The following is a 72,089-nucleotide window of genomic DNA, read 5'->3' as shown; positions in this document are numbered from 1 at the left end:
ATTGATTCCGAGATAATGTATGTTATACATTTTCTTCCATTGCAGATTTTTTCCCTTAGCAGTGTCCCACTTTTATGGGTTTTCCAACCCACTTGCCTAGGCTTTTGTTTTTCTTTTAATCTGAATTTTATCTCCCATGATGCATTATTCCACTTTTTCTTAGCGTTTTTCTCTAGCTAGGTGATTTAATGGATTTTTCTCTCCCATCACATTAAATCTAGTGTATTTCCTCCTAGGAATGTCGAGGGGGCCTTATTATGGAAGATTTATCTAGATCTCATCCCTCAATGAGATTTCTCTCCTTTTTTTTGGCAAGAATCTCCTAACTCTAGTGTCTCCTCCCTAAGTAATTCCAATTTTTTTTGTTTATTAATAAAATTTACTTATTACATCAAAATAAATTTACCATTCACTTTCATTTCAACCAATCATGGCCTTCCCGCCATCAAGTCCAACAAAATTCAGTCTAAACATAGAAAGACATTATTACAAAAACAGAGAGGTATTACAACAATGATGTTCTTTATTTTGTTTTTTATTTTTCAATAATTGTTTTATTTTTTTATAATTTTGTTATTTATTTAATTTATGCTTTTTATCCATATTTATATTTTATTACAATGCTTATTTGAAAAGGGAAGCAACAAACATCAATGAATTTACAATACATGTTTTATTAACCATACATTTTTTGAACTTACAATATGTTTTACATCAACAAAACATTTCTTGAATTTACAATAAATGTTTTATTAACTAAACATTTTTTTGAATAGTTTTCCCCTAATATTTGTAGATTTAGACTCTTATACACCAATCTAAATTAATTTACAAAATGTGTTTCATTAACCAAACATTTTTTGAATTTGCAATCTTTGTTTTATTAACAAAACATTTGTTTGAATATTTTTGTCTCTAATATTTGTATATCTAGACTCTTATACACCAATTTATATTCAATAATTACATTTTGTATACAGATTTGAGGGTTCCTCTCACATCTTCTTAAAACATACAAATTTTTAAGTGTTGATTCGTACATTATGCTTATTTTGCTTGTACCTAATGAGAAGGATAATATGGCTTGGTGTTGTGTTGTGGTTGGAGCACCTTAATTATGTGACCTTGTTACTTTTCCTTGTATATATTTGTTTTAATATGATATTGGTGGTGATGGTCTTGTCACAATTTTTAATCAATTGTTTATCTAGTTAGCCCAACAGTTGGGTCTATTTTGGAATAAGGCTTTTATAATTTTAATTTAGGTCTCAATAATTAATAGGCTAATAGTAGGGATTTAACATTAGTAGTATTCAAGAAATATAGGGTTGAGATTTATTTCGAAAGAAATGATGTTCTTTGTGCTTTCCAATTTCATATATATATATACACACACACATAGCGAGAGAGAGAGAGAGAGAGAGAGAGAGAGAGAGATGAATTATGGTATTTTGGGCATACAGTATTGAAAATACATGATTTTGGCCCATGGTATTCTAGCAATGTTTATTTATAGGTTAAGAATATCTAGGATAAAGTTAGAGTGAATCTCCGTGATTAAGAATCTCGTTGCATGTTTTTCTATAAATCTACATATGTTTACTTTACATATTAATTCCTTCATAACTAATAATAATAATTTAAAATAAGCTTGTAATTTAGTTAATTTTTATTATTGTTTTAATTATTGGCAATGTGAGATATATTATGAGGTCAGTGTCTTGATGCCTATAATAAATTGATGCCTATAGACCTTTATCTGCTACTTAATTTATCTTGTTGGGGCAATAAATTGGGTGAGTGATTTTTCTAATTTTCTTGAAAACTTGACTTTGTAATATACTATTTATAATGATTAAAATATAATGTTAAGATTTAGCTATAATCATTTTTAGCAATGGCTTTATTTATCAAAGATTATAAGTTATTCTTCAGCTACACAGTAGCACATCATACATAGTCATTTTTAACATTTATACTTGTTATTAGGAATTAATTTTGTAATTTGACATAAGCTGTCATTTAAAAATGTTTTGATTTGTTTTTTAATTTATTTTGAATGATTAAATTATTTTTTGAAATTTATAATTTAAATAAAATAAAAAATAAAATGTTTAAAATGAAAATTGTAAAAATCGATAATAAAAAAATTACAATCGTAATCACTTTTCAATAACCATATTACATGGAGAATTGAGATTGTTTAGAATTCCAAACTTCCAAAATTTTCTAAAACTATTCAAAATTTAACAAGTCTCTATATTGACATTCCATTAAAACCATTCCAATTTAAGTTATTTTTGAGTAATCACATTATAAAAAATTCCAATTCTTAATGTAGCCCTTGCATCTCTTCTCAGAGATAAGCTACCATCTCCCGTGCTAGTTTATTTCCATTATGTTTGTAAGCAAATTTTAGTTCTTTGATATTGATGAAACAAACTATTATTTCTAGTGCATCTCTGTATTTTTGGTTATATTTGTATTTTGTTGCATTCCTGTTTAAGTTCAGATCAGTGGTATCAAAGCGGTTTGCTCCTTCTCTGTTTTTTTTTGCATGTCCCCAATAAGGTCGAGGTATAAGGAGTTAGGGCTCGAACTAGTTGAACCATTGCAAGACCAGCCTCACAAACCCCAACGTCCTAACATGGTGGAAGAAAAGAAATACAAGGGAGAAGTATATCCTTTCAAAATATTGCTTGAAGAAGCCATTGAGTGACAGAAGAACACGATGATGGACAACTTTGCCCAGATGCTTTGGAAGCTACCCGCAAGTGACGCATCTTCTTCCAGCAATCATTCTAGGAGAACCACTCCATTTAAGGTACAAGTTAACTTTGACAACCCCATGTTTGAAGGTTAGATAGATGCAGAGGTTGTAGATAAATGGTTAAATCTTCTAGAAGGATATTTCTCCGTTCATGAATTTTCCAACCAAGAAAAGATTATTTTTGCACTCCTCAAAGCTGCCCCCCATGTCAAGGACTGGTGGGAAACCTACTGCGAGAAGAGGGATGAGAGTGAACCCTCACTATTATTGGCCGCACACACTTGGAATTCTTTTCGAGATGCCATCAAGGAGCAATATTACCCTATTGGGAGATATGAATATAAATACATAAAATGGACCACACCATGACAGGGATGGGACAAAGATGTGGTAGAGTTCACAAATATTTTTCGTACCCTTTGCATGGAGTTGGGTATCAAGGATTCAAAGCAGAATTTGGCGCTCAAGTTCTGTGGATGTCTACACAAGTAAATCCAAGACGAGATGGAATTCTTGGACATCTCCTCACTTGGTGCTACTTATCGATACGTTGTCAAGTTTGAGCAGAAATTTTAACAGAAGAAGTGAGTCTTGAGATTTGTGAATTCGAAGCAGGGGAAAGGAGCCCCCAAGCCATAGAACAAAGGACAAAGCCAAGGAGGGGTGACCTAGGACAACTCATCGAAGCCACAAGAAAAGAACAACACCACGATGATAGAGAACGACACGGGGAAATAGTGTGAGTTCCATAAGATCTCAACTCACAACACAAGTGAGTGTCAGGCCAAGCAGTTACTGGTTGTCGAGCTGAAGGCTTCCGAATCAGATGAATGTTCCAACTCTGAGTCATAACTCGAAAAGGGGAATGACAAAGGGAAGCATATTATTGATGTGGAGCCCAATGCTACTGTTGCCACCACCAAGACCCTGGAGAATGGGCCCAGAGATCCAGAGGAGGGGGAGTGCCTCTGCCACTCTGAGATGTGGGTGAAGGGTTCTTTGCTACAGTTCATTGTCAACAGCTAGAGAAAAAAGAATCGCATTTTATCATAGATCATGAAGCGGTTGGGCCTACTGACCACAACACACTTGCAACAATACACCATAGAGTGGCTTCACCAAGGGCAAGATCTCTTCATCAACCAATAGTGTCACCTTCCCTACAACATCAAGCCCTTTACAGATGAGGTACTATGTGATGTTTCTCCTCTTGAAGTTTGTGATTTATTATTAGGAAAACCATAGTTGTTGAAGTGACATGCTGTGTATGAGTCTAGGCCCCACTCTGTTATTATTACTTTGGGAAATGATTTTTACAAGATACTGGAGGTAGCGCCACTTACCACCATCTCTTTGATCACTATGAAGCAATGTAGTAAGATCATTTCATAGACAGGGAAATTTGTTTTCCTTATGATTCACCCTCAGGGAAACAAGAAGATTGTGGCCACGACCTCCAAACAAAGCCCTTTCGCACGAAAAGAATACTCACCAATAGAAGATCCAACTGTATTGGGTTTTCAAAGCTGGCCAACTCCTGCACCAAGGCAAGTGGCTCACCAGGGACCAAGTTTAGCAGAAGTTCCCCCATCTCATGGAGACACTCAACGCAATGGGGACCATTGCTTCCTAAGGGGGAAGGACTGATCTAGGTGGATATTAATGGCCACCCACCTATTCCACTTGGACCCCTACCACTGTTTCTTTCATTTTTTCAGCTTCCTTAATTGTAGGACAATTTAATGTTTTTGCTAGTTTTTCGGGTCCTGAACTTCCGGAGCTATTTTGAGGCCCTAAACGACGCATTTTTAGGAAAACAGGAAAACATAAGTCTTAGACGCATTTATAGCTGAAAGTTGTAGTCCTCGGGTAGATCTTTCTAGCAAGGTATTATACGCATTAAATGAAGATCATATGCCAAAGTTATGACCCCATGAGGTTGATGTACTAATTTACTCAAACAGTGCCCATAGTTTTGGCATTTCATCTCCTAGGGTTAGATTTTTGGATATTTAGTGTTTTTCATTATTTCTCAATAATAAATAGGCCTTTGAGCCTCATTGTAACACAATTCATAGACATGTAGCCACCACATCTCTTCTCAATGATAAGCTACCATCACCTGAGCTAGTTGATTTCCATTATGTTTGTAAGCATATTTCAGTTCTTTGATATTAATGAAATGAAGTGTTATTTCTGTTACATCTTTGTATTTGTGGTTATATCTGTATTTTGTTGCATTCATGTTTAAGTTCAGATTAGTGGTATCAGAGTGGTCTGCTCCTTCTCTATTTTTCTGTGCATGTCCCCAATGAGGTGGGGGTATAAGGAGTTAGGGCTCGAACTAGTTGAACCATTTCAAGACTAGCCTCACAAACATCGTGTTCAACTACCCACATGCGACACATCTTCTTCCGGCAGCCACTCTGGGAGTGCCACTGCATTTAAGGTACAAGTTAACTTTGACATCCCCATATTTGAAGGTCAGATAGATGCAGATGCCATAGATAAATAGTTAAATATTCTAGAAGGATATTTCTCAGTTCAAGAATTTTCCAACCTAGAAACTATTACTTTTGTTGTAACACCCTCATCCCACATATACCCAAGCAACCATCCAGTTGGGGTAAACATATGATGAGAGGCCACTATGAGATGATTTGACCTCCTAAGTCACATTAAGGAAGTGGAACTGATGGAAAAACACCATACAGACATTCAACATCAGCTTTAGGACCCTCAGGAGTTAATCCAACACTTCAGACAACTTGCCCTTGGGTCCCACTGAACTTTTGGACAACTTAAGCCTCAATTTCTTTCATGCTATAGGCATGAAATCATCCAGAAACCCAAACTCACTCTCAGAGGCTTTCTTGCGAGCGTCCAGAGACTAAATTTGTCAGTGCTATGCCATACTAGCCATGATATGTATTTCATCAAACATATCACGAATATGTAATCTACAGGTGTAAATAATAGTTCTAAGCATAGGGGTATCATACTTAGCTGAGAATCACTAAGAACAATTGATGTCTCAACACATCATTTTCCATTCCATCCATTAGGTCATAGATACATTGATCATTCAATTACAAGTAAAAACATGATGAAAGCCATACAAAACTGCTGTCATAAAATTCATACATAACCATCATAATAGAAGCAGAAATACTGATGAAAGTATAGCCATATAGATCACTTATAATCCATCAAAATACTCATAGAAATACAAGGAGAAATAACCTTTCATTAATGATGCAATATCCAAACCCAGAATGAGACTTCCACGTTCCACCCGACCATAGAATGGTTGAGCCAAATATCTCTTCATCCATTCAGCCTCGTGCCATATTTCAAGCATGAATGTAGGATCTCATACAAGACATCAATCAAAACTCATACAGGGCTTCCAGAGGCCATCCACCTCAACCCATGAAAAATTGATTCCACCAAATGGTCGGACATCACAAAAACATCGTCATATTGGTCTCTATCCAAGCCTTCTAGGGCTCTAGAGTGTTTGTCCAACCAAGGCTCTAGGAATAATAACTCAACCCACAACTTTTACTGGGCTCCAGAGTGTTTGTCCAACTAAGGCTCTAGGACTAGTAACTCAACCCACCAAAGGCTCCAAATCAGCCGTCCAACCAAGGCTACGGGACTATAACTCAACCCAAGATAAGGAAACATGAGAACCAACCAAAAAAACAACAATGAAAATAAACCCACAATCACCATGGCTATCCAGGAAATGGCAAGGCTAGGAAATCCACTGTCAATCCTGGCCATCCTCTATTCCAATGACATATCACAACCAACAAACCACATGCATATTCCATGCATGCCAAAACTAGTGAAGGAAACATTGATGTAACTCGGTACCTGCAAGCAAATCTGATGTAGTTGTTGATCCCGATGCCTTGTTGTGCTTTCTTGCTCTTCGTTTTCTTTCTTGCTCCAAGAATCCAAGTATGCCACACCCACCAAGAGTGCTCCAATATAACTCTAAGTCTCCAACAGTATGGGAGAGAGAGAATAATGAGAGAGCTCCAAAATTGAACTGACAAAAGGTTACCAACTAATCCTCAGAAGCATTTTTATGAATGAGGCCTCTATTTTCTTCAATTTCCATTATTTTCCTTCATTTTCCTCCTCACATGAAACCTATCACCTTTCACCTCATTTTTCTCCTAATTTCCATTATTTTCATAAATAAATAAGCCAAAAATGCCATTTTTCCTTTCCAAAGCCTTAGCCATTGCCTCTGCCAATTTCCTTAGTCATAAACAATCACAAGCGATCCCCATCATTAAGAATTTCCCCAACATTTAGCTTGGAATAAGTGTCCCATCATATGTGGTTATTATTTAGCATTTATTAACTTTTATTACATGGAATTTTCACTAGGGTTGTTACATTTACACTCCTCAAAGCCACCCCCCATGTCAAGGACTGGTGGGAAACCTACTGTGAGAATAGGGACGAGAGTGAACCCTCACTATTCTTGGCCACACCCACGTTGAATTCTTTCCGAGACACTATAAAGGAGACATATTACCCTGTTAAGCGCTATGAAGATAAATACATAAAGTGGACCACAGTGCGGCAAGGAAAGGACCAAGATGTGCTACAGCTCACAAATATTTTTCATACCCTTCGCACGAAGTTGAGTATCAAGGATTTTGAGCGGCATTTTGTATTCAAGTTCCACTTCTATCTACACAAATACATCCAAGATGACATGGAATTCTTGGACATCTCCTCGCTTGGTATTTCCTATCGATACGCTGTCAAGATTAAGAAGAAATTTAAACAGAATAAGTGAGACTTTGGAGCTATGAATCCAAAGTAAGGAAAAGGCACTCCCAAGATACAGAACAAAGGAAAACGCCAAGGAGGGGCGACACAGGACAACCCGTTGAAGCTACAAGAAAATAACAATACCGCATAGATAGAGAAGGACACGACAAAATGGTGTGAGTTCCATAAGAGCTCCACTCACAACACAAGTGAGTGTGGTGCTAATCAGTCACTGGTGGCCATGCTGAAGGCTTCCGAATCAGATGCATGTTCTGACTCTGAGTCAGAAATCAACAAGGAGAATGACAAAGGGAAGTAGATTATTGATGCGGAGACCAATACGACCATTGCCACCACAAAGATCCAGAAGAATGATCCCGAAGATCTAGAGGAGGAGAATCACCTCTTCCACTCCAAGATGTGGGTGAAGAGTTCTCTGGTTTAGTTCATTTTCGAAAACGAGAGCCAAAATAACATCATTTCAGCAGAGGCTGTGAAGCGGATCAGCCTACAAAGCACAACACACCCAAAACCATACACCATCGGGTGGATTCACCAAGGACGAGATCTCTGTGTAAGCCAGCATTGTCACCTTCCCTACAACATCAAGCTCTTTGCAGATGAGGTACTGTGGGTTGTTGTTGCTCTTGAAGTTTATGATGTATTTTTAGGACAACCATACTTGTGGAAACGACATGCTGTGTATGATTCTAGGCTCCGCTCTGTTATTATTAATTTGGGAAATAAGTTGTTCAATATACTAGAGGTAGTCTTGCCTACCACCATCTCTTTGATCACTGTGAAGAAATGCAATAATATCACTTCCCAAACAGGGAAATTTGTTTTCCTTATGATTCATCGTTAGGGAAAGAAGAAGATTGTGTCCACGACCTCCAAACAGGGCCGTTTTGCACGATAGCAATAGATGGACAAGATCGTGGAGGAGTACAAAGACATATTCACCTCACCCATAGGGCCACCTCTGCAATATCAAGTCAATCACTCCATTGATGAACCCAGGTGTTTCATTGCCCAATGGACCAATCTATCGATGCTATGTTCTAGAGAACGATGAAATCAAGAGGAAAATTCAAGAGTTGTTACAAAAAGGGCACATCAGGTCAAGTTCATCACCTTATGGGAGCCTGATCATGTGGGTACAAAAGAAGGATGGGACCTGGAGACTCTGTATTGACTCTCGGGCACTGAAAAAGATCACTACTTGGAATAGGTATCCAATCCCATGGATTAATGACCTTATGGACCATATCAAGGGGGGGAAATATTTCAGCAAGATAGACTTGAAGTCTGAGTATCACCAGGTACCAATCGAACCCTTCGATGTGTGGAAGTCTACCTTGAAATCTAAGGAAGGCCTTTTTGAATGGTTGGTCATGCCTTTCGGGTTGACGAATGCCCTAGTAACTTTCATGAGGTTGTTGAAAATAGCAACAAGAAATAATAAAAATAGAATCCAGAAATTCCAATTTTAATTTGTCCTTGAATTAAAATTGTGAATTAAAGTCAAATTTAGTCTCACCAGCTGCTTGGAAATAATTAATTAATTCATTATGGATTAATTAGTTGGAGAAATTCAAGATAAAATTCTTTCTGAAGTCATGCAACAGTTATCCCTTAAATTAAGGAGATTATCCCTTAATTAAGGAGATAAGATTGAGTTATATTTGAGTTGTAATTAGTTAACTCAGGTTACTGAGTTAATTCGAGTTAAATTAGTTCCAAACTATTTGCGGAACTAATTGTGAGTTATCAGTCAGTTGATGCATGCATGCACTCAATTGGTTTACTCCAGATAACTAAAGATTCCCTCTTCAGAAACTCATGCATGTCTATTCTGAGAAAGACCCAGTTGAGCTAAATGTCAAGGACAGTGTACTTTTAGTTGCATGTGTTTTCCTATAAAGGAAACTCATGCATGTAGTCAAGGGAAGGTTCCTTGAGGATTGTGCAGTTCTGACAGTGTGTCAGAGCAGAGTGTGAGAGCAGTGTTCCACTGGGTGAAGGAGATCATCCCAAAGGAACTGCGCAAGGAAATAAGAGCTTGGAGGGTAGAGGAGAAGGCTTTTGAGAAGCCAGGATAGCTTGTGAACATATGTGAGGATTGTACTGAGAGATGGCTAGCTATGAGAGCTAAGGCTTTGTATAATCTCTATGTATTTCCACCCTGCATGATAATACAGATAGTGGGGTTTTTAGCTGAGGCTTTCCCCAAAGTATTTTCATGTGTCTTGAATGATTGATTCTTCTTCTTCTGGTTATATTGTTCAGCTCTGATTTAGCTCGATATTTAAGCTTTCGCAAATTGATAGTAGAAGTAGATTATAGTATTTTTCTTTGGTTATATTGCATTATTGGGTTAATCTACAGTTAGATTTTCTACAAGGTCTTAGAGCTAGACTTGTAGAGAATTTGCAAAATTTCTACATGGTATCAGAGCTAGCTAATCTATATAGAAATTTCTAGATGGTATCGGAGCCAAGTTTATCGGAGCTGTGAACAGCATACGGAGAAGAGAATTCGAAGTTTTAAGTTCGGGGTTGCGGGTACAAATCAAATTCATATCTTACTTCAACGAGATGGGACATTATGCGGCTAATTGCCCATCGAAGAAGTCTAAGAAGGAATCCTCGAAAGGATCGTAAGGTGAGGCATTAGCCTCTCAGTTTGAAATGGACTTTACCCTCATCACATGCATGGTGTCATCGATGATGGGTTGTGTTTGGTATCTTGACAGTGGAGCCTCATTCCACATGACCAGTGATAAAAGTTTATTTAGTGCCTTGGAGGAGAAAGACCTCAAGATGTGCATAGAGATGGGTGACGATGAAAGGTATAGTGTTTGAGGAGTGGGAACGGTTTCTTTTTAGAGGGAGCATGGAGCTCCTATCACCTTGACAGATGTGAAGTATTTGCCTGGACTGAAGAAGAACTTGGTATCGGTTGCGATGTTAGAGGACAAAGGCTACGATGTTGTCTTTAGTAAGGGAAAGGTTTTCCTTAGACGCATCACCACAATACAAGTGAAACAGATCGGTTCACGAGTTAAGAACCTATATGCTCTTGAGGTTCAAGATGCATGCAAAGCCTTGAGGAGCAGGGAAAATGTTAGAGACTTGGTGGTTGAGAGGGAGAGTAAATTACCTCTCAACATGCAGTCCCAGAAGAAGTCTCAGACAATTTTGGAGGAGCCACAATTGGAGAAGTGGGCAGAGGGATCACATGCAGCCATACCTCCAGGTGTGAGGTGGGGCGATGTGAAGTGATAGTCCCAAGAAGGCTGAAATTGGGCAGGGTCCATTGAGAGGTTTTATCTCATGGATCGTACCTTGCTACGGGAGCCCAAAGTACATAGTAGAGGGAGGAATCAGTGGGATTGATGTAGTGAGAGATCAAAGTGACAGAGGCTAGAGTAGTCAAATACTGAAGAGTGAAGAGAAGGATTGACAATAGTGTAGAAAGGCAGAGTTAGCTGAAGCGCAAAGTTTTCAGTTGACAGAGGCAATAATAGTCAATGACATTGATGACAGATGCATCACACTGATTCAAGTTAGATTTTTTTTGTTTCTGGAGTTGCTGGAGCAACAACACTAGAGAGAAGTGTTGCATGCATAACATTCCAAAGGTTCACGATCGGGATCGAGTTGAATTCCTTTCTTGTTGAGAGGGAGTGTTGAAAATAGCAACAAGAAATGATAAAAATAGAATCCATAAAATCCAATTTTAATTTGTCCTTGAATTAAAATTGTGAATTAAAATCGAATTTAGTCTCACCAGCTACTTGTAAATAATTAATTAATTCATTATGGATTAATTAGTTGGATAAATTCAAGATAGAAGTCTTTCGGAAGTCATGCAACAGTTATCCCTTGAATTAAGGAGATTATCCCTTAATTAAGGAGATAAGATTGAGTTATATTTGAGTTGTAATTAGTTAACTCAGGTTACTGAGTTAAGTCGAGTTAAATTAGTTCCAAACTGTTTGAGGAACTAATTGTGAGTTATCAGTCAGTTGATGCATGCATGCACTCAACCAGTGTACTCCAGATAACTGAAGATTCCCTCATCAGAAACTCATGCATGTCTATTATGAGAAAGACCCAATTGAACTAAATGTCAAGGACAATGTACTATTAGTTTCATGTGTTTTCCTATAAAGGAAACTCATGCATGCAGTCAAGGGAAGGTTCCTTGAGGATTGCACAGTTCTGACAGTGTGTTAGAGCAGTGTGTGAGAGCAGTGTTCCACTGGGTGAAGGAGATCATCCCAGAGGAACTGTGCAAGGAAATAGGAGCTTGGAGGGCAGAGGAGAAGGCTTGTGAGAAGCTAGGATAGCATGTGAGCATCTGTGAAGATTGTACTGAGAGCTGGCTAGCTATGAGAGCTAAGGCTTTGTATAATCTCTATGTCTGTCCATCTTGAATGACAATACAGATAGTGGGGTTTTTAGCTGAGGCTTTCCCCAAAGTATTTTCATGTGTCCTGAATGATTGATTCTTCTTCTTTTGGTTATATTGTTCAGCTCTGATTCATCTCGATCTTTAAGCTTCCGCAAATTGATAGTAGAAGTAGATTATAGTATTTTTCTTTGGTTATATTGCATTATCGGGTTAATCTACAGTAATATTTTCTACATGGTCTTAGAGCTAGATTTGTAGAGAATTTGTAGAATTTCTACATGGTATCAGAGCTAGCTGATCTATAGAGAAATTTATACAAAGGCTGATAGATGACATCTGGCAACCCTTCACCAACTCATTTGTTGTGGTGTATTTGGATGACATCTTTATCTTCAGCCATATTTTGGAAGAGAAACTCCACGATATTTTACAGGTCTGCCAAACTCTGCGACAACACAAGCTGTGTGCCAATTTGGAGAAATTCACCTTTGTATGACCTGGGTTCAATATCTGGGGTACATCATTGATGAGTAGGGTGTGCATGTGGACCCAACCAAGATATAATTCATTTGAAATTGACTAGCCCCAACCACTCTAACGGAGCTCTATAGCTTTCTGGGTCTTTCCAATTTCTACTGTAGCTTCTTATTGGGGATCTCTCATATCACTTGGACTTTGAGTCAAGTCAACAAGGGAAGAACAAAAGAAAAATTATTTTGGTATGAATCCCAATAGAAGGAATTTTTTGAGTTGAAGCATCGCCTCTGCTCTGCACCAGTGCTCACATTACCAGACCTGCAACAACCATTTGAGATTGAGACAGATGCCTCTGACTATGCTATTGGTGCAGTTCTTACTCAGCAGGGGCATCCAGTGGCATATCATAGTGAGACACTTTCAGACACATTTTGAAAGTATCCCACTTATGATAGAGATATGTATTCCATAGTGTAGGTCTGCTGACAATGGAAGCATTACATTATGGGGAAGGAAACAGTCATCCACACAGACCACCGACCCCTGCAGTTCATACAAACACAAGGGAAGTTGCAAAACCATTGCCATAAAAAATGGTCCACATACCTTCTCAGTTCCATTTGAACATTAATTACAATAAGGGAAGCACCAATAATGTTCAAGACTACATGGAGCATGCCACAACTAATCGGAACATGGACACAAAGATTAAGAATACTCACCAATAGAAGACCCAACTATATTGGGTTTTCAAAGCTGGCCAACTCCTGCACCAATGAAAGTGGCTCACCAGGGACCAATGATCTGAAATTGATTGCTATTAAATGCTGTGCTAGTATCATTTCTAGATATAAAATTTTCTTTTCTTTGGTTTGCTTATCCGTAAAGAGTTTATCCATGAGCATGTGATTGTCAATTCATGTAACTTGGTGAAATTTAGTGTTTTGCATGAACTTAAAAGAATGAATTTAAATGGATGAACAACAACATATAAAAACATAGCAAACACAAATAGCAGAGCTCAATACACAAATTTTTGTTGAAGGAGTTCACCCCTCCTGGGCTACATCTCTTTGGTCCAACTTCATAGTGTGGGCCTTTATATTAGCTTTAATAGTGCTCAAATTATTGTTAAATGCATCCAATGCTCTTGAAACCTATTCCAATGAGTTTAAAGCATTCAAATATATTAGAAATGACTATTTGTTTACTCAATATGGTTACCATCTGCTCTGGGAATGGCCTCCAACACCCGGTGGCCCTCGGCTTAAAAAATCCTCAAGTGACCAAAAAAAACAAACATGTATATGACATCTTCTACCTCTGAAACCTACTCCAATGAGTTCCTAGCATTCCTTTTAGCCAAAAATGACTATTCATTTTCAAAATTTGGCTGAGAACTGCCTTAGTTATTGCAAGACCAATTTTTCCTAGAAAACCTCTGCTAAATCTGGAGAGACTTGAGTTAAGTCTGCCAAGTTTGGTGGCAATTCTGGATTTAGTGGCTCCGCCATAAATTCTGCCAACTTAATTATGAATTAATTAAATGCTAATCCTAATTAGTGGTGCAGTAATCCCGCTTAATGGTAGTGCTGACCCTTGGTCGTGCTCTTGTGGTCGCACGGGGTGGGGGCTGGCCCACAGGGTTGGCTCCCACCACCCCGTAGTTGCCATCCAGTGAAGGCTTTAATTAATGCTACGCAACCCTCCATACCAATGTACGCTCGTGGCTTAACGGTAAAGCTTTGGTTTTAGTTGGGGAAGTTACGAGTTCAAAATCCGCCTCCCCCATACATATTTTTCCATACATAATATATGCCACCCCATAGTTTGAAACTTTGTAACTATACCTTTGGAATTTAATTCGGAATTATATGCAAATTTCCAGATTTGAATTTATTAATTTTAAATATATTTAATATATATAATATTATAGTATAATATATAGTTAAAAACTATATAATATAAAATAAAGATTATAGATATATATATATATATATATATATATATAGATAATTAAAAAAATTCAAATTCCACCTTAAGGCCAATTAGGCAATTTCCCTTGCACACAACCACACTGGCGGATCTGGAGGTGACACTTGTCACAACCCCATTGGGCGAAAACTAAAGAAGATTCCCCTTGCTGACTGGACTGCTATGTCATCATTCTGTCCCATTCTGCATTTTTTTTAGTTGTTTAGGAAAACAAACAGTAGGCCTTTTCTACTTCATCCGAACTCCGTTTTTGATGAAATGAGTTGTGTTGTGATCGTATTGACGAGACAGATGCAACCATATAGTCTTTTAAATAATCCAAGAACTTTGAATTTTGAGCTAAATACTAAGTACCTAATCATTCCTCCACACTAGAAGCCTTTTGGACTCCAAAAGATACTATTATCTAACAAGTAGATGAGGGTATAGCCCCCTCACCTTTCCAATCTCGATCCAATTGGCTTTTGACGAATTTGTTTCCTTGAGCTCGTCTCTAAGAAAATCAACATTCACTTGCCTTGAGGACCCCCGTTCTATACATGTACTTGCCTTTTCCCTTTTCAAGCTGGTCTTGCACTGTTTATTGCACCATTTTTAGTCGTTAATAGAAAATCATTTTTTTTCCATGTCACCATCAAAAGAAACATCCTTCTTACCAATATGACATAACAAAATGTAATGCAAATGAATGACAAATTTCACTACTTGGTTTTATTGACTTAACCCAATTGTACATCTTGAAAGTATGAAATTTTCTGAACATAATTTTCATGTAAAACATAATGACGCTTGAATACAACAGTTACATAACCAATAGGCCTAAAAGGAATAACAATGAACTTGCTTTTTATACCTCTTTTGTACCTTTGAACCAAGTGAAATTTTTGACAAGTATCCATCCAATGAAAGTGCATGGATTGTTGCAACTTAATCTTTACACCATGGAAATCCTCTGAATGAAATAAGATAGTGAAGTTTCTTGCATAAACCTGAAACTCAGATGAATCTTTCAAGTTTGAAAGAGCATAAGAAATAATTGAACTGATCTTTTGGTTTGAAGCAACACATGTCTCTTGTTGTTTTCCTCCCCACTAGAAGACTTTGCACACACATGACAATGCATGCCAAGGAGCTTCAAAAGAGGAAATGTCAACAACAACTCTCTTCCAACATTGAGCTGCTCCAAACAAACCTCTTATCAAAATGACGATCTTGTGCGTTGACCAACCAACAATGGCATCCAACTTGGAGAGTCTTTCCTTCAACTTACCTCCTCCAATTTCATGGCCCAAATGCATCAAAGAAGTGAAACCCAACTTTTACTTTGATATCTTCAAAACATCAATCAATTTTCCTTCATAGATGACATGTGCATAAGAAAACTTTCTCAACATGTTTATGTCACCCAAGTGGACAATTTCTTCAAGAAATAACTCTTTTTTGCCATCATTCAAATTCATGTATGTAATATAAGTGCTACAAAGAACATACAACATTAAAATCCATACAAACCATTCTTGTTCGGTGTTATGTGTATTCTTGCACTGACCTCTTTTTACAACTTTTCTTTTGCAAAAACTACTCCTTTTGTCCTCTTTCTTGAAATACTTACCTTTCCTCTTTGGCACCATAACCATCAGTGCACAACATGGCATAAGGGATGATTGAATGAGCCCATTGTTTGACAAACTTTTGCATTGTATTGGTGTCTCTACATTTTGCAATTTTGTCAACCCTTGCATGCTAACATCATAAAGAGAAACCTCTTGCTGCAAAGATATTTCATGTGAAGTTTCTTTCTCCTTGAAGGATGATTCTTTCACAACCTGAAATACTTCATCACTCTGATGAACTGAACCAACCAAATCAGAATTGAAACTTGCATTACATGCAACAACATTTTCATAATCAGTATCATCATTTGGCTTCAACATGAGAAGTACTAAACTTTTACTTGAATTCACTAGTCTTTTTGCCTCCCCTGCATTAACTAAAGAAATGTTCAGCTTTTTGCGATGGGCTCTTACTATGTACTCCACACCACCCTTGAACAAGAGATACTTGTTTTCATGGTGATAAAAGACTACTTTCTGGTCATACAAATATGGACTACGCAACACCACACTTGAAATATCAAGTGGTACCACATCTAACTCTACTTCGTCAACAAAATTTTTAGTGATTGCAAACATAAACAAAAATTTTCTTGTAACCTGTAAACTTATGTCTCTTGTTATCCATCCCAAAGGGTATGGTTTATGGTGAGGTATAGTTTCAAGATTCAATCTATTGACTAGGTCTTTAGAGGTTAGATTCGCTTGTGACCCACTGTCAAAGAGTGTGCCAATCTTGGTGTGTTTAGATATGACCCTAACAAGAAATAACTCATTTCATCTCTTTTCATCTAGAGTAGTAGTACTATTACAATTTTGTGAACTAGTGCTTGAAATATCTTGTTTTCCTTTGATTCCCATGACAGTGATTTTATTTTCATCACCTGATTAAAAAATTAAATCTTCTTGAGTGATAGCAATGGTTTTTTGTTTCCCTTTATTGTTGAACTTATTTGGTCTCATTTCTGGATGCAATTTCCAGCAGCAGGCTTCAACATGCCTCTCTTTGGAACAATGTTTGGATATGATTTTCTCCCCTTCTTTCTTCACACTTGCATTCTTCTTTCCCTTCCATTTTCCTCCTTTCTCTTTCTCCTTACCCTTAGGTGGATTTTTGTTACTATCCTCTTCATAAGTGTTCTTTCCTCTAGATTCAAGATGCATGGCTTGCACACATACTTCATCTAAATTGTTTAGATTGAACATAAAAATAGTGTGTTTAAGATAGGAATGTAGACCCCCAATATATTTCAGCAGTGTATCTTGAGAATTCAAATTCACTCCTAATAACAAAGCCCTTTTTCTAAACTCCTGTGTATAATCTTGGACTGTTTGGCCTTTAAGTTGCCTAAAATTCTACCAACTCATAATGGATTTTTGTATAAAGGTTAAAGGATAAAACTGTCTTTTAAGTGCAGAAACAAATTCAACCCAATTGATGGATATCTTACCATGGATTCTCATTTCCTCTTAAGTCTTTGCTTCCCACCAAACTAGTACAACTCCTTCTAGCCTCATTGAATCCAACTGGATCTTTATGTCGTCTTCTTGAAGGTTCTAAATTCTGCAGTATACCTCCAACTTTCGAATCCAAATGTCTAACTTTTATGTATTCACTTCTCCATTGTACATGGTAAGTTCGCATTTTATGTCAAAATTTAGTAATGGAGTTTTTCCGTTTGGGGTTTTGGAATGACTATGGGGAGTTTCAGTGGTGGTAGTGGAAGATGATGTTGTCTGAGATGATGAAGATGATGAGGATGGTGGAGATGGAGGTGACTTTCCACCATTCCCTTTGGAATCCTTCTTCTCATCTTTTTTGTCCTCTAAGCTTCCTTCTCCATGTGGAGGTTCAGAACTCTCTCCAACCATTCTAGTGTTGCTCTCTTCATAGAGGACTTTAACCATCTCAGTCAAAGTATATAAATCTTTCTTGAATTCTTCCTCTTCTAAAGAGGGACCTTCAGGCTCTCTTTCTCCAGACATAATGGCTATGGATTCAGGCTCAGAAATTTTTATTGATTGTACCTCTTCAATCTCAATTGAAGGCAAAAATTGAGGAGTTTCAAGTGCAGTTGGAATTGGAAATTTGGGTGTTGGAGATTGTGGCCTTGTATCTTTCGTTCTTCTAGGCATTACCTCAAGAGTTGAAACCAATAGCTTCCTTTCTCCTCTCTGCAACTTTAACCTTGTAAGCATCACAATTTTGCAACCATTAGACCGTTCAAGCAAATCAAGCAAGCAACCTTGAGCTTTGATACCAACTTGATCAGAAATTGATTGCTAGTTAATGTTGTGCTAGTATCATTTCCAGATATAAAATTTTCTTTGCTTTAGTTTGCTTATCCATAAAGAGTTTATCCACGAGCATGTGATTGTCAATTTATCTAACTTAGTGAAATTTAGTGTTTTACATGAACTTAAAAGAATGAATTTAAATGGTTGAACGACATATAAAAACACAGCAAGCACAAATAATAGTGCTCAATACACAATTTTTTTTTGAAGGAGTTCACCCCTCTTGGGCTACATCTCCTTGGTCCATCTTCATAGTGTGGGCCTTTATATTAGCTTCAATAGTGCTCAATTGTTGTTAAATGCATCCAATGATCTTGTAATCTATTCCAATGAGTTTAAAACATTCAAATATATCAAAAATGACTATTTGTTTACTCAATTTGCTTAATAGCTTCTCTGGGAATGGCCTCCAACACCTAGTGGCCCTTAGCTTCAAAAATATTCACGTGACCAAAAACACCTATAGATGACCTCTTATGCCTATACAACCTACTGCAATGATTTCCTAGCATTCTAATTAGCCAAAAATGACTATTCATTTTCGAAATTTGGCTGAGAATTGCCTCAGTTATGGAAAAACCAATTTTTCCTAGAAAACCTCCACTAAATCTGGAGAGACTCCAGTTAAGTCCACCAAGTTTTGTGGCAGTTTCGGATTTAGTGGCTCCACCAACTTAATTACGGATTAATTAAATTCTAATCCTAATTAGTGGTGCACTAATCCCGCTTAATGGTAGCGCTGGCCCTTGGTCGCACTCTTGTGTTCGCATGGGGTGGGGGCTAGCCTGCAAGGTTGGCTCCCACCAACCCGCCGTCGACATCAAGTTAAGGCTTTAATTAATGTTGCGCGGTCCTCCATGCTAATGTACACTCATGGCTTAACGGTAAAGCTTTGGTTTTAGTTGGGGGAGGTTACAGGTTCAAAACCCGCCTCTCCCATACATATTTTGCCATACATAATATAGCCACCCCATAGTTTGAAACTTTGGAACTATACCTTTGGAATTTAATTCGGAATTATATGTGGATTTCCAGATTTGAATTTAATTAATATTTAATATATATAATATATATAATATTATAGTATAATATATAGTTAAAAACTATATAATATAAAATAAAAATTATATATATATATATATATATATATATATATATATATATATATATAATTAAAAAAAATTCAAATTCCACCTTAAGGCCAATTAGGAAATTTCCCTTGCACACAACCACACTGGCGAATCTGGAGGTGACACTTGTCACAACCCTATTGGGCAAAAACTAAAGAAGATTCCCTTTGCTGACTGGACTCCTAAGTGTTCATTTAGTACATTATGGTTATTTTTCTTGTGCCTTATGAGAAGGATAATATGACTTGGTGTTGTGTTGTGGTTTGATACCTTATTTATGTGACCTTGTTACTTTTTCTTGTATAATATTTGTTTTAATATGATGTTGATGGTGATGGTCTTCTCACAATTTTTAAGTAATTGTTCATCTAGTCAACCCAATAGGGGTCTATTTTGGAATAAGTTTTTTTATAATTTTGGTTTAATCTCCAATAATTAATAGGGTAATAGTAGGGATTTAACCTTAGTGGTATTCAAGAAATATTTTTAGCACTAGACATGGAAAGAGGCTTGAGATTTATTTAAAAAGTAGTAATGTTCTTTGTACTTTTCATATATATATATATATATAGATATATACGTATATATATATATATATATATATATATATATATATATATATATATTATTTTTTGAGTGTGATATGAATTATGCTATTTTGGGCATATGGTACTGAAAAGACGTGATTTTGGCCCATGGCATTGTAGCAATGCTTATTTATAGGTTAAGAATATGCCTAATAAAGTTAGGGTGAATCTCCATGATTAAGAATCTAGTTGCATGTTTTTCTATAAATCTACATATGTTTAACTCACATATTAATTCCTTCATAATTAATAATAATAATTTAAAATAAAGTTGTAATTTAGTTAATTTTTATGACTGTTCTAATTATTGGCAATGTGATATATATTATGAGGTAAGTGTCTTGATGACTATCATAAATTGATGACTATAGACCTTCATGAGCTACTTAATTTAAAAATGTTTTGATTTAAAAATAAAATAATATTAAATGATTAAATTATATATTTTTTTTTAAAAACAAATTGGTAATATTATTTTTTGAAATTAATAATTTAAATATAATAAAAAAAATTGTTTAAAATAAAAATGGTAAAAATCCATAATAAAAAAATTACAATCTTAATCACTTTTCAATAACCATATTACTTGGAGAATTGAGATTGTTTAGAATTCCAAACTTCCAAAATTTTCTAAAACTATTCAAACTTTAACAAGTCTCTATATTCACATTCCATTAAAACCATTCCAATTTCAACTATTTTCGAGTAACCACATTAAATTAAAAAAAAAAAAATCCAATTCTTGATTGGAGTTGTCTTTAGTGCTACTTTTTGTAAGATTTTCCTGTCCCATTTCTCTAAAATTTGGCAGGAATTTATTGAAATCACAATTTTGATGGGTAACCCCTAGACAATCCAAGTGTCCTAGGGGTTTTTCATAGTGTTGAATCCATATATACAGTCAAAAACATAGTTTAAATAACACAAATCAAGATTTCACCTCAAATTTCTCAAATTTTTGTGCCAGATTGCAGCACCGAAAAGTCTCACTAAGACAATTCCTTCTTGTTGTACCTACATTATGTTGTGTTTGGGAGAATACTGGTAAAGAGGAAGCTCATTATTGACTTGATGATTTTCCATTCTTGCATGGAGGTTTGCACATCACGAGAAAGATTTCACTATGGTTTACATATGTGCCAAGTTGTTCTATGTTGTTGTTTGGTTTACTATGGTTTGTTTATTTGTTCGTTGAATAATAAACTAATAAAAAATAGATTAAAAAGTAATGTTCACTTATATAGTTTTATAATTTAAATGTATTTGCATCAACTCAATATTAAATAAATATTAATATTAAACTAAAAAAATTGCTAAAGAAATATTAATATGTGGTTGTGCATAATTCCTTTGAAAACCATTCAAATAATTAAAAAAAATAGCATGATACATCTCAATTAATATTGTAATATACAATGTAATTTAATTATATACTTCAACAATCAAAAACAAAAATTAGAGAAACAAAATAGGTTGTATGCTTCAAAATAAAAACCAACTTGGGTCAACTGAAACTGAAAGTCAAAATCAAAATCCAATAAAGAGGAACTACAAAATAAAATTGTTTGAACTTTAACAATGCTGCTCCATGCTACCGAGCGGCAGTGTTTGTAATCCTAATAATTATCATGGTTGTGTGTTTTCTGAAATGGCTCCATTAATCATGGTATATGGTTATGATAGTTCCTCCAAAGGAAATCACAGTTAATGAAATTTGCCAGAGAAAAATGTGTCAAAATGTGTTGTTGAATATTGTGAGCATTCAAAGCATATGTATTTTTCCATGGTTTAATTTTTCTTTGAAATAGGGTAGCTGCAATTTTAACTTATAGCTGTAATGCAACCCATTGCAATTTTGGATTTTAAAGTTGTTGTCTTTGAATGGTCACCCAAGATATCGAAATTGCAATGTGGATGCCTCGAAAAGAAAATTTAATTTTAGATTTTAGAAGTGTTGTCTTTGAACAGGACATTGAAATTGCATTCTTGATCGAGCTTTTGAAAAAGCAGAAAAAAGACCGAATGGTTCGGACAAAGGTATGAAATTATTTAACATATCTATTTTTATTATGATGGACAACTTTGTCTAGATCTTTCAGCGACTATCTAGGGGTGACACATCTACTTCCAAGAGTTATTTTGGAAACGCCACACCCTTTAAGGTACAAGTTAAATTTTACATTCCCATATTTGAAGGTTAAATAGATGCAAACGTCGTAGATAAATGGATAAATCTGGTAGAAGGATATTTTTTGTTCATGATTTTTTCAACCGAGAAAATGTTATTTTTTCTCTTCTCAAAGTCGCCCACCATGTCAGGGACTGGTGGGAAACCTACTGCGAATAAAAGGATGAAAGTATGACCTCACTATTTTCGACCGCACCCACCTGGGATTCATTCAGGGACGCCATCAAGGAGTAGTACTACCCTGTCGAGAGTTATGAGGATAAATACATAAAGTGGACCACACTGTGATATGGAAGGGACCAAGATGTGCCAGATTTTACCAATGTTTTTCATACCGTTCGAACGAAGTTGGGTATCAAGGCTTCTAAGAAACTTTTGGTACTCAAGTACCACAACTGCTGATTAAGTGCTCAAAATTATACTAAAAAAATTTAGAATGTTAGAATCTTGATAAGATTAACTTCAAATCAAAGAGCTCGTCATTCTGTATCCAACGATATGAATGACACTCAAATCCGAGCTCGTATGCAGAATTTAGAGCAAGTCAAAGTTCAGGTTTGACTTGCTCACATGGCAGGATTGGATGACGTGGCAGGTTCCATCAGCGAATCGATAGGCGCCAAGTGGTAGGTTGCCATTGGCCCCCGCATATCGTAAATCGCAGGCGGGAAGGAATTTTGAAATTGACCGGAGGTGTGATGCGATGGATCACAATCACAAATCAGCGAAGGGAAGACAATTATAGTAATCGGCCCTTAGCATACCCAGGATACGATGCGATGGATCATAGATTGCAATCGCACACAAATCCCGTATTATAATTACGGACGATACTCTGCCAAATTGTGATTGAGCGATAAGTTCCGGATGCAATGCGACTTTAGATACCAGTTTATAATTCCGTCGGTACCACCACATCATTATCGCAATATCGCTGACCACGTACGCAAAGCTTAAGCCCGTTGGTCCTCGCCAATTGTGATTGTGATAAGACTTGGGGCTACTTTGTAGGATCATGCGGGAAATGGGGCAATTTATGGAGCGAATAGTGGGGAAACTATGAGAAGTCATAACTCCTTCAGTTTTCCACCAAATTGTTTGCAAAAAAAGGCTAGATAGCCATTTTTGAGTATTTTGGACTGATTGGAGTAGGTTTCAAAAGCATTTGAGTATTGTAAACACATATTTTTACACTTTTGAGCATAATAGAGAAGCCCAAGCCATTGGAAGCTAGACCAAAGAGACGTAGCCCAGGAGGGGTGAACTTCTTTATCATGTGCTTGTTGTAATGTGTTTTTTATGATGTTCTATACATGTTTATGCTACTGTTCAGTTTTTTATTTTTCTTAAATTGCTCATAAAATTAACATAAAAACTCTTCATTTCACTTGTAAAGATTCACGAATCCTCAAGCACAATGAAAGAATTTCGTTTATAATATGAGGAAGATCTTAGCACTGCAAACTAATATTCTAAATCAGATCAATTTGGTATTAGAGCCCTAGGTTGTTTGCTTTTTGAAACAAGGATTTAATTGTTTGCAAGTTTATGTCATGCTTTGAAGGTTAAAACTCAAAAGAGGTGAAGAAAAGCTGGCAGGAAGCCCTCAAGTTGGGTCAAGGGGAAGAAGAGAAAGGTTGCCACAATCTCCAACATTAGTTCAGCCTCAAGTTGTAGTTGAGACTCCAGAGATCTTGTCTCATGAAGGAGAACCTACAAACATGACAGACGATGATAAGACCTTCAGAAAAGATTTCTTTGATATGATAGAGATGGTGAAGGTCCTCTATGAAGAGAGGAATAGAAGGTTTCAAGGAGAAAGTTACAAACCTCCCAAAGGAGAAGGCTCTTCAGGAGGAGGTAATGGAAAAGGAGGTAATGGGAATGGAGACAAACCTCCACCCTCTCCACCTTCTTCTTTATCTTCTTCTTCACAAGCTTCTTCACACTCTTCCACTAATACAACCCTTACTCATAATCATCATCATTCTTCAAAAGGAACTGGTAAATCACCTTTTTTAAAACTTGATGTTAAATTCGAGTTGCCCATGTATAATGGTGAAGTGAATGCAGAGAATCTTGATAATTGGATTCATCAGTTGGAGGTCTATTGCAGGATTCAAAACCTTCAAGAGGATGACATAAAGATTCAGTTAGCTTCCTTGAGAATGGAGGGTGCAACACTTGTATGGTGGGAATCAAAGACCCAAGAGGAGATTAGAAACATGGTAAGATCTCAATTTCTTGGAATGATTTCATTGTTGCAATCAAAAAACAATTCTACCCTCTATCTTATATGTAGAAAGACATTATGAATTGGCAGAACTTTAGACAACTTAAAGGAAAAAATGTGCAAGATTACACCAAAGAATTCAGAAAAAGGTCTTTGATATTAGGTGTAGATTTGCAGCAACATGACACTTTGCTGAAATACATAGGGGGTTTACACAGTTACCTTAGGCATACTATCTTAATGTTTAATCCCAATAATATAGATGATGTGTGTGTGGAATCCACTCATCTTGAGGCAAGAGGGAAAAGCACCCCAGAAGAAGGTAGTAAAATTACATTTAAAAGTAAGGGAAAAAAAAAGGCTTTCAAAGGGAAGGTCAAGAAAAATGTGTCTATCAAAAAAGAAGGAGAGAAAATAACATGCAAAAACTGTTCCAGAGAGGGTCATGATGGAGCTCACTATTGGAAGCTTCATCCTGAAATGAAACCAAAAAGAAACAACAACAAGGGAAAACATAAGAAAACTGCAACCACTCAACAGGATTTGGGATCCGATTTGGGTGATGAAATTAAAATCACAACCATGGGGTTAAAAGGAAAAGAATCCATTGCCAGCACTAGTTCTTCAAACTCACAAAATGAAATTCCAAATGAAAAGAGGAGAATAGAACTATTTCACATAAGGGTGATATTGAAACATAACAAGATTGATAAGTTTTTTGATAGCGGCTCTCAAGCCAATTTTATCTCTAAAAACGTTGTCAAGAGTTTAAATTTGGAAACTGCTCCACATCATAAATCGTATCCACTTGGATGGGTATGTGACAATGCACAATTGCAGGTTACTAGAAAGTGTAAACTGAGATTCGTTATTACTACAAATTTCATAGATGAAGTGGAGTTTGACATCGTGTCTTTAGATATCTGTGGCATGGTTTTCGGAAGCCCATACCTTTATGACAGAAAGGCTATCTTCCATAGACATGAAAATAAATATCATTTATTCAAAAATTGAGTAGAATATATTGTGAGAGCTCATAGTAAGAAAACAATTTTTTCGGTTGTTAATGCAGGGCAAATGAAAAGACTGGTGAATTCGAGCAAGAATTTCGTGCTTCTCATGATCAAACCCAAAAATGACATTGATAATGAATCTTTTAAAGGTTGTGGTTCATATTTAAAATATGAATTGTTGATGAAATGTTTTAGGAACCAAAGGGATTACCTCCCAATAAAGGAATTCAACATGAGATACAGTTGCAACAAGATTGTCCTCTTCCTAACAATGGCATGTACAGGATGTCAGTGATGGAAAGCACAAAAATCAAGACGTAAATCCAAGAGTTGTTGAATAAAGGGATCATCAGACCATCTTCCTCACCTTGTGGTTCACCTATTGTCTTGGTGCCAAAGAAGGATGGAGCATGGCGCATGTGGGTGAACTTTCGAGCATTGAATAAAATTATGGTGAAAAAACGTTACCCACTGCCCAGAATAGATGATTTACTAGATCGATTGAAAGATGCAAAATATTTTACTAAGCTAAATTTATGAAGTGGCTACCATCAAATTAGAATAGTTGAAGGAGACATTTGGAAGACAATTTTCATAACAAAACATGGTTTGTTTGAATGGCTAGTTATGCCGTTTGGTTTATGTAATGTTCCTGCTACATTCATGCATGTGATGAATGATGTGTTGAGGCCATTTCTTGATGAATTTTTCATAGTCTACTTAGATGAAATCTTAATTTTCAGTAAATCTCGTGTTGAACATGTCATGCATGTAAGAAAAGTACTTGATGTCTTAAAAAAAGAACAGTTGTATTTTAAGATGTCAAAGTGTGAGTTTGGAAAGACTTCTTTAGTTTACTTGGGTCATATTGTTGGAGGAGGTGAGTTGAAAATAAATCCCTCCAAGGTTGATGTCATTGTGAATTGGCCAAGGCCCAAGACAGTTACAGAGGTAAGAATTTTTTTGGGAGCAACCCAATATTGGAGGAAATTTATTGCTAATTTTTCTCTTATAGCATCTCCTTTGCATGCGTTGACCAGCGTGAAAAAGGCTTTTCAGTGGGGAGGAAAACAACAAAAGTCCTTTGATGCGTTGAAGGAAAAGATTAGTACAACTCCTGTACTTGCACTTCCAGACTTGAGATAGAAATTTGAGATTCAGATTGATGTTAGTGATTACGCTATGGGTGCAGTCCTCATGCAACATGGTAAGCCTATCTATTATCATTCAGAAAATTTTAATGGTGTAGTGATTAATTATCCTACATACAACAAGGAACTGTATGGTTTGGTACAAAGTGTGAAAAAATGGAAGAACTACTTGATGGGAAAGGAAACTATCATTCACACTAATCATCAACCATTTCAATACTTTCAATCACAATCAAAGTTGCAGCAATCAAGACACTTCCGATGGATGGGTTTTCTTCAACAATTTCACTTGGTAATCAGGTATAAGAAAGGTATCTACAATAAAGCTGTTGATATGATTTCTCGGCCTATTGTTAGTGCAACTACTTTACTCAAGCATAATTTTGTTTTATATGAAAGTTATATTGAGCAATATGCATTAGATAATGGCTTTCAAGATGTTTATGAAATCTTGATTCAAGGTAACCAAGTAGAGGAATTGGATTATCATCTGCATGATAACTTGTTGTACCATTTTGGCAAGCTTTGTATTCCACAGGGACAAAGAGTTAACATCATAAGAGAGGCACATACTTCTCTTATTGCTAGTCATTTCGGTGTAAGTAAGACAGTGGCACATCTACAGAGGTATTGTTATTGGCCTCGTATGCTTGAAAGTGTGTCTTGTTTTATTAAGGGATGTTCATTATGTGCAATCAGTAAGCCTAGTAATAGGAAGTTATGATTGTACACACCACTTCCAGTTCCTTCACGACCGTGGGAGGGTGTTTCTATGGATTTTGTAGGAGGTCTTCCATTGTCAAAAATATGTCATTATTATTTGTATGTAGTTGTGGATACGTTCAGCAAAATGTGTATTTTTATGCCATGTAAAAAACAAGTTACAACTGAACAAACTGCTAAGTTATTCTTTCATAATGTTTGGGTGCATTTTGGATTTCCCACATCCATTGTTAGTGATCGAGATTCTCCCTCTGTGGGGAATTTTTGGTCAAACTTGTGGGGATTCATGGACACCAAACTGAAAAAGAGTACAACCTTTCATCCACAAACAAATGGTCAAACAAAGGTAGTGAACATAATAGTGATACATATTCTGCGTGGGTATTGCAGCAAGCATCCTAAGTTGTGGGATGAATAGTTGCACTATATTCATCATGCTTACAATTAAGCCAAGCACTCTTCCACTCAAACTTCACCATTTGAGGCATGTATGGGATACTTGCCTAAATCTCCTTTGGATTTTATTTTTGGCAAATATGTTGCTATTGAAGGTCATAGTGACATAGACAAAGAAATAAAGTTCATTGAATAAATACAATTAGTACACCAAAAGGTTCAAGAATAGCTTGAGAAAAGCCAAGGCAAATACAAAGCAAGGCATAACAGGCATCGTCAAGATCACAAATTCCAAGTTGGTGATGAATTTTGACTTCATATTAACAAAGGGAGGCTCCAAGGAGAAGGTAAAAAGTTCAAACCAATTAGATATGGTCCATTCATAATTTTGGAGAACATTTGTAATAATGCTTTAAGGTTGGATTTGCCTTCATATATGCAAATTTATGTTGTTAATGTTGAGCATTTAAGGTTGTATGGGTGTATTTTGATTGAATATCAAGGAGAGAATGGTCAAATTCCATCAATTGAAGAATTTTCTCTAGAATTCCTTGATGTGCTTAATAGGCTCTAATGCCTCCTTCTCCTATTGTGTCATACTTATACATCCTTCAATCTTATCCCAAGTTGCTCTTAAGGGGGGATGTTAAGATATTCCGACACATAGGAAATAGTTAAGTATAACTTGGTCTAGTGTAGAGTTAGGTAAAGTGTGTTTCTTTACTATGTACTTTTGTAACTTACAATCTGACGGTCACGATATGTTCTAGACATGAAGTGATCTGACGGTTCATTCTCTCCTCGGTATTACCGACACCTGATCTGTGGTTTAACACCCGATTTGTCTATGATCTCTATTTAAAGAGCATGGAGGATCATTTGTAGGGTGACCTTTCATGAGAGAAGCTTATGTAAATTTTCTTTCTTTTACATTAATAAATTGCCTGAAGTGGCCGCGTTGGCTCAGGCCATGGACTGTTTCCCTCTTTGAGGGTTTTAACCACATCAAGAATACTGGTGTATTGATATGTGATCTATTTTTGAGTAGTGTCCTTTGGTGTTCTATCTGAGGAACTTACCCTTTAAATTCCTACATGGTATCAGAGCTATTTGAGGGCTGCATCCATTGGTGATCCAAATCGAAAGCCGATACAACTGCATCCGACTATCATTTCCTATATCTATAGTTTCTGGCTACTTTCGGGCCGAGATTACTGCTCTATTGTGTTAGGAGCATCTGTTCCAGTGAGGAACCCCTTTCGTTTCACGCGAAAAGGTTTATGATAGCCCTAACTACGTTATTTTTAAGATCTGGAGGTATACAATCTTTATTTGCAGTTTTAGTTATTTATCTCTCTATTTTTTATTATCAGATCTATACCTTTCATTTCTGTGTATGCTCTTTGCCCTCAACTCTGTACAATCTGGGCAAATCAGAAACAAAAAGGAAGGATTTTTCTCATGTGTATGCTCTTTTCCGTCGCACCTTAGTGTGATTTCAAAAAATCAGAAACATTGAGGAAAATATTTAGTTTCTGGCGAAAGTTAACTTCAAGCCATAAGATTTGGGTTTTTTTTTTTTTTTTTTTCTATGTCCGTGTTGGGTTGTGTAGTTTTTTGTTTTGTAGGAAAAAAATATTTTTCAAGTAAGCACGCACCTCAAAGCTTAAGTTACAATAAAAAAAAAAAAAAAAATTCACTTTTCCAAAAATTACCAACCTTTTAAACTAGCTCAATTGGTCCAAAGTTACTTTATGAGAATAAAAGTCTTGAGTTCAAGTCTTTCTTTTTGTTGAGTTACTTAAAAATTACCAACCTTTTAAACTAGCTCACTTGGTCCAAAGTTACTTTATGAGAACAGAGGTCTTGGGTTCATGTCTTTCTTTTTGTTGAGTTACTTTTTCAAAAAACACATGTAACTTATGTTTTAAAGTTACTTTATGTAAAAGTGTTCTCACCCATTATAAAAAGTGAGTCACTTATAATTCTAAAGTCTCTTTATCTTTTATTTAAGTTACAATTTCATGGGTAGCTCGTAAAGTAACACTGTAAAAGTGACTTTCACTTATTTATAAAAGTGGACCACATAATTTTTTTTTTTTTTAATGAGCTAATTAGATTAAGTTTGGAAAAGGGAGGTTTTTTTTTTTAACATATAACATTATCATTCACTTTTGCACATTCACACATTTCGACATCTTCAACAACTTTTCTTCAAAAATCCTTAACTTTCTCATCCGGAAGCCATTTTTTTTAGTCGGCCTAATTTTTCGAGATCTTTCAATTGGAACACTTAGTTTCAACATCTATAGCTTAAGTTTTTGTTAAAATGGAAAGTCCATGCCAAGTTATTCTTGACATCACCAACTACTTCCAATGGTGGTCCTACATTGTGGATTTACTTAGAATTAAAGGTCTTTACAGAATAGTCTCAGGCCAAGAAACTAAACCTAAAGATGAAGATAAGGCAACCAAATGGGAAAATAGGCAAGATCAAGCACATGGGTTGATAGGGATCTATATTTCTCAAGACCTTAGATTCCATATCGCAGAACTTGATTTGCTTACGTTGGACCCCAATAATTTTTCTTCCATTAAAGATTTTTTGTCCAAGTTCAAGACCCTCAGACTTCTCTGGGAAGGTGTTAAGGTTAAGAAAGAAGATGGTAGTCTTATCTATTCCATTCTTACTAAGTTGGGACCGGCCTACTCTGTGTTTCTTTCCACCTTCCATTCTACTAGAGAAGCCTTTATTTCTCAAGGACTAGACTACAAGTCCCCCTCTTTTGATGCCTTTTGTGATTCTTTAATATGATAATAAGAAAAACTCTTACATCTTGGTATTCTTAATCTTGGAAACTCTTCTAAGAAAGTCTTAGCCACCTAAAAACAACCAAATTCAAAGAATCCTAAGAAGTAGTATCCTCAAAAGAATGGTCCTAAACCAAACAACGACCTTAAGCAATTTCAGTCTCAAAATGAAAAATCAATTCAACAAAATGATAAGGCAAATAAAAACAAAGGGAAGAAGACTGATAGACATTGCAAATTTTGTAATCAAGATGGCCACTTAGAATACAAATGCTTTAAGAAGATGGAAGCCTTGGAAGTAGCAATGAAGAAGCATAACATCCATTTGGAGCACTCTTCAACTTCAACTTCATCTTTAGGAATAACACTTTCTGCATGTGGTTTTCAAGCATCTTAGTCTGGTTATGCACTAAATGTATCTTCTTCATCTCATTCTCATGAGTGTCTCATTGATTCTGGAGCTTCTTATCACATGGCCAAAAACAAAGCCATGTTTTCTTCTTTAAATGTTTGTAACACCAAAAATATATACGTTGGTAATGATAGATCTCTTAATGTTGTAGGGACTGGAACAGTTCATCTAGAAAATGGTCAATTTAATGATGTATTATGTGTTCCAACCTTATCCTGCAACCTTCTATCTGTATATCAGAAAACTCATTTAGGTGAAGATAAAACCATTGAATTTTCAGCTCACAATGTTGTAATTAAGGACCTAAGAGAGCCTAAATAGATTTTAGCTACTCGCATTGTTGATGATTCTACAAGGTTGTATAAGTTTAACAACTTTGGGTCATCAACTCTTCCCTTGGAATTTGTTGCTCATAATGATGAAGTGAGCAAACTTTGGCATGAGCGATTTCGTCACTTAAACTATTGCTCCCTTAAAAATATATGTAAAGAAAATATGGTGACATGTCTTCCTATGGTATCTTGCAGAGATAGTGTTTGTTCCGGATGTGTACTCAGAAAACATCATCGATATAGTTTTGAAAATTGTGCCTCTTGGCATGCCTCATCCCCTTTGTAGCTTGTGCATAATGATTTATGTGGTCCACTTCCAGTTGCTTCATTCTCTGGCTACAAGTATTTATTAACTTTCATTGATGATTTCTCCAAACGCACTTGGGTATACTTCTTAAAAGTGAAGAGTGAAGTATTTAACATGTTCTTGGCCTTTAAGGCATTTGTTGAAAAATAATTTGGACATCAAATTCTTAAGCTAAGATCTAATAATGGCGAAGAATATGTTAACAACAAATTCATCAACCTTTTCACTGAGCATGGAATTCAAATGCAACATACTATTCCATATAGTTCACAACAAAATGGTGTAGATGAAAGGAAGAATCACACTTTAAAGGAAATGGCTAATTGTATGCTTCAATCTAGAGGACTTAGTCTTAATTTTTGGGCAGAAGTAATTAATTGTGAAAATTACATAGTAAATCACACTCCTAATAAGGTTTTAAACAATATCACTCCTGAAGAAGCATGGAGCTCAATTAAACCATATGTCAATCAATTTCATGTTTTTGGAAGTGAAGCATGGACCCATATTCCAGATGAGAAACATAAAGCCTTAGAACCTAAGAGTGAAAAATGTATTTTTTTGGCTATTCTGAAGATGTCAAAGGATATAGACTTCTTTCACCTAAATCCAAAAATGTTATCATTAGAAAAGATGTAAAGTTTGTTGAAAATATATCGGCCTGCGAGCCTAGTTCGGTGGATGTGCCACCTCTCTCTATCCCTTCTACTTCTGAAAATATTTCTTCTTCAGATGATGACAACGAGGATGAAAATTATCCCCCACCTTCTCGGGATCCTCCTTCAGCTCCTCAGCTTCCAAAATTGGTCCACGCTATTCGGGATGCAATAGGTGCTCTTGCAGGTGATCCTACAGATCAACGCCGCACTCATTCTTAGTTTCATAGAGCCTCTTCTTTACTGGCTCAAGCTCCAGGGAATTATGATCCTGACACCTTTGCAGAAGCTTCATGCCATCCAAATTGGGATGCAACTATGAATGAAGAATATCGTTCATTATTGTCAAATGATACATGGGATTTCGTTCCTCTTCCAAAGGGATGAAAACTTGTTAGATGCAAATGGGTTTATAGAACCAAGTATGGACCAGATGGAAAAGTTGATAAACATAAAGATCGTCTTGTTTCTAAGGTTTTTTCACAAGTTGAAGGCATTGACTATACTGAAAACTTCTCCTCTGTTGCCAAAATGAACTCTATCTGCCTTGTTCTTTCCCTTGCTGCCTCTTTCAAATGGGAAGTCCATCAGATGGATGTTAAATCTTCCTTTTTGCATGGGAACTTAATGAAGAAATATATATGGAACAACCTCCTGGCTTTATACAAACACTCTCTAGCCTTATATGTCGGCTTAAGAAATCCCTTTATGGTCTCAAACAAGCCCCTCAGGCTTGGTATGCCAAAATGGATAGCTTTCTTTTAGATATTGGCTTTTATAGGTGTCATTTTGACAATATTGTCTACACCAAGAAAGTGGGTAAGTCTCTTATCATTCTTTTTCTTTATGTTGATGATCTTATCCTTACTGGTAGTGATCCCAACCTTATAAACCATGTGAATTCTAGCCTTGAAAAGCAATTTGAAATGACAGACTTAGGACACTTGCATTATTTTCTTGGTCTTCAAGACTTACAATCCAAGGAAGCTATTTCCCTTTCCCAGTCCAAGTATGCCTGTGATCTTCTATGCCACTTTAACATGGAAGATTGTAAGCCAACCCCTTCTCCCTTTCAGTCTGGAGACAAACTTTCAGTCATTTGTACTTCCCCTGAAGTTGATGCTACCTTATACTATCATCTTGTAGAAAAACTTTTGTATCTGACCCATACCCATCCTGACCTTTCCTTTGTTGTTGGCCTTATTGCTTGGTTTATGAAAAACCCACATGAAAGTCATTGGAAATCAGCTAAAAGAATACTTCTTTATGTTTGAGGTACATTTCAGTTTGGGATTCATTACAATGCAGAAGCATCTCCTCTATTGGTTGGTTTCACTGATTCCGATTGGGCTAGTGACCCTGATGATTGGAAGTCTACTGCAGGTTATGTATACACTCTTGATCTGGACCTATTTCATGGGCTTGTAAGAAACAAAGTGTCATTTCTCTTTCTTCAGCAGAAGCACAGTATCGTGGCACTGTAGAAGCTAGTAAGGAAGCCCTGTGGCTTTGTCAAATCCTGTCAAAGTTTGGCTTTCAGCAACAACATCCGACTACACTTTGGCGTGATAATCAAAGTGCCATTCAACTATGCAAAGATCCAGTTCAACATCAGCGCATCAAACACATTGAACTATACATGCACTTCATCAGAAAGCTCATTAATGACCATGTTCTTGAAGTGCAATATTGTTCAACCGATGATCAAGTTCCAGACATCTTTATAAAGGCTCTCACAGAGGTGAAGTTTACTAAACTTCGATTTATGGTTGGAGTTCAGGAAGTTGTCACTAAGGGGGGATAGGCCCTAATGCCTCCTTCCTTCTCCTATTATGTCATATTTGTACATCCTTCAATCCTATCCCAAGTCAATGTTCTTAAGGGGGATGTTAGGGTATTCTAACACATAGGAAATAGTTAATTATAACTTGGTCTAGTGTAGAGTTAGGTAAAGTGTGTTTCTTTACTATGTGCTTTTGTAACTTACAATCTGACGGTCACAATATGTTCTAGACATGAAGTGATCCGATGATTCATTATTTCCTTGGTATTACTAACACTTGATCCATGGCTTACCACTCAATTGGTTCATGATCTCTATTTAAAGAGCTTGGAGGGTCATTTGTAGGGTGACTATTCATGAGAGACGATTATGTAAATTTTCTTTCTTTTACATTAATAAATTACCTAAAGTGACCGCGTTGGCTCAAGACGTGGACTGTTTCCCTCTTTGAGGGTTTTAACCACGTTAAGAATACTGGTGTATTGATCTGTGATATGTTTGTGAGCGGTGTCCTTTAGTGTTCTATATGAGTAACTTACCCTGTAAATTCCTACATGCTTCAACAAGACACTATACTTGACAGAATAACAAGGACAACAAAAAGGGGAAGTATCAAATATCTTCAAGTGGGGCTCAAAGGTACAATTCCTTCAAAAGCCAAATGTATAGAAGTTGGAAAGGTGAGGGAACTATACCCTCACCTGCTGAACAATTAAAAGTGATCCGTTTGGGGTCCAAAAGGCTTTGAGTGGGGAGGAGTGATCAGGTGCTCAAAATTATGCTAAAAAAAAAAAACAAAATGTCAGAATCTTGATAAGCTTAGCTTCAGATCAAAGAGCTCATCATTATGTATCCAACGATGTGAAAAAAACTCAAATATGAGCTCCTATGTAGAAGTTAGAGCAAGTCAAAGTTCAAGTTTGATTTGCTCACTTGGCAGGATTGGATGACATGGCAGGTTCCATCAGCAAATCGGGATGTGTCAAGTGGTAGGCCACCATTAGCCCCCACATATCACAAATCGCAGGCGGGAAGGAATTTTGAAATCGGCCGAAGGCACGATTTGATGGATTGTAATCGCAGATCAACGAAGGGAACACAATTATAGTAATCAGGCCCCAGTATACCCTGGCTGCAATGCGATGGATCGCATATCAAAATCGCACACAAGTCCCACAATATGATTACTATTGATACTCTATCGAATTTCGATTAAGCGATAAGTTCCATATGCAATGTGACTTTAGATATCAGTTTATAATTCCGTCAGGACTGCTACATCGCTATTGGAATATCACCCGCCACGTACACAAAACTTAAACCCAGTGGTCCTCGCTAATTGTGATTTGCGATAACACTCAACTGAGAGATTATGGCCTACTGGCAGCAAAATTTTCACCTATTTAGCAGATTTTGGGGCTAATTTGTATGATCATGCCCGAAATGGGGCAATTTGTGGAGCGAATAGTGGGGAAACTAGGAGAAGTCATAACTCCTTCAGTGTTCCACCAAATTGGTTGCAAAAAGAGGCTAGATAGCCAATTTTTAGTATTTTGGACTGATTGGAGTAGGTTTCAAAAGAATTTGGGCATTGTAAACACATATTTTTACACATTTGAGAATAATAGAGAGGCCCAAGCCATTGGAAGCTAGACCATGGAGACGTAACCTAGGAGGGGTGAACTCCTTTATCATGTACTTGTTTTAATTTTTTTTTTGATGATGTTCTATACATGTTTATGTTGTTGTTCAGTTTTTTATTTATGTTAAATTGTTTATAAAATTAACATAAAAACTCTTCATTTGACTTTCAAAGATTCATGAATTCTTAAGCACAATAAAATCATTTCATTTATAATCTGAGGAAGATCTTAGCACTATAAACTAATATTCTAAATCAGATCAATTACCTACACAGGTACATCCAAGATGAGATGGAATTCCTGGATGTCTCCTCGCTTGACACAACATACCGATACGATGTCAAGACTGAGCATAAGCTTAAACAAAAAAAGCGAGACTTTGAATTTGCAAATCTGAAGCAAGGGAATTTTTCCCCCAAACCATAGAGCAAGGGCAAAGCCAAGGCAAGGCAACCTAGGATGACCCGCCGAAGCTGCAAGAAAAGAGAAACACCACAAAGACAAAGAAGGACACAGGAAAGTGGTGTGAGTTCCATAAGAGCTCTACTCACAACATAAGTGAGTGTCAGGCCAAGCAGTCACTGGTGGCTGAGTTGAAGTCTTGTGAGTTCGACACATGTTATGACTCTGAGTCAGAACCTGACAAGGAGAATGACAAATGGAAGAAGATCATTAGAGTGGAGTCCAGTGCCACTGTGGCCACCACCAAGATCCAGAAGAGAGGGAGGGCCTATTCCACTCACAGATTTGGGTGGAGGGTTCTCCGCTGCAATTCATTATCGACAGCGGGAGCAAAAAGAACCTCATTTCAGCAGAGGTCGTGAAGTGGATGGGCCTACTGAATACAAAACATCTACAGCCATACACCATCAAGTGGCTTCACCAAGGACGAGATCTCTACCTCAACCAGCAATGTCGCCTTCCCTACAACATCAAGCCCTTCACAGATGAGGTACTGTGTGATGTTTCTCCTCTTGAATTTTGTGATGTATTATTAGGACAACCATACTTATGGAAGTGATATGATGTATATGAGTATAGACCTCGCTTTGTTATTATTTCTTTGGGTACTAAGTTATATAGGATATCAGAGGTAGCCCCACCTACCGCCATCTCTTTGATCTCTGCTAAGCAATGCAGTAAGGTCATCTCCCAGATTGGGAAATTTGTTTTCTTTCTAATTCACTCTCAAAGTAAGGGGAAGGTCATAGCCACATCCATGGCCCCCAGGAAGGGTTCCTCCAAGTAGTAAAAGAAGGTGGATGTGATTGTGGAAGAATACAGGGACATCTTCTCCTCACCCACAGGGGTACCCTTGCATTGTCAAGCCAAGCATTCAATCTATCTGACTCCCGGAGCACCTCTGTCCAACGGACCAATATATCACCACTCCATTCTAGAAAATGAAGAGATCTAATGAAAAATCCAGGCATTTCTACAAAAGGGGCACATCCAACCAAGTCCCTTGCCTTGTAGGAGACTGATTGTACTAGTACAGAAGAAGGATGGAACCTGGAGTCTCTACATTGATTATCGGGCATTAAACAAAATCACTTTCAAGAACAGGTATCTAATCCCATGTATTGATGACCTACTGGAAAACCTCAAGGGGGCCAAGTATTTCAACAAGATTTATCTGAAGTTTGGTTATCACCAAGTTCCAATAGAGCCCACAAATGTATGGAAGACTACCTTTAAATCCAAGGAAGGCCTTTTTGAATGGTTAGTTATGCCCTTCAGTTGAAAAATGCCCCCACTACTTTTATGAGCCTGATGGATGATATCTTGTGGCCCTTCGCCAACTCATTAATGGTGGTATATCTAGATGACGTCCTCATCTTCAGCAAGAGTTGGGAAGAACATTTGCAACACATTCGACAAGTCCTTCAAACCCTTCGGAAACATAAATTGTGTGCCAACTTGGAGAAATGCACCTTTAGCATGAGCCACATCCAATACTTGGGGTACATCATAGATGAGCATGGCATACATGTGGACCGAGCCAAGATCCAAGTCATTCAGGATTGTCCAGCCCCGACCACTCTAATGGAGCTTCGTATATTTTTGGGCCTTGAAAATTTTTATCAGAGGTTCATGTTGGGATTCTACCATATCACTTGGACTTTAAGTTAGATTACTAAGGGTGGGATGAAAGAAAATTTTTCCTGGTCCGAGTCCCAACATAAGACATTTGTTGAGTTGAAGCTCTTCCTCTGCTCTACACCGGTACTCACACTGCCAGACTTGCAACAACCATTTGAAATCGAGATAGATGCCTCAGACTATACTATTGTTGCAGTCCTCACCCAACATGGGAATCCAATGGCATATCGTAGTGAGAAGCTTTCCGATACAATTCGGAAGTACCCCACCTAGGATAGAGGAATGGATTCCATCATGCAGGCTCGCTGACAGTCGAAGCACTACATTCTCGGGAAGGAGATGGTCATCCAAACCGATCACCAAACTCTTCAATTTTTACAGACATAGGGGAATTTGGAGAAAATTTTCATCAAATGTGGTCTACATATCTGCAACAATTCCACTTGAAAATTAAATACAAAAAGGGCAGCACCAATCATGTTGCAAACTGCCTCAGCCGACCCCCAATTGCATCATTGACTACTTTTCTCAACTCTTATGGTCACAAGAGCTCTCGATGGTTGCAACTGTACAAAAATCATCTATAGTTCACCTCCACATACCAGATGCTAGTAGATGGGAATAAAGTTCCTAATTTCCACCTCCAAGATGCATTATTATGCTACTTGGGCCACACTTGTGTTCCTTCAAGTGAGCGCGGGAAACTGATTTGGGAGGTGCACTACAGTCGGATCGCAAGACACTTTGGGGTGGAGAAAACTGTGGTTGTACTACATAATTACTTCTATTGTCCCAAACTCTGAATGGATGTTGGAAAATATATCAGATCTTGCACTTCCTGCACCATCACCAAGCCATCCATCAAGAAGAAATGCCTGTACACTCCTCTGTCGACTCCCAACCAGCCGTGGGAATTCATCACCATGGACTATATGCCTGTCCTCCCATCTACCAAACATGGTAATGACTGTGTACTTGTGGTCATGGACATATTTTCTAAGATGGCTATCTTGGGATTCTGCAAGAAGAGTATCATAACAAAGGACACTGCCAAACTATTCTTTGAACGAGTATAGGTACATTTTGGGATCCTGCAGACCATTATGTCAAATCAGGATAGCATGTTCTTGAGCACATTCTTGTCAAGCCTCTAGAAAGTATTGGACACCAAGCTCACCAAGTCGATTCCCTTCCATCCCCAGACTGATGGCCAAACGGAGGTCATCAAGAAGATGATAGTGCACATACTTCACATTTACAACTCCAAGCATCCTCTAACTTTGGATGAGAGTCTTCCATATGTGCAACACAATTATAATAGAGCTCTCCATAAATCGACTGGTCGTAATCCCTTTCAAGTGGGTCTAGGATTTCAACTGTTGTGTTCGATCGATGTTGCCATGCCTTAGATGATTACACAGACAAAATCCATACATGTATCATCTGAGGCAGATAAAGTGACCATATTTATTGAATGCATCGAACACATCCACCAACAGGTTCACGATATCCTTGATAATTCAAATTCCAAGTACAGGTAGAGACATGATCAACATCGGGTGCCACACAAATTTTAGGTGGGTGACGAAGCCTGGTTGCATTTGCAGAAAGAATGCCTTACCAGAGCCCATTGGAAGCTCAGACAACTTTGATATGGTCCTTACACTATTACCAAGGCTGTGGGAGACAATGCTTTTGAGGTCAACATTCCCCCATTCCTTGGTCTTCACCCAGTGTTCAATGTGGACCACCTTTGACCATACTTCCCACCATTATTGGACACATCAGACATTGCAGAACAACTCACACCAACAGAGTTAAATCTAGAATGCAATAGGCCACAACTAATCGGATTATGGAAACATAGGTCAAGAACACTTGCTAACAGAAGATCCAACTATACTAGGTTGTCAAAGCTAGCCAACTACTGCAGCAAGGCAAGTGGCTCACCAGGGACCAAGTTCAACAGAAATTTCCTCACCTCATGGAGGCTCTGCATGTAATGGGGACCATTGCTTCCTAAGGGGGGAGGAATGATCCAGGTGGATATTGGTGGCCACCCGCCTATCCCACCTAGACCTACAACCAGTTTCATTTGTCTCCTTGTTTATTTAAGCATTTACTATTTTTAGTAGCTTTTCGAGTCCTGAACTTCCGGAGCAGTTTTGACCCCCTAAACGACGTTGTTTTTAGGTCCGCAATAGGTTCATAGTTGTAAGCAAGAACCTGCAACAAAACCTGCACTACTTAGAGATACATTTCCAACAAGGTATCATATGTTCCAAACAGAGATATATGACCAAGTTATGACCTTGGGAAGTTGGTTGCCCAACTAACCCCAACGGGGCTCACAAACTCTTGGTGTTACATCTCCTAGGGTTAGGTTTTTGGTTGTTTATGGGTTTCTCATGTTTTCCAATAATAAATAGGCCCTAGAGCCTCATTGTAACACAATTCAGAGGCATGTAGTCGCCACATCTCTTCTTAGAGATAAGCTACCATCACCCAGGCTAGTCTTATTCCCATTCTGTTTGTAATCATATTTCAGTATTTTATATTAATGAAATGAAGTGTTATTTCTGTTGCATCTTTCTGTTTATGGTTATATCTATAATTTGTTGCGTTCCTATTTAAATTTGGATCAAACACAATTGTTGGAAGAAGTGAAAGACAAAGGAAGATAAGTCTATCTTGTATAAAATGAATTGGTTGAATATTGTGGTAAACAAGAGTAGGGGACTAGAAGTACACTATGTTAAATAAAGTATGCATGGGGATTTTAGTAAGTGATTAACTATGTTGAATTGGGTGAGAGAAGTGTAGAAGGTGTTGGCTTTTTGTTTCCATGCATTGTCAACATGATCACACTGTGCGGTTGATTTTTTATTTTTGGCTTTTGGTTTCCATGCACCAAGGCTTTTGGTTTCCATGCATTGTCAACATGATCGCATTGTGCAGTTGATTTTTTATTTATAGGGCTCTGAGGCAGTTTGTGCATCTTATCAACCACTTCCATGCATTGTCAACATAATCACACTATGCAGTTGATTTTTTATTTCTAGGGATTTGAGATAGTTTGTGAATCTTATCAACCACTTATGATATTGTCATTGCATGCACTATACTTTTTAGTCCCACTTACCTACTTTTATGATATTTGTCGAACAATAATACAATTATCTTATCTTGCCTTGGAATTGAAAATGCCCAAGATAATACAATTATCTTATCTTGTCTTGGAATTGAAAATGCCCAAAAATAATCTTATCTTGGAACTAAAAATGCCCATAAACTATTATGGATGGACAGAAAATTCCTTCATGGATTTGTCATTCACTATAAAATAAATATTTAAATATAACAACAAACCATTATTTCTAACAAAACATGTATTAAAGTTGAAAAATAACAATCCAGGACATAATATTAATATTAATATCATTTTAAGATAAAGTAATTTCTCTTCACGGCCATAAAAAAAGTGTTCTTCAAACTCAACTCCTTCTATCTCCCGCTTTCAAAACATACAAAAACAATAACCCCATTCCAAATTTGACAAAAAAAATTGTAGACATGGAACTTGAGAACCTCACGCAACAACAAACAACACAATATGGTCCTCAAGAAAAAATAATATATCAACTAAAACCAATGAACTATAGAAATACATAACCTGAGAAAAAGTTCCATGTAGTAAAATATTATTAATAGTGAAAACATATATCCAACCAAGAGATACAAGGAAGATATTGATATAAAGTACCGATGAAAATACTCCATTTGAATGCACTCTCAATGAAATGAAGATGGACAATCACAAAAGCTCTATGTCACTTTAACTAGTTATTGTGCAATACATGCATCTAGGATTGCAATAAATATCTGCCATCTTCCAAAATGAGCTTTGTATAAGGCCGATGATTCTTGCTCCTATCATGAGATTCAAAGTTTGTTAGAGAGAAAAAACTATTGCAACATGTACATAAAAATCCCTCATAGGTTATCAAGCCTTCTTACTGTGGAAAATTTTATTTTATATTCCAATTGAAAAATTTATTTTTTGGAGCCACCATGTCATTTTCTATCGTTGAGGACAAAACCGATCACTCAACCCAGCCTGAAAATAAATCCTTTGAGATTTTGGAGTAGCAGGAAGCACCTGCATTCGGTAACCATCACATAGTTTCCCTTTTCTTTTCACACGGGGGAATGGTCTTCCTTTCTTTCGTTTCTAACCTTCAAGAAAATCTTCTAAACCAAATTTATGCTTTCTACTACCAAATTCATAAATTGCTAATAGACCTTGAAGAAATTGCCAATAGACCTTGCCTTGACTTTTTTAGTTTTGATCCTTGTGCGCTCACACTTCTCATCACATTTTTCTTGTCAAATCTCTCTAATTCAAAGGTATATTCCTTTACCCTAGTATATTTTTCTATAAGAGGAAACATTTCCCTTGAAACATGTATCCTTTTATTGACACAGATAAGCATCTTTTGTCTCCTAAATACTCGTTGCTTTAGTCCTATGTCAAAGTTTTCAAAGCACCCTAAATAATTTCCTTATTGTCATTTTCATGATTTACTACTTCCCTATAACTATAGAATCTCCTTGACTTCTTTGGACATACAACATTTGAAAATATGTTTCCCAACTTTTATGCAGAGGAGGAAATGAATAAACATCCCCAAAAGCATTTTCTTGACTTGTTAGCCCCTCCACATTATCGTCATGATTTCCATCTATTACTCCCTAAATATTTTGTTGTTGCTTCCATGCCAAACATGCTTGTAAAAGAGAATAATAATTCTGACCTGTAGGGGAGATATAATGAACATCATGACACCCCTTGTGAGATTTGAACTCAAATCTCCATCCTACAGTAAGGAGATGCATTTTCACTTTTATGCGAGTTTGTTTCTTTACAGTCTTGTCCAAATTAAGATTATAGTTAAGGGCTGCTCGAGGAAAATATTCAACATCAAAGGTTTCTCCTTTTGTAGGAGACTCCCATGATTCAGCTGATATGCACCCTAACCTGTTCAGTTGTACAGGTTTTCCATGAATGCCTAAATAAAGTGACATGTCACTAGATATTCCTTTCCTCATTGAAGAGGTCATTTCATCCTCCAAACCACTGGCTAGATCCTACAATAATGCCCCATCAAATACACACTCTTCTTGGTCTTTCCAGTTTGCCTCTTTGGTTGGAGATTCGGACAGAAATTTCTCAATGCAATCTACTTCATTGGCTAGAACAAGAGGTACATGTGCTTGTTCTTTTTCTGACTCTTTCAATGTCATTATTTTATTTTTTCCTGTGTTAGCTAGGGTTCAGTATCATCATGATCATCTAGAATAATATTATCCCGAAGTGGCCATAAATTTCCTTTCTTATAAGGAGATTTTCTTTTAAATCCACCAGCAAGATAGGAAATGAGAGCCCCACTAATCTCTGCAATAGATTTCGAATGTCTACAAAGAACTTCCCAAAGGAAATCCAACCACCCAGGGTTTTAGGTCAACCAATTTCTCTCAATATTGCCAAGCACTATTGAATTTCTGCAAAACCCAAAAGCAATTGTGAAAGACCTGGGAGTCGTCATAACTTTGAAACCTTGCTCAAATATTAACCAATTCTTAGAGCATGGAATGCGAACCTATTCATAGAGCATGGACTAGGGAAGGTAAATTGGGATTTTTTTTATTAAATATAAGTAAGGGTTGAAGGCATAACTAATTACCTGTGCGGTGATTTTGTGAGCTAACAAAATATGTTGGAAACCCTCTTGGTAGTGATTTTCTCTGAAAACCCTAGAGGAGTTGACTAGAAATCACTCATGAATGAAGAGAGAAATAACTTAACAAAAAGAGGCTGCATATGCATTTACAAAACAATAGTTAGGGTAAGAGAAATTCTGGAGATTCAAACACGATTAATGCAACCCTACGTATAATATAACAAACTTGTATAACTGCTACACTAGTTGTAACTGGAGGTGCAAGAACACACACATTTTCCTTTGAAAAAATATAGAAATTAGCAAAATAAAATGAATCAAAACCTGGAATGTTGACTGAGCTCCAAGAAAATCCCTTGCTAAAGGAACCCTCCTCAGGAGAACACCTCAGAAAAGAAAGGGTCAAACCTTTAGACACCCAAAACAAGAATTCGTTAAAAGAAACTCACTGGATTGGTTCTATGGTGAAAAAAAATAGGGGTAAGATTTACCTCTGTAAAATACCTGGAAGCCATCATAACTCCGAAACGTTGCTCAAATATTAACCAATTCTTAGAGCATGGACTGTGGAAGGTAAATTGGGAAACAAAATTAATAAATATTAGTAAGGTTTGAAGGCATATTAACTTATTACCTGTGCGGTAATTTTTCGAGGCAACAATATATGTCAGAAGCCCTCTTCATAGTGATTTTTCAGTACTGGTTTTCTCTGAAAGCGCTAGAGGAGTCCAACATAAATCACTTGTAAATCATTGACAAATGGAGAGAGAAATAACTTCACAAAAAAAAGAGTCTGCAATCCACAATTACAGAGCAGTAGTTAGGGGTAAATAAATGTCAGAAATTCGAGCAAAATAAGTGCAACACTAAGTATACGAGAGACCGGTCTACCAAGAAACAAGCCTTCCCAAGTGTCTAGCTAGTCACAATCACCACATGTTGGCATAATTCAAATCAATGGATGAGTATAATTCAATCGTCTAATGAAGGATCGAATGGTGCATAGTCACTACTACACCAAGGGCACTTTTGAGACATTTTTTTAAGACAAAAGAAATCTTTTGTCTCAAAAACTCATTTTTTATTTTAGTTATTTTACATTAAAAATTAATATCAATTGATTTGTCTTAAATATAGACTTTAAGACAAAAATAGGTTGAGACAAAAATATTTTAAGACAAAACTTTATATTTAAGACAAAAATAGTTTAAGACAAAAATATTTTAAGACAAAAGTAGTTTGAGACAAAAATATTTTAAGACAAAACTTTATATTTAAGACAAAAATAATTTAAGACGAAAATATTTTGAGACAAAACTTTATATTTAAGACAAAAGTAGTTTGAGACAAAAATTTAAAGACAAAACTTTATATTTAAGACAAAAATAGTTTAAGACAAAATTATTTTAAGACAAAAACAATTTAAGACAAAATTATTTTAAGACAAAACTTTATATTTAAGACAAAAGTAGTTTGAGACAAAAATTTAAAGACAAAACTTTATATTTAAGACAAAAATAGTTTAAGACAAAATTATTTTAAGACAAAAACAATTTAAGACAAAACTTTATATTTAAGACAAAAGCATTTTGAGACAAAAATATTTTAAGACAAAACTTTATATTTAATACAATGACCACTTTAGATCAAACCTATGTTTAATACGATATTTCACTTTGAATGAAAATGGAGGGCAGCACTGAGTTTCAGGGTGATCTGCGCGCGCGTTCTGAACTGGAGCTCCCGCGCCCCTGCTTCCTCGACCCCTACGGCCCTCCGCAGGCCCCCTACCTGGCAGCCCCTACTACTGGGCTCTCAATCCTTCCTGGCATCCCCGCAATCGGGCTCTACCTCCCTCCTCCGGCTAGTGCTGCTGTTGGCACAGCGTCCGCGTCTGGGTTTTGTGATCGCAGAGGAGTGTAGCTGCCGCCATGAGTGCACCTGGGGGTGGGGAGCCTTCTCCCACCCCACCAATCTCTTCAAAAGAAGCATTCAGAAGATTGCTCTCACAGAAAGGGAAGAAACATTTGATTCTAGAAGTCCCGAAATTCATCAAAAAACTGGAGGAAATTCCTGAGATCGCCTTGCCAGAAGACCAACCGATAAAAATCGCCCTAGCCCTGGCTGACAGAGGGTTGGTAGGACAATTTATGGAATGTCGGCCCTCTACAAAAACAACAGATGACTATATCCAACGCAACTGGAGGCCTCAGCTGGAAAAAAATGTGATCAGCTATGTTGTCGGAAGAGGGTATTTCATTTTCTAGTTCACCTCCAAAGAATATCGAGATTTGGTTTTCAGAAATGGTCCGTATTTTATGGGAAATCAGGGTCTGTATCTTAATAAGTGGACCCCCAACTTTGATCCCTCAATCGATACCCCTAAAGAGGTCCCAGTCTAGGTCCGGCTTCCCAATCTTCCGATCCATTGCTGGAGCTATCACACCTTGCAGAAGATTGGAAATGGCCTAGGCCGTTTCATTGACAAAGAAGATAACAAGGGCCAATATACCTGCGCAAGAATCTGTGTGGAAGTCGATCTGGAAGCTGGACTGCCCGAAGTGGTAAAACTTACAGTCAGAGAATGGCATCACTATCAAAAATTGGATTACGAGCAACTGCCTTTCAAATGCAGAACCTGTCACGAACATGGACACTTCCAACGAAATTGCCCAAAAGCTCCAACTGGGGACAAAGTGGACGAAGAAGGATGGAAAGAAATAAAAAAGGGCAAGGCAGTCCCAAAACCAACTGAGAAGAAAAATTCAGGGCCATTGGTGAAGCCCCAGCCTAAACCAAAAGCCAAAGAAGTTCCAAAAGAGGGTTCTTCCTCTGGGGTAAAGACAATTACCATTGGAACCCAAGAGGAACTAGAAGACCCGTCGAAGAAAGTGAAAGAAGCAGAGGCAAAGTCAACTCTTCCTCCATTAGAGGATGAACAAGGGGAAAAATAAGAAAACGAGGAGTGCATCAGTCTGGGCTCCGATTCTGAGGGAGATTCAGAAGATGGAGTCTCAGATTCAGACAGCTCGTAAGTCACTCCTATCAAGTTGGCCATGGGTCAAAAGTCCAAGAAGAAACGGAGAGAGGAACAAAATTATCTGGATGTTCTCCAAGGCTCTCAGAAAACTCTCAAAGGAATGATGAATACCAAATCTAGGCGCAAGCATGGTCAGGCTCCAAAAGGAGCCACAACCTTCCAAGCTAGTAAATAATGAAATACCTCTCCTGGAATTGTAGAGGGTTAGGAAGTAGGTTGAAAGAAGAAGCTCTGGAAGACATTGTAAGGATGTACTGGCTTGAAATCCTTCTCATCTAGGAGACAAAACTTGAGGACCTTCTACTCCTCCAAGCAAGCAAAGCATTCTGGCATAAAGGCCAAGGGAGAGCAGTCAACGCTAGAGGCGCCTCTGGAGGGATTGCCTCCTTTTGGGATAGCTCCAAATATGATCTGATTCACAAAGAATGTTGCCCCCATTGGCTACTCACTAAGCTCCTCCATAAAGAATCTGGCCACCAAGTAAGTATGTTCAATCCTTATGCTCCGGTCTTACCATCTGAGAAAAAAATTTGTTGGGACTCGCTCCAGTCATATCTTTTCTTGCACAACCCATAAAATATTATTATTGTAGGTGATCTGAATGTTATGCTAGCTGCAGAAGAGAAAAAGGGGGGCTCACTGGTCAGGGACCCAGCTAGAGAATGGGTTGAAGACCTCATTTTAGATTGGGAATTGGAGGATATCAGGCCCACATCTGGGAAATTCACCTGGTCAAACAAAAGGATAGGCCCCGACCACATTGTTGCTAGTCTGGACAAATTTCTAGTCCAATCCTCCTTCTTGACTTGTGGTCTAATGGCCACCTCTAAAATTCTGCTGAACTACACCTCTGACCATAAACCCATTTTGCTTGAGCTCTCCTTGGATGGAAATCTTGGCCCAATTCCCTTTAGATTCAGTTCTCTATGGATTCATCAAGAAGGATTCCACGAGGTGGTCTCTGAGGCCTGGAACCGGCAAGTTCATGAAGGATCCCCTTTCTTTGTGTGGGAAGAAAAGATGAGGAGACTTAAAAGGGAGCTCAAAGAGTGGGCTAAAAGGTTGAAAACACCCACTGCCAAAAGAAAGGAGATGCATGACAATTTAGTAGGCCATCAATTAACAATGGAGAATTCCGATGTAACTCAAATCCTTCTTCAAAAAGAAGTAGAGCTACAAAAATATCTCCATAGAGCAAGTAGGGATGAAGAAGAGTTCTGGAGACAGAAGTCCAGAAATCTTTGGTTACAGGCCGGAGACAAAAATACAAGCTACTTCCATAAGCAAGCTGAAGCACGCAAGCACTTCAAAATAGTAAATGAAATTCACTATCAAAACACTGTGGTTAAAGATTCTGAAGGCATAAAGCGAGCAGCCCACTCCTTCTTCAAAGATCTTTACTCTGCCCCAGAAGACCCTCCTATCGATTCTCAAGCCTATCTGATTGATCTTATTCCTCACTGTGTTCAAGATTCTGACAATATTATGTTGACTGCTCTGATTAGTATGAATGAGATTAAAGAAGCTTTGGATTACATGGATCCGGATAAAGCCTCAGGCCCTGATGGGTTCACTGCAAGGTTCTACCTGACTTGCTGGTCTACAATTAAAAAAGACCTTCTAAGACCAAGATTCGAGGCAGTACCAACTCGGCCTTCCTTGCCTTGATTCTGAAAGACAAAGGCGCCACTGATTTCAGTAGATTTAGGCCCATCTCTTTGTGTAATACAAGTTATAAGCTAATTACAAAATTAATAGCCAACCGTATTAAGAAAATTCTGCCAGTCATCGTCCTTGAAAACCAAGGAGGATTCATAAAAGGGACAAAGATTCTTGACAATATTGTGCTGGTGCAAGAAGCAATTCATTCAAGCTGTCATCGAAAAGAGAAAGGCATGGTGATTAAGCTAGATTTGACAAATGCCTTTGACAGGGTGAGACATGATTTCCTGTTTTTTGTGATGGAGAAATTTGGCTTCTCAAAAGTTCTCATAACTTGGGTGAAAGCTTGCATTGCCTCCCCTTGGATAGCACCTCTGGTTAATGGTCGTTCAATGGAATTTTTCTAGGCCTCAAGGGGGCTAAGACAAGGTTTCCCTTTGTCCCCACTTCTTTACGCCATTCAAGCTTCGGTGCTTAGCTTCCAGCTAGACTACTGTCAATAGATCCAAACTCTACCAGGCCTGAGAATGGCTCACAATGTTAAAGACAAAAATCATGCCCAGTTTGTTGATGATACATTATTTCTTGGAGGAGCTAGCATAAATTTTGCTAGAACCTTCAAGAAGGAGCTGGAAATTTATAGGGAGGTTTCGGGCAGCAAAATTAACTATCTAAAAAGCACGATCTATGGCTGGAATTGCTCGATTAAAGATTTGACAGACATAACAAGGCTATTAGAAATGGAAAAGAACCTTGACCTAGGAGTCATTTAAGTATCTTGGGATCCCAATCTTCAAATCAAATCCTAAGGTAGCTCATTGGATGCCCCTGCTAGACAAGCTAAAACTCAGAATACAAGCTTGGGGAGCCTCATGGTTGAATAATGCTGGGAAGGTAATCCTTATGAAATCTGTTCTCATAAGTCTCCCAGTTTATCAGAACTCCATTCTACTAGCCCCTAAAACCTTTATTAGTAAAGTGGATGGTCTCCTGAGAAGATTTATGTGGGAGGGAGGGAAAAATAATGAAAGAAGGCTCCATTTAGTTAATTGGGACACTATTAAGAAGCCATTCTTGGAAGGAGGTCTCCAAATGTGGGATCTGGCAGCCCAAAATCTTGCTCTGGGCTCCAAGCTCCTTTGGAACATTGTTTCTGGGAATCCTAGTTGGAGCAAGAGAGTTCTGTGGAAAAAATATTTTCATGGGCAGCATTTGAGGTGCTTGGACCAGCCTCCTAGAATTTCCAAAGGATCACCAATTTTCAAACTCTATCTCACAGCTTTGAAACTTTTCAGTCATAAGCTTTATTGGATCGCAGGTAATGGGAAAAAAATAAAAATTTGGGAAGATTCGATTCTTGGAGATCAGCCCTTGAATCAAATGGCGGAACTGGAAAATATTAGAGCTTGGCTTCAGGACAGCAATCTGGAAACCCTTTGGGACATCTCCAGTTAGAAAAATGATGTATAAAGTCTATGGGATGGTTGGAATTTGGGGGAGGTCTCTCATTGGCTGGATGGTGAAGCCAATTTATTGTTGGATTTGCTCCAAGGAAAATCTCCCTTAAAGGCCTCTTCTAAGGACAAAAGAGGGTGGGGTTCTCTTTCAGGCTCTTACTCAGTAGCAGAAGGTTACAAAAGTATGATGGTTGTCCCTAGTGTCCCCCTAGAGCCAACTCAATGGAAATTTATTTGGTCTTTTCCTGCTCTCCCCAAAATTGACTTCTTTTGCTAGACTCTGGTGCATAAAAGTATCCTCACTAGAGATAACCTGAGGAAGCGTGGAATGGAAGGTCCCTCCAGGTGCCCTCTTTGTGCATCGGATGAAGAAATAGCTAACCACCTGTTCTTATTGTGCCCCTTTGCTCAAGAAGTTTGGAAGGGTGTCCTGATGTTAGGACTTGACAAAATAGAGCTTCCAGGAAATATTTAGGACCTGCTAAGAAACTGGGCCAAGTTATCCCCATTCTGTCTCTCCAAAAAAAGCCTTCTCAAGACTGGCTGGATGTGGATCCCCAAATTCACATGCTGGAAACTGTGGTTGGAGAGGAACAATAGAATATTTAGGGAGGAGAGTTGTAACCCGGTCAGAATTATCACTAAGATCAAAGCTCTGTTGGGGGAGGCCTTAGAAACCAAACCCACCATAAGAAATGGCATGATTTTGGATAGCGAGGGAGATCAAAGGTTAAAAGAGCTTGTTCCAAATCATCAGAATAGATCCATTCCTCCTGCTAAAGACCCTTCTCATTGGGAAATTCGTCTGGAAGAACAAGAATTCATCAAATGGAGATTTGCTTTGGATGATCACTGCCTATTCTTTGATGGGGCCTCTAAAGGTAACCCAGGAAAGGCAGGTGGTGGGGGAGTTATCTTAAGCCCAGGTGGCTCAACTGAGCTATGCTTTGCTTAGGGTCTGGTGCATGAAACAAACAACAGAGCAGAGGCTCTTGCTCTATGGCAAGGTCTAAATCTGGCTATCAAGAGGAATCTCCTCTCCATATCAGTCTTTGGAGACTCCAGACTAATTATACAGGCTATGAACTCTCAAAAGATCCTTTCTCAGGTGCAGTTAGCCCCCATCCTCAAAAAATCAGACTACTATTGCCCAAGTTCCACAAAATCTCCTTCTATCATGTTCTGAGGAAGTTAAACTCACAGACGGACTTGGCAGCCAACCTAGGCTCTATCAGGAGTAGGAGATCTCTGTTAGTAAATGATGTTGAATCGGATTGCAGCATTCCTTAATTTTGGAGTTGTCTGGGCCTCTGTTTCTTTGAGCATTTCACTGATTCAGATTCTCCAAACTTCGGGACTGAACCATTTTGAGCTGACTGTAGTTAGGAAAAGTGGACTCATCCACAAGGGAAAATTCAGAACGCAACCATGGCATTTTCGATCTATGTTCGTCATTGGAACTAACTGCTGCCTTTGGGTAGGTGCTGGGGAGTTCACAAGGGCCTCTTCAAGGCCAATTTACTACTCTTGGCATTCTTGAACACTATATAACACTCTACCAGACATTTCAAAAGGAAAACGCAGTGATTCTTGGGATGATCCAGCACTCCGGTGTGTTGGATCTCCTTTCTGCAAGCTAGGAAGCAGAGCTACTTCACGGAAAGCAAAAGCAGCGGAATTTCAAGGCACCATTCTGAAACTAAATCAAGTTATTTTTCAAGCCTCTATCTACATTCACAGTGTAACTCATTCAATGGACTATTCAAAAGCAAAATCTTCTTTCCCCGCCGACTGTAACAAGGAAATACAGGGTTTCAGTGTTAAAGTCCTCAACAGTTGATTTGCTGAATTTTAAATAAAAACTAACTGTTTATGTCATAAAAAAGAAAATGGAGAGCGGAGCGCTTAGGGTTTGACGTTGCTATGCAATTGGCAGACCTTCACAGACTGCGTCATTCTGCCATTAACCTTCAGCCATAAGGCAGCTACAGCACAATAAGGAACAGCTCTCGTGTAATGGAATCCCCTCAAGGGGAGGACATGATGCCTCCCCCCGCTGATACGGAAAACAACTTGCGACAAACTGAAAATGTGAGGATGGACCATCCAGAAGATACATCAATAGAGAATGAAAATACGCCAATGAATGACAACACAAATGAAGAACCGTGAGTGACGTCAAACACCTGCAAGCCGGTAGCAGTTGACAGACCCAAAATCGAGCTCCCAAGTTAGCGCATCAACACTCAGATCCAGTTTATGAGGGATCATGCTTTGATAGGAAAGTTCATAGACCTTTGGCCAACAGAGAAAGCTTTGCACTGCTGGATCGTAGCCAAATGGAAGCCAAAAGGGCATATAACACTGCAGTTAGGGCCTAAGGGCTTCTTTACTACCATTTTCAATTGTCTGGAGGACTGAAATAGGGTATTGGATGGAGGACCATATTTCTTCAACGCAACAGGGCTGTACCTAAGAGGATGGATTGAATGCTTTAACCCAGACAAAGAAGATCTGAGCTGGGCCTCGGTGTGGTTGCACCTTTATTCTCTCCCTCTGGAGTATTGGGATGAAGACTCTTTGCGAGACATTGGGAATGGTTTAGGCGAATTCATCAAAGTGGCAGAGGAGACAAAGCTGAAGTGATACACCTCCTATGCACAGATCTGTGTATACATGCACCTCAGCAAAGCTCTCCCGGACGCGGTAAGCCTCTACCATGATGATTATGAATGGTTACAAACAATAGATTACGAGCATGTACCATTCCGCTGTCGAAAATGCCATGCCCTGGGCCATTTATTCCGAGACTGTCCCTCCAATATGAAATCCATGACCACCCCTTCAATGGACAAATCTAACCCGGATGGGTTCACAAAAGTTCCCAATCACAAAAAGACCCATAAAAATCCCTCTACCTCAGTCAAAAAACCTATCACCAGCACCTCCTTGCCTTCAACAAGCAACAGCTTTGAAATCCTGCTCCAGTCGAAGGTTCATATTTTAGATAATCAGAAATAACCTGAAGCCATTCCTAAGACTTCCGCCCATTCTACTCCATCAAGCTCAAAGAAAGCCCTCACTTCTAAGCAACCCACGGACACCAAAACGTCCCGTCCCAGTAACATGCAGAAAAGGACTGCTCAAGGTATGGAGGTAGATAGCACTCAGATGCAGCTCACAATTGTAGATGATTCAGAGGTAGAGCAGGAAATAGTACAGCACATGGAAGAGGAACCGGAGAGCTTCGACATCGGAGATCTAGATATACTGGGACTTGAACAGGCTTGTAAGAAAAAGAAATATGACAAAATTCCTGAGCGACAACTAGAGAACTTAGAAGTAATTCTCTTAAGAGCACAAAAGCAAAGATCATTAGGAGTCCAAACTGGTAGTCAGTGGGATGGAAGAAATATCTTCAAAGACAACAAAAAACGAGGACAGAAAACTGATCTTCAGAGAACCATCTGCATAGGGGAGATGCTGGTGGAATCTGGAAGATACTCAAAGCTCACCAAATACTATAATCCCCTTCCCAATATTGAATCATGAAGCTCATCTCATGGAACATTAGAGGGCTCAACAGCCCGGGGAAGGGACGATTAATAAAGAACATGCTACAACAGGAAAAGCCTCAAATTCTCTTCTTGCAGGAGGCCAAGTGTAATTCCACAACGTTGGATCATATCCTTGCCAAAGTGTGGCCAGGAAGCAAAGAAGTGGCGGTGGAAACCATGGGAGCCTCAGGAGGGCTAGCCACCGTTTGGGATGATAGAGCTATAACACTTACCAACATACATGCCAGTAAGCACTTTATTCCGGCCAAGTTTCATTTAACAGGGACAAATGTTCATGGACACTTAACTAATGTCTACTTCCCCCAGCAGGCAACAAACAAAGTAGACACACTGAACACCCTAACTCAGATCAACTCAGAAAGATCCCACCCACTTTGGATCACAGGAGGGGACTTCAACATGATTACAATATTGGAGGAAAAAAGAAGAGGATGGATCAAGCTGGATGGTGAAAGCACGCACTTCAAAAACTACATTCATAACAATAGGCTTATAGATATGGAATTCAACAATGGAGTTTATACTTGGAACAACAAGCGTGCAGATGCCCACCAAATTGCATCTCAGTTAGATAGATTCCTGATCTCTGATAATGCAATACATCTTGGTGGGGATCTCTTGGCCTCTATATTGCCACTGTCTGGCTCGAACCATTGGCCTATTAGGCTTCACTGGCAAAGATTGGGAGACAATGTTTGTAGGCCCTTTCTCTTTGAAGCCTTTTGGCTGAATCACCCCGATTTTCATAACATGATAACAGAGACATGGAGAAATTTCACACCACCAGAAGGCACAAAAATGTACAAGCTCCATGTCAACCTTTTGATCGCATGCGAAATTTTGAACTGGAGCTCCCATGCCCCTGCAACCTCGCCTCCTGCGGCCCTCCGTAGGCCTCCCACCTAGCAGCCCCTGCTGCTGGGCCTCCAGTCTTCCTCATCGACACCCTCGCAGTCAGGCTCTGCCATCCTCCTCTGGCTAGTGCTATGACTGGCTCCCTTCTAGCCTTTCCATGGCTAGGATCGACCCCTCCCAGATGCAAGACAATGAAGACCAGGCTGAGATCTTCACCTCTCTCATTTCTGAAAATGCTACCATCCGAAACAAACCCACAGCTTCAAAGTTCATCAAGAAACTGGCTGACATCCTAGAAATCTCCCTTCCCCCTAGTCTCCCAAGGAAGGCAGCGATCTCTCTAGCAGAGAGAGGTCTGGTTGGATAATTTACTGGCCTGTGGCCCTCTCCCAAAGCTATACAGAAATGGGTGGAGTGCAACAGGAACGCGAACATCCAAGGAAAAATCGCAATAAGATTCTGTGGAAGGGGTTACTACACATTCCTCTTTGAAACCAAAGAAGACTGGAATCTCATCTTCAGAAATGGTCCCTACTTCATGGATTCGAGAGGTCTCTATCTGAACAGATAGTCCCCTGACTTCGACCCAGAAATGGATATACCTAATGCAGTCCCGGTTTGGGTTCGCTTGCCCCATCTCCCTCTTCATTGCTGGGGAGATGAATCGGTCAAAGCCATTGGGAACGTTGTCGGAAAATACATCGACAGATGCGAACCAAAGGACAACATGCACGCATGTGCAAGGATCTGTGTTGAATTCGACTTAGGAAAGGGCCTTCTGGAAGCAATCAAGATCAAAGTGGACCAATGGACCCATATTCAGCAACTGGACTACGAACAAATCTCGTTCAAATGTAAGGTATGCCATGAATATGGTCATTTTGCTAATAGGTGTAGTAAACTAAAAGAAAATGAAATGAATGAAAATGCTGAAGCCAGTGAAGACACATGGGAACAAGTCAAAAAAAAGAAAGCAAACCCCAAACAGTCTGGCCCAAAACCAAAGCCTCCCCCAGAAATCCAAGCTACATCCTTCTCCCCCCCTCCCATCTTGACTCAGCCATTACCCTCTACATCAAACCCCTTCGAATCTTTGGAGGAAGAAGACCCCTCATCCCCCCACTCTCCTCCTGATCCCTAGGAGCCCCCTCTCCCTGAAAGCCAACGCTAAGACACTATCGAATCCTCATTGCCTCTTACTATTTCCTCTCAGCCTCTTCTTGATCCTCCCCTCAACAGAATCACTAGAAGCTCATCTAAAGATCACGAGGGTTCTAGTGAACCCTCCAAGAAACCTGGCCCAGGCAGGAAATCTGCTAAGCGGCACAGGGATGAGAACACGCAAAAGGACATAGCAATGGGAACGCAGACACCCATAGAAACTTATATCCTGGGGTAGCATGACAAAAAAGCAATCGACAAGGACCAAGGGGGGTGAGCACCTCCCCGTATACCGCATATCCAATGATGAAAATATTATCTTGGAACATTAGGGGACTTGGGCAGCCCTAAGGGATCTTATCATTTTTGAGAAGCCAGGAATTATTATGCTACAAGAAACGAAACAAAACCACAAGGAAATGAATAAAGTCATTGAGCAGTAGGGACATTATAGAGGAAGCATTAGTGAGGCAAGAGGAGCCTCAGGAGGAATAACAACAATTTGGAATCAAGGTATATGGAACTCGCCTCTCTAAAGGAGCACTTAAGCAATAGTATATATGCAAAGGATGTACATTACAAAAGTACATAAAATCCACATTCAATGATCAGGACAACAAAACACATGCAGTCCTAGAAAGGATCCACTATGATGTTTATGGACCTTTCTCGACAACCTACACTATTAGACACAGATATTTTGCCACTTTTATTGATGAATTCTCACGGAAGTGTTGGATCTTCTTCACGTGGAATAAAGATGAGACATTCTCTGAGTTTGTAGAATTCAAGACACTAGTTGAAAATGAAGCTAGCAAGAAGGTGAACGCTCTATTGTAGAGGCTACAACACCCTCCAAAATTTTGGCCTGCACTTAAATTTCAGAGCCTACTATGGATATTGTGATCAATCATTCCTTAGTCACTTATTGGTAAGTTGATGATCTCAAGCTCCCGTTTTCGATCTTAAGAGTCATATATGCTTTTATCTTTACATAGAATGTGTCATCTTTGGGCATGGGGGTAATCGCTTGTCATGCAAAGGGAGGTTTGTTTTGCTTCAAGGGGAAATATTTATGAGAATGAGACATGTTTAACACTCATTTCACACACTCTTACACAAGTGTCGCCTTTATCCTCCCAAAGTCTATAATCGAAGCCGCACTTGCCGTAAGCTGCCACAAAGGTTGTTGCATTAAGTGAAGTATGTGTTATATATTCTAGATGGTATATGTTGTATCGATAAGTTTTCAAGTGTGTGATCATAGTGAAGTTTTATCACTATTCACATAAGTTCCACTGATCCCACACTTAGCTAAATTTCGGAGTTTCCTTAGCAACCTAGCCTCATCCAACTTTCCTGAACTACACACTTCACATATGTAACCCTCAAGCTTTTCCATTGCTTGTTCGAACCGTGCAATGCGAAGAAATCCCAACCTCCCTTACCATTCAAAAATGCGCTGGTTTCCTCCAGTGTCCTTCCCTCAACCAGAACCCATTGTCTCCAAAAACTGTGTAGTTTTGTCCCTTGACTACCTAGTCTACCTTGCAGCCTGAAATTGCATAGATGTGTCCTCCCACGGGCCTCGTCCCAAGTAGGGCCACGAAGAAAGATGACATGATAGATGACTGTCAAGGAGCTGAGGAGAAAAATAAGCAAACCAAGAAACCCAAGGTATGATAGAATATTAGGACCACATGAAGACTCCATCTGATGCATAACCCTTTGGAGGCTAGGTATGGAAAACAAAGCACGTCTTTTGAAATACACCTCTTAATGTAGCTTAAAAGTTTGCTTATCATTGTCGTATCATTCCGTATTCAATGACATTCATGGTTGCAAGAACTGAAAGTCATTCCATGTGTTTGATCTACGTGTCTTGCTCCCTTTCACTTGTTTATTACATAGCTTAGAAGATGAAGAGTATTACCACTTGTTTATTTAAGCTACTGAGGTTGTGACCAACATGATCTTATGACTAACCAGGCACGATGCAAGGCATCCTAAGTGGGATGAAAGATGTTTGATGATATGTATGTAGTCAGTACACTCCTCTGCATTACTCCTTTGCATTAATCCTTGCTTTGTATCTTGCATGTACCCTCACCGCTTGTCAGATTTGGCTACCTGCTGCCAATAGTCTCTTAGCTCTTTCTTGACAAAGCAGGTGAAGGAATTTCCTTCAACCTGATTTCTTCAAGGCTCTTCATAGAAATTATAGAGCTAAGAGAAGGAGATGTGGAATCTCATTATCAAACTCTTGAAAATACTTTGCATGTTCGAATATATCCAAACAATTAAGCTACCACTCAACAACATTGTCAATCTTGGAAGACTCAAGAAAGATCACATCTCTAGATATTATAAACTTCTTGTTCACTTCATCATAGAGATGGTATGCTTTGGAGGTATGAGTACCCAAATAAGATACATTTGTGACTCCTTGCACTGAGTTTTTTTATCTGTTCTTTAGGTATGAAGGCATAATATGAGGAACCAAAAACCCTGGGATGCCTCATCGAAGGAATGTGGCCATACCACATTTCATAGGGAGTCTTTTTTCAAATAGCAAGAGTTGGACACCTATTATTTATATACACAACACATAGAACCACATCAGCCCAAAACCTTATGAACTTAAGATGTGAACTATGCCAAGTTCATAGTGAAAGTAATACATTCCAATGAACTATGTGTTGAAAAATGCAGCAAGAAATTCTCAATTTGATTTTTCCTTGATTAAATTGAAAAAATTCAAATTTCCACATCAACAGACAACTTGGATGATGTTAACTTGTGTGACATGGCTTGTTTCACCTAGTTTACTCAATAAATTCGAGTTGGAGGAGTTAGAGTTCAGTTCTGCATATGCGATTGCTAACTTGTGGCAATAAAGGTCGATTATCTCAGGTTGTTGTCAGTTAAACTAGTTCTAACTTTTGGAGGAACTAGTGGAAGGTCATTTAAGCAGTGGGACTTCAGTCAAACTCGGTGATCATCTAGTTAACTGATCAATCAACCCAAAATAGTTGGGGCATGAAGATAATTCAATTCCCCTAAAATTGGTAGAGATTCGAAGGTAGTTTTAATTTCTTGTAGCTCACACAGTTGCAAGAACTTGCTATAACCATAGTGGAGGAGGTGGCTTGATTAGGAGCTTCTTGTGAAATTAGAGAGCGAATGATTGTTGGTGGCATTAATAGCCTACCAACAATTTGTTTTGCACCACACTTCAATGTTTTGGGCATGGTTTTTGAGGGTGGATATTTTTTTTTTATGCTTTTTGGTCATGCACGTCCTCACTAAGTATCTTGGGAGGTCTGTAATAGTTCCTTGCATGCACATCCTCACTAAATATCTTTTGGGATGTCTGTACTAGGTCCTTGTAAATTTCTGTTTGCCAAGGCTTAACTACTTATGATTTTAGGTGCTCACAACAATTCGACAGTTTATGGCACTTTCCAAATCACCATTCCTGAAAGGATCCAACAAAACGACTTCAGAGGAAGATGAGAAGGGAAAACTCTTATTGGAACTAGCCTAGAACTAGTGGAATTGGTTGGTCCCAATGGTTTTAGAGTTGTACTAGTCTAGTTTGGTGGTTCAGATTGGCTAAGGTCGGTCTTGTATTGAACTGACCTTAAAACACCAACTTCACTAGTTCTCTAATAAACTGACCAATTCTGAAGAATGTGGTGCAACGTAGCTAATGACCACCAAATAATAATTTTTTAATAAAAAAATACTGAAAAGGAAAAAAAAAATTATTAACTCGAGGGCCCTACAAAACCTAACCCTAGTAATTAATGGTAATATTTAATTTTTAAAGTTAAATTAAAAGTTGACATTCTCCTTATCTTTCCTTTTTGAAAAGGAAAGATAAGGATAATGTCAACTTTTACTTAAATTTTTAATATTAACATTAATTGTTTCGAGTTGTTTCAGAGTGGTTCCAACTTCATTGAATTTTGAGAAAGTCAAATTTTAGATCCCATTCAAAACTTAGTGGTTATTGTTTGAATCGCTTCTTTATATTGAGTCCTGACTTTGACTTCCAATTCTTCAGGTGCAGTTATTGCATAATCATATTCCTTGTGAGACTTTGTAGCAAAAGTTGATCTTTAATCCATTGCAAGCACTTGACCTAGCATAGGGAACCATCAGCTACCCCTCTCAAGATGGTCCCATAGCCCCTCAAGAGATATACAATACAAAAGAACCACTAGCATATGTAGTGTTGATTTCGGTTGTCCCCGGTTCATATGGTGTTACATATTCTCCCTCACAGGTATGGGCACCCACAAGATCATCAAATAAATCGGCCCTCTCATCCCATTCGTGGATTTCCTGTCAATCACCACATCTCAACATGCAATCAATGCATTAGTTATAATCATAGTATCAGAGAAATAGTCCAGATGCCAACACTTTCATTTCATCCTAATAACATAAAGTGATTGTTATCACAACATTTTGAATAGTAAAGATCTGCATACTCTTGAATGTCATAAAATTTGCATGCAATTACCCCATGTTTCACATCATAAAATACTCTCATAAGTTATAACATCAACATATCAGCATCAAGGATATATCATGACATCTCATAATAAATGAACCACATGTCAATTTACATCATGATCCCTATGCATATCATATCCATCATGAGAATTCAACATCATTATCATAACAAATAAATAAATAAGCACCACATATACATCGTTAACCTCTCATTAGAACTATATACATTTACCACATACCATCATATCACGAAACATCGTTAATATGAGAATCATCTCAATACTTATCAAATATAGAACAATACACTATAAGCATTCTTATCATGAATTAATTTCATTTACTTGTATAAACAGTTCAACATCCCTCTAGGATCTATGTGAGGATGTGGTCCAACCCTGAACAGGATTATGTTATCCCATGAGTACTATTAGTGTCATGTTTTCACCGAGGTACCAATTACTTTTTCAATATACATTTCTTGTTCTTTCTATTAGGAAGTTAACCATTACATCATAGGTATACTCATCTAAGTACATCATTAAATTTCAAATGAGTCTCATCATCTTCAGCCTTAACTGCTTGTCGAATATTCTTCCTTCCCCAAGGACATTTGAGTCAAATTCAATGTTAAGATATTATCATTTGTACAATCATTTAAATCGTCAATATCATGTTAAAATTCCATGATCACTATACATATTGTGCTTATCCAAATGGAACACATACATGAGGTCATCCTTATTTAAGTCTTAGGTTATGCTTAATCCACCTGCATGAAAGCTTAATCCATTGTTATGCTTCCATTGTAGCCCAGTAGGTCAAGATACTTGGCTCTTACTAGAGCAGCTTGGGTTCAAGTCCCCACAATTGAAATGATGTGCTTGTTGTCCCCTAGTGATTTATCCATCACTTGCATGATTTTCATTGTGAATCTTGGCTTATCTCATCAAGTTCCCACTTGATATCTTTTATCATAGATTCATCCATCTTCAAGTTAGACTAGGGATTCTTCCACCTTAATTTTCACTCGTTAAATCTTTAGTTTATAGTTTGAAATTCTTGGAACCACTACCACCATTACCATCCATGAATGATTTGGTATGCCTAATATGTTTGACAATAAATTCTTTATCGATAATCAATTTACACTTAAATTTCTTATTAACTCAAAATACCACACACAATATATTAAAAATAATAATAATATAAATATTCACACTTCCAATAAATAATAAAGTAAAATAACAACTTATCAATTTCAACATAATATTTTAATATTAAATAAAAAAATTCAATTTTTATTACTCATTTCAACATAATACTTTAATAATAATTAAACAAATTTAAGCTCTATTATCTAATTTATTAAATGACTAAATCCACATTATATAAATTCCTTCTCATTCCTTAAAACTCGGTGAGTCATTTTTATACTATACTTAATATATGTTTTATATAATATAAAGTAACACTGTTTATATATATATATATATATATATAAAACCTTAACTTATAATTTTAAAATTTAATTTAAATATATTTTCATAATACCACATCCTATAAATCCTATTTTTTCTAATAAAAAATTATAGTCATCCATAAATATTAATTATAACCTCAACCCATTATATACTTTATGTTAACGAGTTATATGAATTACATGGTGTCCATTATATTGTTTTAATATTAATGTATATGTATATTATCACTTCCGTTAAATATAAGCACTAATTTTAATAACCTTAATGCATTAAGGTTAACACATGCAACCTATTAAGTTTTTTTCTTTAAAAACTCGTCTTGCCTTAAAGCAGCCTCTCCGTCTCTCGTCTTTCACATTCTCCCGTGTGCCCGACACCTCTTTTCTCTCTGCCTTATTATCATATATCTCTTAATGACATCAGCATTGTGATGTTTATTACTTGTATCGTTCTACGTGGAGAATTCACCAATATGGCAGATAAATAATTTGGCATTTAGCAAATTGGGAGCGTTTATAAAACAACAATTTTTTTATTTTTTATTTTTTTTATTATCACTAGTTTTGTCTCTCTTATTTACTTTTTCTTAGCAAATTCCTATAAGTGGTTTTGTTGAGTCTATTTTTGACACTTACGACAATTTTGATTCGGCTTTTGGAAGTACTCTGGACTTTGACTAAATCGCATTTTGGGGCTCATCTTAGCATAAACATCATGCATATGATGCTTCTAAGGTTTTGTCGATCTTGAGAATGCAACAATGTTCATCGTTGATTGCTTTAAGCATATGGAGGAGGATTAACTAGATTTGCCTTCATAAGTGAATATTTGCCACTAATGCAACCAATGTTTTCGCCAATGTAATAAACACAACACTCCAAGAGAGGGTATAAGGATTATTTCCACGTAGAAAATCTTAGTCAACACAATATGAATTATGTAATTCCCCAACGCCACAACCTAAACAACGAGTGACGATACATAGCAAAACATGTATAGCAATAAAATTTATTATGAAAGCGTAAGCTCCCCAGGAAAATATCATATAGAAGTAGGATAAAGAATTTAATGTTGACGTTTCCTTATCTGCATTGGCTTTTGGAAAACCTACAGTCAAGGCGTTTGGATTTCTTTTCTGGCCTCTAAAGCGGTTACGAGGCAAACGAGCCCCTGGCCTCGCCAGACATCTGGTTAAGACCACAATCTCATGATGTACTGTCATAACCCCATTTCTCAAGAATATATATATATATATATAGTCATAAGGTTTTACATACCCGGGATTACCCTTTGAAATTATATATACAATTCTCTATGATTCATTTACCTTATGTCACTTTATGCACATCAATTGTCATACGGGTATGGTTAAGGGATTGGTGTACTGATTTTTAACTTTAATAAAAATCTCTGTAATATGGTTTGGACGCATGTTAACCACATGGCAATGGTTCAGGGGGTAACTATACGTTTTCCCTTTAGCCATCACGTGGCACCCCTTATCCATTACTGTGAGAATTATCTCCTGCTCTGCTTTGTACTGTATGAGGCCGGTAGGCTGTCCGGTCTTTTCACCTTGCATCAACAGTGGAGGGCACACTTTGTAATCCAATGGTGGCAGATCGTCTCTGCGGGCTGTCGCCTAAACTAACGCTTGCCTTGGGTGATGGGATCATTTTTTTAGGAACTTTCTCTGCAGCTTTGCTCTGGTTCAGTCCATGCATTCCATCTCGGAGAGCCTAGCTCATAGACCCTGTTCAAATGCCGGAGGATTCATTTCCAAACGCATCAAGTAGATAACCGCACAATGTCTTGTTCTTTCTGTAACCTTTTGGCTATGCGTTCTTTTTTATTTACTGATAAACTTCTCAATTATGCTCATGCATCATGCGTCTGTAGGGTTATTCGGCAATGGGGTCCTCCTACAGCATTGGAATGAGTGTTGTTCATTCGTTGGCTGGAGTTTTCTTTAGTGGTAAGTGTCTTGGCAAGCACGAGGATAAATTCCTTGAGTTTTTGTTTTACTGCGGTTTGCATTACTTCTATTGTTGTCTAACATGTGCTATTCGGGTTGCTCCTTGTACAGATTAGGCACCCGTTCCTCACACGGCCTAAAGACTAAGGAAAACCCCACCCCTGTTCTGTTCCGAGTTCTAGGTATGGGGAATCTTACCGACCGCAGCTACGTCTGTTTTGCTTCAGAGTTTTTCTTGTGTTTAGAGGAAGGTAACCCTCTGGGTCACCTTTATTTTTGAGTGAACCAGGGTGGGGAGGGTTATTCGTTCCCTCCAGGCTCCAGTTACCATGGACATGACAAATGTAATTTTAGACTCTTGAATTTGGATGTTCGACTGCAATTCCTCTGCTCGGACAATTGTAACTGTATATATATTTTAACGCACACTTGTGCTTATTTTTCTCACGACATATTAGGCTCCTTGTTTACTGGACTATAATTTATTGTGAGGGTATACTGCTTTTAACGACATAATATTTTTTCCTCGTTTGTGCTTGTTTAAAGGTTACTGCACCGCGGCCTTTCTGTACAGGAATTTGTACTCGTTTTTGTTTTATGAGTTCATAGTATTGCACAACTTTTATCTATGTCACGTTTTTTGTTTGGTTTAGCTACACATTCCTATACAGTTTATATGATGTTTTATGTAATTGACTGAAGAGGGTCTTATCCCCTAAGCTTACAACCTCCCTTGTTGAGAGGGTCCGAACCCTGCCCCTCAATTACAGTGTTCTTTTGAATTAATTCCTGATTGCTTCCAGGTTATTAATACTTGTATGCTGGAAAGAGTTAAAACACGGACAAGATAATAACCCTACCAACCTGCTATTCCATTCTATTCCAAACCCAGTTTTCCTTTTTGGGTGTTCCATTTGGCTTAGATAATGTCCACAGAGTGGGTCTCCAGCTACGCCACTCTGCTTTTTGGCCTTCCTTATTACAGAGGAAATGCTCTACCGCATCTTAACACAACCTGCAATAATCTCTGCCTTAGATTAGGGTCGATACAGTTTGCGGCAAGCAGACATTGTTTTATTTATTTATTTTCTAATTATATACACCTATGTCTCTTAAAGGAAGGGGCTCGGCCAAAAGGTTGCAAGCCATAACTAAGTAATGCTGTTCTTGAGTTGATTCCATTCACTCGTCTAATTTCGGGTCTGCCTAAGCATTTACTTGTTTCCTTCTTATTTACTGATTGGGATTTTGTTTGTTGCAGTATTCATGGGCAATGTGAAGTTATCATGTTTGATGTTACTGCACAATTGACTTACAATAATGTCCCAACGTGGCACAAAGATCTTTGCAGGTATCTCTTTTACAAAGGGGTTGGATCTCTAAGTAGAAATGAAGGTTCCTTAATTGTGTGGTGGCACAACTGCCTGAACTAATTAGCTAAATATCTTTGTGAATTTCAAGGTGTGTGAGAACATTCCTATTGTTCTTTGTGGAAACAAGGTTGATGTGAAGAATAGGCAAGTGAAAGCTAAACAAGTTACTTTTCATAGAAAGAAGAATCTTTAGTACTATGAGATATCTGCAAAAAGTAACTACAACTTTGAGAAGCCATTCCTGTACTTGGCACGGAAGCTCTCAGGGTGAGCCTTTAATCTAGTTTCTGATGCTCCCTAATATGAATGTTATATTAAAAAAATTTCATTGATTCTATAATGGGTTATTTTTATAGGGATCCAAACCTTCATTTTGTGGAGTCACCTGCTCTTGCTCCTCCTGAGGTTCAGATAGACCTTGCAACCCAACAGCAGTAAGTAGAATGCTATTTTCTTATTATTTTTTGTTAACTTTTATTGAAATAATTTGTTCCATTTCTAAAAGATTGAAACTTTGGCTTACAATCTTTTATGTTGTCAGGTACGAGGCAGAACTTGTAGCAGCTATGGCCCAACCCCTTCCAGATGACGATGATGATGCTTTTGAATAGCTTTGTTAAGATGCTTTTGCATATTTAGGGATTGGCAGATTCAATTAGTTTTGTATCATTGGAGTTTGCTCTTGAGTTCCGACATTTAATTCTGATTTGTATTTGGGGCTTAGAATAGCATTATCACATCTCTCTATATGTGATTTGGGTACTGTGCAGATGTTTTCATTGGTGGAGTTGGCTAAGCTATCTTAGTTCAACTCCATTACAGAGCTATTTTTATATGCTAAGACAGTTTTTTTCGTTATATACTCTTGCACATTTTGCACAAAAACTTTTTGTACTCTTCAAATATTTCAAGAAGGCTCAAGTGCCTTTTGTTGTGTACTGTTGGGGGGAATGCTAGTTGCGATGATTGTTGCTTGTAATATATTATGGCTTGTTAAAACTTTCTCTGAAATCTAGCTATGTCTGAGGATTTATTTTAACTCTAAAATTGGTTTACATAGTTGATAACTATGGCTATCAAGCCTGCCTGGGTATTCTTGTGGGTATGTTGTCTGTCAAACACATAAAAATATCGCCATTTCATTAATTGGGCTCTCGATTGATTTCTGCATAAAGATTCACATTGTCTAAATCTAAAGTCGTTTCCATTCAACAGTCTACAGATTCTTCTTTAACAATAGTAAAACTGGGAGATGGAACGCTTATCAAAGCTAAGGTAGCATCTTAAATCCAAAATTCTGACTCCCGTTTGAAGTAGATATTAAAGCTTTATAAGATGGCACGCTGTTGAAAAGTTGACAGTAATTAAATATGCTGGTTGGACATTGCATTTATATATGGGTGGCCATGTTAAGCTCATGTCGTATATCCCGCTGCAATTTTTTTTTTTTTTTTAATATATACATATACACAGCTATATAATTACCAACACATAGACGTGCTTTATAAGGTTGACAGTCCTATATCATGTGTACATAATTGTCAACACATGAGTTATTCTCTATACGGTTGACAGGTCTGCAATTCCTATTCTTATGTACGCTCACAAAAATGCTCACTTTAAAACTTGCATGAAACAAGTCCTATAGCTGTACAACTACCCAACCGGTTGGACATGACTGCGATGATTCCCATGCAGTTCTCCATGACTCGAACCTGTTAGCAATTGACACGATCTCCACCCGATGATTCGTGTAATCCCCCAGGGCTATGAAATTAGCGATGCTGTGGTTTTTGTGTTGTTTGATACACATTGATTTGGGTTAACATTAATTGAGCATTAACTTGTATGTCCCACCCTAGGTACGTGGCGTGGGCAGTCTCCAGCTGCCGCCTCGGGATCCTTCATGTATCGACGGCTATGAGACGAGAGAGGCGATCCTATGGCTGCCATGGATGCTTTCCGACTTACACTACTCTTGGCGCTGGGTTGTAGTCCCATTCTTCCGCGGGAAGACCTGGAACTTGTTCCACCTCATGCCTCATATGAGGGCTTGATAGTCTCGGCTCTATGGTTTGGTTGCAGAGAACATGTGCGCGAGGTTTCAGAACCTAATCCCACCACCAAAATTTATCGACCGGGTAATTATTTGACAGTTTCCTTTCCTAGTTCGTTGATTTACAATCGTTTGATTTGCAGATAGACCCATCATATACAGGATAAGTATTTACAATTCTTTAACCATAGTGTTTTGCTCGCATGCAAGTACCCCCACTCCTTTTGTCTAGGTTGCGGATGGCATTGGACGGAGTGGTGAGCGGATAACCATCCTGGCTTCCACCGGTATGATGAAATTCCACTTGCTTTTGTTTGTAGGAATGGGATCTAGACCTCGTCTACAGGCTATTGCGCCTGATTTGTGTCTACCGCTTTCCAGAGCTCGTGGATAGGTGGCCCGGTTTTGGCTTCTGGTGAAGTTATCCCCGAGAGGGCTTTTGTTGTTTTAGTTAAATGAATATGAGGCTTCGTTCCTCATGGTTTGCTTTCTCTGAGCCGTGCTGGCTGTGCATGCTATTCTGATTGTTTACTTATACCAGGTCTACCTGGAATTAACTTATGTCCCTGGGTGGCTTCTCCATTTTCATGGCCCAGCTTTTGATAATGTAATATGTATTGTGCGCTCCATTTATTTGTCTACTAGACTTGGAACTGAACATGGAAATTTTTGTTGAAATCTTGAACATGTATTATGGCTTCACTGAAATGATTTATCGCTCAGATTCTAGTTCTATTTGATTGTTTAGAGCTGTTTTCGACTCCCTAAATTTGTGGCTCTGTACAACAGTATATATATATTTATTCGGTTTCCAGCTTTACGTTTCATCCTGAAGAATTGATTTTCGGTGTTAACTATGTCATTTGTTGTGCTTTCTGCTTAATCCAACCAGATGTATTTACTATTTTTAATCAGTTTGGGGGTTTGGCCCCGCATGAGGGTTTTCGAGGGTTACGGCCCTGCCACTCACAACCACTGTAACCTATCTTCTGGTTACGATGTATCAATGTGGCCAAGACCCGAGACCCCCTGCCCATGAGTTCAACACTCTCCTAGACCCAGCGGTTTCTAATGTGGGTGCATGCAGTGTAAACCACAGAACTGGGACCTCACCCATTCTTGGTAGTGGAGATTTCCCTTTTTCATTTGGAGGAATTGTTCCACTGGAATTCTGGATTATTAAACATCACTTATTTTGTAGGTAGAATGTTTACTACTCATCCTAATTTGCAGAGGATTTATCTTTTTGTTTTACTCCCCATTCCCGGGGCTTATACTCTCAGAGTCCACGAATTTCCAATCCGACACGTCTCACAAGGGTTCCAATGCTCAAGCTGTCAAACCCAGGGCAGATTCCATGAAGGAATCAACCTGACTTTCTTTCCTTTTTTTTGTTTTGGAAACCTTAGTGCTTAACTCCATTTTCGTTCGTGGCAAGGAGCTTATAGCATTCTATGAAACCTATACTTCTATTAATTATTGCACTAAATCTTGCATGACTCGTTTGCTAATGGTGTTTAACAAGGATGCTGTAACAGTTCTTTTCCCAACATAACCTCTACTATACAGTCCCCCTGTATTTAGGAATAGTCCGACAACAGTTGTCAACTACAACCACTCGGTAGCGTCCATAGCACTCGCCCACCTTCGTGGAGGTTTCGATTATCACTTCTACTATGATTTAAAAAAAAAAAAAAACATTTATTAAACAACAGGGGAATACATCCTATGTATGTATGTTTTTTTTTTTTTTTTCAGTTATCACCACCTCGGTGGCAGCAGCAAGTTCTTGAGTTTTCTAACAGTAGTTGTTAATTCTATACAGTACATTTACCTTTTTCTAATGTCCTTACAGAATTACTTATAAATGTTTACTCACTTACCTGAACTGCTGTAACTTACAAGTACTCTAGAGTCGGGCCTCCTCTGTTTCTCCCGCTTCCAATATGCCACCCAACCTTGAGATTCGTCCTCCAGGACCAAAATCTCCCCCCTAGCTCCCTTGCTGGACCACTGCCCTCAGCAAGTTGTTGCACCTTCGTGCGTGGCTATCTGGTCCTCACCAGACTTAGATTTTTTTTGTTTGTGTGTTTCTTTCCCTCTGCCTATACCTACAACACAGAACCCCCTTCCTGCCTCCTTTCCTCTGGAAAAAAACCCCGTTAGGAAAGCAGTTAGGGTATATTGGGACACACAGCAACCAACTTCTTGGGAAGTTGCCAGCTTTTCAAGAAACATTTTATTTTTAAGAAAAAAGATCCACAGGAAATATTATTAAATCAAACAGATAATAATAGTCAATTCATTTTACCAATTACCACAGTAAAATCAAATATTTACATTTATCTCGAAGCATCACAGCTCATGTGGTCTTCGAGGAAAGCATTTTCTGCTCTGTATTAATGCTGGCATGATTTAGATTTTATAGGAGTGTTCTGACATCAATTTTCAGTTCTCACTTTTATATATTTATCACTTATATTCATGCCAATGCTGGGTAACTTTGGCTTTGAAGGAAATAGTTCTATGTCATTTTATTTCTTAAGCATCACATTTTATCTGTTGTTGGTTTGACATGTTTAATGCTCAAGCAATATTTTCTGAAGTGTTGTTTGTCTTCATGTCTGTTGGAAGAAAACCACGTCAGGCATGGAATGCTACATTGTGATGTTGGTAATCACTAGTGTGGAAATGTGAATGCTGGACTGAGCGCTCCTGTAACGACTCCAACTCGGGTAAAACAATTTTATTTTTTTGTATGATAAGTATTACCTCACCAACTCACATGACTCGTTGACATAACTCTAAACTTAATTACATAAGATCAAGATAGTTTTCCCCTAAATCATTCTTAAAAATCCCTAGGGGTTGATTAGCAAGATTTAATATAATGGGAGAGAAAATTTATTAAATTACTAGGGGCATAAAAACACCCAGAAAAAGGTGGGATAAAGCACCTCAGGAGAAAAGTGTGGGCTTTAAATGAAAAAAATAAAGAAACAAAGCCTAAGTTGAAGGGTTGACAGACCCTAAAAAACTGGACGCATCTTAGAAAAGATCTTCTACAGAAATAAAGGTTTAAAAATAACTTTTATGGAATCACAAAAAGTTATCAATTCAAGAGAAATGAGATCTCAGCTTGGGAGAACAAGTGGTGACGGTTCATGGTTGGATGGAAAAGCGTTCATCCCAGGTAAAATCTGGTTGGAAGACGGTTAGAATTTTTATTTACGAGTTACACGTTAATTATGTTGTTTGTTGGTTATGATTTAATCATTCTTTTTATGGGGTGTACCTTAATTATTTCATTATGGTCTATTTGTAAGTTATGTACATGCACAGTATGAAAAATAAGTTAAATATGTGAACAACAACAGTAAAATGGGTAGGTACTAGGTGACCAAGTAAATCTATATGCCCTACATACAAAGATTTAGTGTGTGAATATCTTAGGAAATAAAATGAATGTGTGAATCATTAGTTGCAGAATAGTTAGACTTGTTACATCATATATCTTAAACATATTTATGTGATCAAGTATACTGGAAACACATTGATATAATTTTGCAACTGTTAGCATTACAAGTATTATGGTAAACCTAAAACAAAAGAAGATAAGTATATTGGGTATAACATGGGGACTTAGTGAAAATTACAAATTTTTATTTTTTTCCATACTTAGCTAGAAATTCCTCGCTGGGTATAATGATGGTATTAGGAAGGGATTCATCATTTTTTACTCAAATTAAAAAAAATAAACTATTCATTCAAATTTTGCGAATTCTCACTAACTGATAGATGAGGGTAATGAAAGAACCAATCTGATTTCTAAAGGTGTACAATGTACACAGAGGAGGGTTCTAGGTATACCTATAATTGATAGCGATAACATAGGACTTTATTGGTTTCTTTGCGAGATTAAACTGGTTATGTTGACCGAAATAAATTATTTGATTTACAATAGTAGAGGGGAGCTCTACTCTATGTGTATAATCAATACACATAAAAACAATGTTCACCACAAAATTAAATGGGGGAGAGACATAAATAAGAATCCCAATACATGAATGTGTTGGAAGTCAAATGTCAACCCCCCATGATACACGAAAACTATCATGATTAGAAGTTCAGTAGGCATAGTGGCCAAAAAGGAGAATATCTATCTATATATATAAACTATGAGTGGTCAGTTACAACCTTTAAGGCTATGGTACACATAGACATACTAAAAAATTAATATTGCTAATGCCCAGATAGGGTTAGACCTAATAAACAAGGATGGAAGTTGATGGAAACCAAACTCCACCTATTCCTTGAAACATTTAGAGTCGGTGAGGATTGGAATGGAATTATGAGGCATATCTCGGATGGGAGAATATATTTTGTAGGAACACATATAACGGTAATTATGTAACGAGGAGTAAGAAAGAATTGGGGGAAAACGTAAGGTAAAAAATAACCCCTAATATGACATTATATGACCATCTATTACATTCCAGAAAATTAAAATAAAAGTGATTATACTAATCAACCTGAAGAATGAGAAAAAATACATATTTAGATTATCTAAATCACCCATTTGCAGTATACAAATAGGAGGCTAATAACTAAATGAAATATTACATGCCATAAACAGTTAATACAACAATGGAAGAAAAGACCATTAATTAATTGAATATATAGAAACATATGATATACCATTTCAAGAGAAGGACAAAGTCTAGAGTCTAGCTTATTAAAATAGAGTCAGGGATTCCTCATAGAGAGCAGACTGGGGAAGTGTTCAGTCCAAGCATAATTACACGTAAACTTCAATCACCCAAGTACATATTACATTTACAATTGAAAATTGAAACAAGTACTAACTGCGTGGTATATGTTTCTCAGAGACTGGTGAAATTGAAAAATATGTTCTCTTGAACATAAGGATTTTTTAAAAAACAAGGAAATTAAACAAACCACACGAGAGCGAAGCAGAACAATGAACATTGGTAACTCCTCCGAGCAACAAGGGGCATGTAAAGAACCAACCTAGAGGTGACATAAGCAACTATGTAAGGAAAGACTAACCTTGATGTTTCCTTAAGGGTTGCCATAGATAAACTAATGAAAAGGGTTGCTATAGATAAACTAATGAAGATGGATATCGAAATAGGTATACTCCAAAACTACCTGCATAATACCACCAGAGAAGTATAGAAGCTTTCATGAGGAGAGGAAATGTAGTGGAATGAATGGTGAAAAATAATAAATCAAAACACCATCTTATTGTAATACCCATAGAAAGGCACAATTTCTTGCTCCCATTTATCTGCAACCACTAACGAAACCCCGGTTACCAATGGC

This window comes from Pinus tabuliformis, chromosome 4_1 (genome assembly GCF_031772625.1).
Source record: "Pinus tabuliformis cultivar Carrire ecotype Pingquan chromosome 4_1, CPIR1, whole genome shotgun sequence".
Lineage (NCBI taxonomy): Eukaryota > Viridiplantae > Streptophyta > Pinopsida > Pinales > Pinaceae > Pinus > Pinus tabuliformis.
The sequence above is the reverse complement of the archived record's forward strand: the minus strand, read 5'-3'. Positions refer to the sequence as shown.